The sequence below is a fragment of the Ursus arctos genome, unplaced genomic scaffold (assembly GCF_023065955.2).
Source record: "Ursus arctos isolate Adak ecotype North America unplaced genomic scaffold, UrsArc2.0 scaffold_16, whole genome shotgun sequence".
Taxonomy (NCBI): Eukaryota; Metazoa; Chordata; class Mammalia; order Carnivora; family Ursidae; genus Ursus; species Ursus arctos.
Window position 1 is genome coordinate 41,519,825 of NW_026622830.1, and position 71,317 is coordinate 41,591,141.

A 71,317-nucleotide genomic window follows, 5' to 3' on the forward strand; every position below is an offset into this window, starting at 1 on the left:
TTGGTTCTTCTCCAAGCCCCTGATTTCCAACTGTATTCTTTTTGATGTCTTCTCTTCCTTAGAAAAGTCTGGAGAGGAGGGCAGAGGGCAGTATGGGGCTTCATTCCTTAGGAATGCAGAGCCATAGAGGTTTTTAAGAAGGTCAGATTTATATTTTTGTCTTAGAAATTAAGCTCAGGCTGATGGCAGTGGTTGTGTCTCCAGGAATTTTACAGAGGAAGAATGATCACACAAGCAGTCAATTTCAAATGGACTCCAAGGGTGGGAAACAAGTCAGCAAGGGTGAGGGACCCTGAAGCCCAGAAGCTTCCAGTACACCTGAGTTTGAGCAGACGTGCTTCTGAGACTTCCTGTTTTAATGTCACCACTGGCCCCGTTTTCAGCTCCCATGAAAACCCACATTGAAGGGACAGGAGTTGTGAATGGAGCACCATTGTCCCCCTGTGGTGACAGCACTGCTGTGGTCATTCGCGACACATCTGGGTCAGTCCGAAGTTGAGAGGGGTGGGAGCTCATGTGATCTCAGGATACCCGGACACTAGGAGAAGGGCAGAGACGTGAGGTTCGAAGTTCTGGCCCACAAAACAAATTGTGTTAAACTCGCCATGTTTCCAAATCTTTGTCCCATCCTGATATACATAAAAAAGGGATATTTGTATAGCCGGCTGGGATCATGAGACTCTTAAATGCAACTTCACGGATGATCATTATTTACATTGTCTTTTTATATATCCTTAAAAAAATAAAGATAAAAACAAAAAAAAATCTATGGTACTCTATAATTGGGGGGAAGAAAAATAAAAACAAAGTGTTGGGGCAGATTTAAATATTGAATCCATGTAAACTTTCCTGATAACACCTCTGTGATTTTTTTTTAATGAAAAACTACAGCTTGTTTCTCTGTGTCTTTTCTATACCAAGTTTTATGTTTAAATCTGCACAGAGGGGCGCCTGGCTGGCTCAGTCAGAAGAAGGTACGGCTCTTGATCTGGGATGCGTGAGTTCAACCCCCACGTTGGGTGTAGAGATTACTAAAAAAAAAAAAGAAAGAAAAATGAAAATGAAAAATAAAATGTCTGCACATAAATCCTGATCAAGACTTTTTTTTTAAAGATTTTTAAAATTTATTTGAGAGAGAGAGAGCAGAAGCAGGGGGAGGGGCAGAGGGAGAGGCAGACTCCCTGCTGAGCAGAGAGCCCAGTTCAGGGCTGGATCCCAGGACCCTGGGATCATGGCCTGAATGCAAGGCAGATTCTTAACCGACGGAGCCACCCAGGCACCCCAAGCAGTCAAAATTTTATGTAAAGGCTCTAATAGCTCTTTTCTTCCATTAACAACGGTAATGTTGACTTTTTTTCTGATAATGTGACTGGATTTTGAATCCAAAAGAACTCAGTCACACTAAGTATCTAGAAACGATGAAACGCATCCGTGATTTGGGTAAGCTCAGGGAGAGGCCTCACTGCTGCCCCCGCTCAGATGTCCATGGAAGGCCCACTCAGCTGCAAACTGAGAGATATTTCCTAACTATGTGAAGCAAGGATTCAGGGCCACTCCCAGCAGCAATAGTGACAGGAGCCCTCCCCCTCCCCCCAGGGCCCAGGGGTTCCCATCCTAAGGCTCCCTGGCGGGGATGCTCCAACTTGCATTATCACCACCGGCCTGGCTTTGGTGTAGCCATGATACTAGTTCCTTGTCTCAACCAGAAAGCCAAGGAGGTAGCAGACATATCATTGTCCCCCTAGTTCAGAGGAGGAAACTGAGGCCCCAAAGGTAAGGGATCGACCCCCAAGTGAAGCCAGAATCCCAGCTTCCCACCTGCTTGTTCCTGCAGAGCCTCGCTCAGAGAGATCATCTTCTGAGAACAATATTCTGCTGGATGCTGCAAGGCTCTCCTATCAAAGGGAGGAATGGAAGACCCCAAACCAGAATTCCCAGGGGCCGCATGAATGGGGCACACCTCTCAGAAGTCCATTTTCCAGTGAACATTCCAGGGAGGTGAATGCTATTGTCCCAGAACCTATGGAGGGTTCCTGTTGGTTTTTCTGTTCTCTTGTTTCTCTCTCTCTTCCCTCTCCCATCAGGTGCCTAGTCCTATCTTCCTCCCTCTTTCCTCTCCTCCCTCTCTTGCCTAGCTCTCTCCTCCCATTTTGTAAATAGCTCAAATATGGGATTGGAAGATTCTAGATACACTCATTCTCCTTGTATCTCTCAACAGAAGATGTGTGTTCTCTGTTTTAAACTTTAAACAAGGCAAATTTAATCTTTTATGTCTTTGAAGACAAGATTAAAAACCAATTAATTTGCTCTGTAACTTTCTGGCTGTGGGCTCTGGGCAAGTTACATACTGCTCTGTGCCTCAGTTTCCTCACCTGTAAAATGGGGAAATGCCCAGCACCCATTTTGTAGGGTTATTGTGAAGATGAAATGAGTTGATACATATAAACAGCTTTTTTCCCCACCTTCTTCTAATAGCTTCAGTGAAATAATTAATATACCCTAAAATTTACCCTTTAGAGTGCCCAATCATTGGCTTTTAGTAGAGTCAGAGTTGTGCACCCATCCCCATGATCTAATTCTAGAACATTTTCTTTACCCCCAAAAAGAAACTCATTCACAGTCACTGCCCATGTCCCAAATCCCCCAGCCCTTGGCAAACAGTAATCTACTTTCTGTTTCTATGGATTTGCCTATTCTGGACACTTTATATACATAGAATCATACCGTAGCTGGTCTTTTGTGCTTCTTTTACTTAGCATACTGTTTTCAAGGTTTCAAGGTTCATCCATGTTGTGGCATGTATCAGTACTTCTAGTCTTTTCTTTTCGTGTGTGTATATGTGCAGGTATAATTTATTTTTTTCTTCTTGGTGCTTTAAAAATCTTCCTACAATTTATTTTTTTCCCTAACTTTATTGAGGCATAATTTACAAATAAAAATTGTTTATATTTATGGTGTACAAGGTGATGATTTGATACACCTACACCTTGTGAAACAATGACCGCAGTCAAGCTCATTAACACATCCATTACTTCAAACTGTTAGCTTTTTGGTGTATGGTGAGAAGACTTAGGATCCATTCTATTAGCAAATTTCAAGTATACAGCACAGTATGATTCACTATAGTCACCGTGCTGTACATTAGATCCCCAGAACTCATTCGTTTTTATAACTGAAATGGTCAACAGGTAGATGAAAAGGTGCTCGACATCGCTAATTGTCAGGAAAACACAAATTATAACCATAAAGAGGTATCACCTTACACCTGTTAGAATGGCTGTCATCAAAAAGACAAGAAGTAACAAGGGTTGGTGAGGATGTGGAGTAAAGGAGGTAGGAATATAAATTGGTACAGCCTTGTACACTGTTGGTAGGAATATAAATTGGTGCAGCCACTACGAAAAACAGTATGCAGATTCCTTAAGAAATTAAAAATAGAACTACCATGTGATTCAGCAATTGCACTTCTGGGTATGCATCCAAAGGAAATAAAATCAGGATTTTGAGGAGTTATCTATAGTCCCATGTTAGTTGCAGCATTACTCAAAATAGCCAAGATATGGAAACACTGTAAGCGTCCCCTGACAGATGAATGGACAAAGAATATGTCACACACACACACACACACACACACACACACACACGAATATTATTCTGCCATGAAAAAGAAAGGAGATCCATTGGCAACAATATGGATGAACTTGGAGGGTATCATGCTAAGTGAAATAAGCCAGACACAGAAAGACAATACTGTATGCTCTCACTTATATGTGGAACCTAAAAAAGTCAAAGTCATAGAAGCAGAGAGTAGAATAGTCGGAGCAGGGGGTGGAGGAAATAGAGAGATGCTGGTAAAGGGATGAACAGCTTTGAAATGCACGCAGCACATTAATGTGCTAAGTGCCAACATTATGAAGTGGTCTCTTTAACCCTCCCTGTAGGTGGGTGGGTCTCAATTTTATGCCTTCTACCTTGTAGTAGGAGCTCTGCCTCTACTTACCTCTGTGATTATTTCAGGAGCACCTCTTACCAAGATTCTCCAATGGTTAAGCAGGACTTTTCCATTTAGTTGGCATAAGTGATGATTTACCATTGAGAAAAAGAGAGTGAGGAATTGAAGACCAATCAGCACCTGGCTCCTGGAGGAGAGTTACTGGCAGATTCTGACAGAGAACTGGTCTTGAATCTTCTATATTAGGTGATACTCTGGAGCAAGAATCCACACCCATACTTAACTTTGGGGAACAGCTCATTGCTGTCTTAGCTTGGGCTGCTATAACAAAAATACCAAAGACTATGGCTTAGACAACAGAGATTTGTCAGTTGTGGAGCCTGGGAAGTCTGAGATCAGGGTGCCAGCCTGGTTGGGCTCCAATGAGGGCCCTTCCTGGTTTGCAGACGGCCATCTTCTTGCTATGTGCTCACATGGTGGAGATCAAGCTCTAGTCTCTTGTTCTTCTTATAAGGACACTAACCCATCCTGGGGACTCTACCTTCATGACCTTATCTAAACCTAACTACCTCCCAAAGGCCCCATCTCCTATACCACCCCACTAGGGGGTTAGGCTTTCAACATAAGAGTTTTAGGAGGGGACACAAACATGCAGTCCATAACAACTGCTACTTGTCAACTGTCTCCCTGTCTTTTTTTGTGTGTGTGATTATTGGATATAGGAGTCTGCAGTCATTCTCTCACATTTCAGTCATTTATGTGACAGTAATCACACAAAATACCCTGCCGAGGGTCATAAATATTTAAACAGATAATCCACTTTTTTATTGGACACTGTTAACACATAAAGGATTTTTAAAAGTAGAAGAAACTACATTTAAAGAAGACAAATTGGAAAATCAGTCACAATAGAATAAAAGGCCATCTAACTCTGACAAATTCTAAGGCCATGTAGCTCTGCTGAAGGCTCACTGACTCACAGAGAAAAATATCTGGACTCCGCCACAAGTAAAAAGCAGTCTGATATAGTTTTTTTTTTCTATTAGAAAAGAATACAAATATATCTTGAATTAAAGTTCTTCTAACTCCAAGATCTATTGAGGGTGGAACCCAGTTTTCCAATTCAATGGTACATCCTCCAATGACTGAGAAAAATACTGTGGACAAAATGCGATTTGAAGAGTATTTAAATTTTTTATTTTATTACATTTCTTAAGAACAATAATCACTGCATGCCATTTACACTTAAATAACAGAAACTGGAAGATCAAAGCACTACGGAAATGAATGATGGAGAAGCCTTGGGTGTTGCTCATCAAGACCTGGCCCTGATCAACATTATCCATAGCTGTTTCCACAGGAAGACGCTTGCTCCCCGTGAATTCCAGTGGGAAAGAATGACGTAACAGGAATACTCTTCATTGTGTGCTCTATCAGATACTTTACAGTTTCTGGAAAACCAAACTTCTTTCTACCATAAGGAAAAGTGAAAATGATGCCTTGCACAACGCCTGACCCATTCTATCATTCATGCATTCATTTTCCTAGTTATGTGGGAATCAGGAATCCTGTCTTATTGGTGTGAGAACTGAGGTTCCAAAGATATAAAGGTGATCTCTTAAAGACTACACGGGAAACAAGTTGACCAGGGGTTTTCCTCTCTGGAGGCAACGAGGCGTCGCTGCTCAGTTAGCATGCTCTTTAACTAGAAGGCTTTCGGTTCTAAGAAAAATCAGAGCCTGACCAGCCGGCACACAGCATCAAGATGAAAACAGGTGACAGTGTCTGCAACATTTAATTATGAATCTTCAAGCAAGAACTCCATCTTCTGGTGGCACCTGCCCCTCCACAGGGGCAATGAGGCTGCGTTTGGTGAAGGTGGTATGGAGCAAAGGACCCGGGTCACCATCGCGCTCAGAGGGGACAGGTGTGTGTGTGTGTGTGTGTGTGTGTGTGTGTGTGTGTGTGTGTGTGTGTGTGTGTGTGTGTGTGTGTGTGTGTGTGTGTGTGTGTGTGTGTGTGTGCGCGCGCGCGCGCGCGCGCGCGCCAGGGTCGGCAGGAGGGAAAGAGGCGCTCCTGTCCCAGGACAGTAACCGCAGCGACGTTTTCCGCGGAGCAGAGACGCCGCTCGGCTCTCGACTGCTCGCGCCTGGCGCGGCGGGCGGTGCACCCGGAGGCCTGGGCTCTGCGCTCGAGCGGTCGAGCCTGACCCGCACGAGCGGAGAACCGCTCGGCTACGGCCCCGGGCCCCGGGCGGGTGGGAGGAGGCCGCAGTGGCCGGCGCGGGGATGTCGAGGAGCTCGAAGGCGGTGCTGGGCCTCTCGGTGGTGCTGACGGCGGCCACCGTGGCCGGCGTGCATCTAAAGCAGCGGCAAGACCGGCAGGTCGGTGTCACGTGATCGCCTCTTCCGGGGCCCGCGCGGTGGCCGCGGCGACAGCGACCTCGGGCCCTCCGGTATCTCTCCGCGTGTTTCTACGCTGCGCCTCGTCTTTCCCTCCTTCGTGGGCTCCGCCGCGGCGCGACCCAGCTCTCCCGCGCTCTCGCGACTGCGGCCTGGCCGCCGCCCGCCGGGTCCTGGGCGCCGCAGTCCCCGCGGCCGCGTGCACCGGGAGGCCCCGGCCGACCCGGTCCTGGCCGGCGCCTGGGAGCCTCGGCCCTCGGCGCCGCAGCCGCCTGGCTCTTGCTAAGCCTCGCCTGCGGCGTGGTCGGCGGTCCCGTTACGAAGTCACCGCCAGCGTGCGGTGACACGGACTTTCAGCGTTTCACCTGGGCCGCTGCAAAGTCGAGGCGGGGAAGGGATTTGCGTGGGGTGCACTCGGCAAGTTGTCGGCCTCTCCCCAACCCCAGGCCCAAGGTTGAGGCTCAATTCTAATGTGTTTCAGTGCTAGCGAGATTTTATCCCAGAATTAAGGAGGCTTCCCTGCATCCACTTTCCGTGCCTTTGGCCAAGGTAATTTGGTGGATGCTTTTTTTTTTTTTTTTTTTGCTTGTGTGTGTGTGTGTGTCTTTTAAGGAGCAGTTTGCTATGGAAACCAGATTCTGGGAACTAGAGATACCGGCCTCCATATTTTCTTTTTTTCAGTACTTGTATTTCTGGAAGTAACCGTGACTTACTGATGGGTAAACCGGCCGTCCATTCTGTGCCTCTCAGTGCCTGTTTTCTTTACTCTAGTTGGCACATGTTTAATGACCGATCCGTGTGTGTCAGGCACCACACTAGGCACGTTGGGAAACAAAAAAGGAAGGATAGGCGTTCTGGAGTCTTATGTGATTCACAGTGGTGCTGAACGTTGAGTGTGAGAGGCAACTAGGTCAGCGCGTGTGTTAGGGTTGAGCCTAGTTTGTCGAGGGTGGAGGTAATGAACTGGATGAACTAGTAAACGGTCTTATCTTGCATTGGGCTGAGCAGTGTGCTTGGTATACAGAGATGAAACAGATGAGGTCTTTGTCCTCGTTTTTCACAGTCTGTGGCAATCAGAGAAAGGTGTAAGAATTTGGGGGAGGGGGTATTGGGATGAATCATGCCAGGGCATGAAAGAGGTTAGAGATTTGGGAATAAAGTATGGCTTCTGAGGAGGGTAGTTTTTGGAACAGGGGCAGGAGAGTTCCTCTTCTAAGAAGTGAAAGAAAATGAGGGTGATCAAAAGAAATTTGAGATGGAGTAGGGATGGTGTGTCCCATTTAGCTCTGAGGTCAGTGAAGGCAGGGATTTTCAAAGAGTATTGGGTAGGGTGGGTGAGAACTTGGTTCTGTAACTAGCTACACATCTCATGTTCCTGGGAAGTTTTTACAATATAACCTACTCCAGACCTCTTAAATCAGAATCTCTTAGAGATGGGGATCCGGCTTAGGTATGTTCTAAAAGCTACCCAGGGAATTCTAACATGCAGACTGGGTTGAGTATCACTGCAGAAAGATTTAGATATTTGGAAGTTAGGTGAAGAAAAGATTGACCAGAATAGCCTCTGTTTATTTTACAACCAGTCATTCACCGTGGACTTTCTTTCTAGCCTGGGAAGGAGGAAAACAAATGATTGGCATGGTGGGTATGTTGGAAGGTTCAACGAAGCAAGAAATAAAAACTGTAGTTTTCTGTCATTTTTTGACTGTCTACCACATACCAGGCACTGACATTCATCCTTACAGGAACACAGCAAAACGAGTAGTGCCACTTGAGGAATGGTGAAGAGATCTTGGTGGTTAGTAAGGTAGTTAAGTGGAAGTCACAGGCAATCAGCATATATTGAAACCTGGAGGAGGATAGCAGATGGTGGCAGGAGAGCAAACTCCCAAGCCGTATGCTGAAGTCTGAGAAAGGAAGGGTGGGATCTCAGAGGCTTGTGGGGAAAGAATGATCCCAGGCGATGGTGTGTGCTTTGGGGGACGGGGTGGGCACATGGGTGGGTGTGTCGTGGTGTAAGGAGCACAGGACCAAAGAGCTGGAGAGGGAGGAGTCAAATGTCTCCGGAGATCTGGCCAAGGAGCAGTGTTCCAAAAAGCTGGTTTTCAGTTGTATTGTCTGTTCCAGGAGTCTTAAATTCCCAAATCCTCTGTAAGAGCGAATGAAACGCTAGGCTTGGAGGAGGTTTAGCAAGTAGGTACTTTGTGAGTTTTCAAAATAGACCTGATAATTTAAAAAAAAAAACAACAACCAAAAAAACCCCAGGCCCTGGGCCCCACCCCCGTTAATTCTACCTCACAAGGCCTCTGTTTAAAAAAAAAAATTTATTTTGTGACCTAAAAACTATAAAATGGCGGTTGTTAGTAATGACTGGATTTTTGCTTTAAAAAGTCTCACCTTAGGTGCCAGGTCCATATTCTGGAATTTTCTACCTGTCTTTAGTGCTTATCAAAGTAACTACCACTGATGGGCCTTTATTTTTTTCTCTGGTAGTAGAATTGTATTTTTCCTGTCTCTCTCAGTTATGTAATTGGTTAGTAATTCTGTATAATTTTTACTTCTTCTCTTTACACTCTAGGAAAAGCGAAGTTCTTTCCTTTTTTGCATCTTGATTATTTAAATTTCAGTAACTTTTTTTTTTCTTTCTTTGGTGTTGATTATTCAGTGAGGATAATTGCTAACAGGAAAGTAGTTCATAGAGTTACTATAGTAAATCTCACCGAATCTTTCAAAGCATTGAGTATCCATTAAACTTTTAAAGTTCAACACAGGAGCGTCTTTTCGTTTTAAATTCATGTTATTTCCCATTAAGTTTCTATACTGAATGTTTAGGAATTTCTTAAGATACGGTAAGAAGTCATTTAGTAATAGCACTGGTGGAGCACACTACCAAATTAATCTGATGGTTCGTCACGTTTTACATTTATACAGAAAGGTGAAAGAGAAATTGGGTGTTTGGAGTCTGAAAGTTTTCAGTGTATTTTAGTAGCACTGTTATTCGGATTGAATGGCACGAGGATGGGAACCCCCTGTACAAGGTGTTACTGAAATCTGTTTCTTACGTTTTTAGAGGCTTCATGATGGAGTGATCAGAGACATTGAGAGACAAAATCGGAAAAAAGAAAACATTCGTCTTTTGGGAGAACAGATTATTTTGACTGAGCAACTTGAAGCAGAAAGAGAGAAGATGTTATTGGCAAAAGGATCTCAAAAAACATGACTCGAAATGAATGTCAAATATTGATGGGACAGTGTCAAGTGTGGGTGTGCAAGTGTGGATGGAGAATAGCTTAGTAAGGTCTTCAGCCTTTTTTTGGTCACTGTCCTTTCAAGCTTGACCATAGAAAAGGACAGTGGATCATCTGTTCTAAATTATTGTTTTAGAAGTCCCTTCTGAGTCAAGAAGCAGGCAGACACTCTTCTGAAGAATTTCTGTCTGTCCGTGTGGTCCTCGTAGAAGCCCCCGTAAGCTTGGTGTCCAGAGCTTAGGATCGTTAGTGAAAAGCACTTTGGAACCTGTGAGAGGAAGGGATGGATAGTAACATCCACCTGAGTAGTTTGATAAGCCGGCACGATGATGAAGCCACGAGAACATCTACCTCAGAAGGCCTGGAGGAGGGGGAGGTGGAGGGAGAGACTCTCCTGATCGTGGAATCGGAGGACCAGGCATCAGTGGACTTATCTCATGATCAGAGTGGGGATTCCCTCAACAGTGATGAAGGAGATGTGTCGTGGATGGAGGAGCAGCTGTCCTACTTCTGTGACAAGTGCCAGAAATGGATACCGGCCAGTAAGGAGCTTCTCAATTCCTTTGATTTGTCAATTCCCATGTGAAGGTTTGTTTTTCTGACCTGTGAACAAAACATGAATGTAAAATGGACCTAAATAAAAAGATAATTATTATATTTATTATTAGTTTAGTTGGTTAATGACAGATTTATATAAATCATAGACATTTGTATCAATAAAAATTACTGTCAACCTCTCACATTGTTAAATTAACGTTCTTGATGGCAACCCAATAAAAATCAGAAAATTGGAAATTCTGTGTTATTTAAAGAATTAGCCACATTGTTCTAACAAGATCATGTTATGGATTTGGGGCCAAATAATAGGCCCCGTATAGAATTAAAGTTCAGGTTACTCTGGTAATGCTTAACTCCCATGGGAAACTGTATGCTGAAATAAGTCAGAATTAGCAGATTTAAAGTATTTTGTGCTCTTTTTCTGGGACCATTCTTGTTTTCCACTTGCTGGCCTCCTAGATGTGCTGGCAAGAGATACACACACATGCTCTCCTGATACCTCACTCTTGCAACTTAATCTTTGCATCTGCCAGCTTCCTGGCTCTCAAGGAGCATGCTTTGCCAGCCATCATGAGTCTTACCAAAACAGGATTTTCCCATTAGGCAGAGACTAGTAAAGACATATGTACCGAAGGAATTCTTTGTGTAATAGAGTTTGTAACTAGGTCAGAGAAATTTCTGTGCGTGCGTGTGTGTGTGTGTTTGTATACATATGAAATGGGTCATTTTTTGGTGTGTGGAAATATGTTTAAGATGGATTTAACCATTCAGAATAATAGTTAATAACAAACGTTTTCATAGGAAACAATCTAGAACTTTCTATGCATTAGCTAGTGTTTTCTTCTGAGCAGTTTCTGCTTATTGATTCACGCACCTTCCCGAAAATCTCAGTGGCATTCCCCTTGTCCTCTCAGGATACATTTTAAACTGTTTTTCACGATAGGGTCCCTGCTAACTTGAGCTGCTCTCTTCAGTGTCTCGTTCCCACAGAACCAGAACTTTGCAGTTAGGGTGAGCTTTTAATTCTCCACAAACAAGTCTTTCTTATCCCAAGGTCTTTGCACATTTTAATTTCCTCTCAGAATATGCATCTCTCTAGCCCCCATGGCCTCCCCGCCAAACACACAGGCACCCCTCTTCAGCTGTCGAATTCTAGTCATCCTTGAGGCTCCGCACAGACCCTACTTTTTCTAGCTCTCCCATCTTCCTAATATGGGTTGGGCCTCCCTTCTCTGTGTCCTCACATTGCCCTGTGGCATACACCGAATTCCGTTCTGGTAGTTGTCCTGCCTCCCAGAGCATCAGCATCACCTGGGGAACGTTAAAAAAGGCAGAGACCCAGACCCCATTTCAGAGATTGATTCATCCTGTGTGGGATAGGCCCAGGCATATTCTAAAAAAACCAAAACCACTCCCGGGTAGTTCTGATGCATTGTGAGGATGGAGAACCACTGTGCTGTTGTGATGACTATTTCCTCATCTGTGGCCCTCAAAATTTATAAAATGCCGAGAGCAGACTCTGTCTTGGGAACTGCATTCTGGTTCCTGTGCCAGTTCCTGGCATGTAGTGGAAACTCAGATATTTCTTGAAAGAATGTATAAAGAGACCCATAGGAGTCAGCAATGTCAGCAGTTGGGAAATGCAATGACAGCAATACAAACTTACTTTTCTAGTATCTTTCTCCTAAAAGTTAGGGAACCACAGATCTCAGCGGGCATACACCATGTTAGAAAAATAAAAATCTTTTCTTCTACCTTCCCTATTCCCATCCTGCTGTCATGGGTTGCTGAAAAAGAGGAAAAACCTGGGAAGCGTGGAAAATCTGGTTGATAACTGATAAAGCACTGCTGTAGATAAACCTATGATGTGCCTTTTTGTTTTTCTCCTAGGTCAGCTGAGGGAACAGCTCAGTTACCTTAAGGGTGATAATTTTTTTAGGTTCACTTGTTGCGACTGCTCAGAAGATGGCAAGGAGCAGTATGAAAGGCTGAAGCTCACGTGGCAGCAAGTGAGTAAAAAGCTCTCCCCCTCGAATTCATGAGGTCCATCCCCCAGAGAATTTACTGGAATTTAAATTCAGAGAATGAGGAGCTTACTTCTAGGCTTTTGAGCTGTTTTGCGGGTCACTTTACTTTCACGATGAAAATCATATTCCAAATATATGGAGAAAAGAGTTCTTTGTAAAAATACTCAGTGCTAACTCAGTGAATCAGGTTTGAGAGTCTCGAAAACCTCAGACACACAGAGAATGGCCTTTATGTATAATACCAAACTCTGATATTAATGGAGTTGAAAGTGAGGTTCAAATTTTTCTGGCAGTCATGTTTAGGACAATAAAACCATTTAAAAAAATGTGAAGATGGCCACACTAGAAATAGTTAGAAGGTATAATGTGGCTCATTGCAGAAACCAACGTAAATCCAGCTTTTCTGTATTTGAACACAGACGTGCTTGAATATTTTTTGTTCGATAAATACCTATGGGCGGGCACCTTTTAACCATCTCTAGTACCAGCACCTTAATCCAAGCCAGCGATAGCCTGAACAATAGCTTTTTCCTGATCTCCAACTTGCATTAATTTTTCTGGTTTTGTTCTTATGTTAATAGGTCTGTAACAGGGTACCAATGTTAACAGTAAGTTCTAAAAACGAACGGAGTATACATACTGAGTGCCTAGGACAACCCCGGTGCTGTTGTTGGCCTGGAGACTGCTGTGCTGAGTGAGACAGCTGGGTAGCTGGCATGCTAGGCATTTATTTTGGATAATAAGCAGACGAATGAAGAAGTTAATTACCAATAGCACTTTTTTTTGCTATGAAGGAAATTAACAGGGTAATGAGTTTAGATGAAATGCCCTTAGCCACTTAAGGTATTCCTTATAAAACTGTGATTGCTTTAGCAGCTTAGACTGTTATCTTCATTATCAGTGCTTCTCTAGGAGATATACTTATGAAATCTGTCAGGGGTGAATTTAGGGAGCCTTTTTTGACTTGGCTGAAAATGAAGGGAAGTTTGTACTGAGGATATAACCTCATAAATAGAATTGTGATGTTTTTCTCAACGTGTACATGGGATATTGTGTCTAGGCAAGGTCAGATTAATATTAATAGATTATTCTGATGCATATACCCGCGGCAGATTTGCATTTGATCTGCAGGTAGCTTCTCAAAAAGCTGTAACGTGGAAAAATAGCAAATATGTATAGTTAATTTGCAAGAACACTAGTTTTCTGTGGAGGTTCTTTTGAAAAGAACAAGTGGCTTTTGGTTATATTGCTTAGAAGATATAATATTGGTTCAGTTTGCACATTTAATGAGACTAACATTACTTGAAAATTGTGTTTTCACTGCCAGAAGATGGATTGATGGGAGATAATACCCTGGTATAAAGTAGTCGGTCAGACACTTGGTAGATCTGGTCTTGGTAAACTACTGACCAGTATTTCTAGTTGCACCTATAAACCTAGACTCTCAAGAAAGAGCTGAAAGAGAATCATGTGGTTTTGGATAGATTTTATTGATGTCACCAATAGGATATTAGAATATTGGTTTTCTATCTTTTTAAAGCTTTAACTTTGTTAATTTATCAAAGTAATAAGTAGAAATGTTTGATCACAAAATACCATTAGTAAAGAAGTCTGGTCTCCTGATCTTTCTTCCATGCCCTTTTTTGTGTCCTCTCCTCCTCGGGGATTTGTGAACAATAGTTGGAAATGCAGGAGAAACTTTATCATGTGTTTGGGAAGGCTAGGGTACTTGTTACATTCTCATCCTGGACACTTATTCTTCCGTGGCAGGTAAAGAATGTACCGTGATCTGTACTCATTATTCTCCTGGGTGTTTTCCAGCAGGTACTTGTGAAATGCCTTCTGTGGCTCTGCCAGCCCTGAGCTCAGCTGTGAGCTCAGCCCTGGGTACACACTGTTACTGATGAGCTTGGGCTGGTAGTAGGAGAGCAGAAGACCGACCTGGGATTCCTTTTTTGAAGATTACAGATTCCAGGAGAGGAGGAAAACCATGTCCTTCATATGTTGAGTTTGTGGTTTGCACAATAAATATTAAGTGATTTTTTAAAAAGTTATTTTCAAGTAAATATATGAGTTTTAACTTTTTAAAGTCATGAAATATTTCACACATACCAAAAAAAAAAAAAATAGCAGAAATAAAGTAGCAGACAATGTCTCTACCACTGAGATGAACAGTGAATAAATGTGTCTGAGGGGTCCGGGAGCAGGCAGAAGGAACTCATTTCAGTCTCTGCTCAAAGCATTTCTTGAACGATAACTTTTTAAAATTGTGGTAAAATATATATAACATGAAAGTTTACCATTTTATCTATTTTTAAGCATAAAATTCAATGAATGGCCTTAGGTACATTCACATTGTTTTGCAACCATCACCGCTATCCATCTCCAGAATATTTTTATCTTCCCAAGCTGAAATTCCATATCCATTAAATAGTAAGTCCCCATAGACAGTAACTGTATTAAGGAAGATGTTTGTTGACTGATGTGGACCTGTTTAAAAAACGCATGGAAGAACCTGAAAACTCGGTTGATGGGGTTAATTGTTTGGTGGTTAAGCTGCAGGTTTCATGAGTCTAAGGAGGGGGGAACTCGGTTAATGAAGTGTCAGCATTACTAGAAGTGTCAGCATTACCAGGCCCTTGGAGTCAGAGATTTTCCTGTGGACCGTTGAGGGGGTCTCAAGCTATGAGCACAGGTGCTGGGAGCCTGAAATGCAGTTTACTATCCCCCTTATACTTTCAGGATGCACTTTCTAGAAAGAAGAATCAAGTTAGATTCTTTTCTTGGATTCTCTGTCCCCTTTTCAGTTTCAGTGGCCCCTAATCCATCATTGTTTCATTTAGGTTGAAAACAGTATTGAATAGCTGGTATCGTTTTGTCTATTTACATGAAATTACGTAATTCAAAATTGCATATAGATGTAAGAAGACATGCCTGAAAGCATAGTGATTGAGCGTGTCAGATGTGATTGTTTCTGATGGTAGATTTAGAGTGATTTATACCTCCTTCTTTGCTCTTCTATTATTGAAATCTTTTACAGCGAACATGTGTTACTTGTATTTCTGGAAAACACTTCCCAGTTTGGGGCCACCGAATGCATTACCTGTGAAGGAGCAAGACTGGACCAGATGAGGGGAGTTTTCACATGGCACTCTGGGGGTGTCTTGGAGCCTCTGAGAGTGGGCCGAGCAGACAGGCCTCTCGGCTCCGGGGCCCTAGTGCTAATGTCATCCGAAGAAAGGTTTCCACATATGAAAATGGCTAAACACTGAGTAGATGGTGACTAACATTATTTTCAGCTTTGAAATTCCACGAGTCTTTTGTTTCTGCTCTGTAAAGAGCTTAGAAAAATATATAGGCAGAAGTGACTTTCAAAATATTTAATAAAAGTCAGCCCCATCAGTCAGAAAATGTGGGCTCTGCAGGTACCTGGAGGCCTCACAGCCTCTTGTCTAGTGCCGCATTGTGTAAGATGGAGAGATGGGGGGACACAGGTAGGTTGCTTGCTTGCTTTGGACGGCAGTTGTTAATCGTGATCAGTTCAGCCGCACCGCAGCCCTGCATACGCAGCCTGTAAGGAACAACTGCACATACTTAAGTGGCTTAGTGCTGCTCACCTAATGAAAGTAAAACACGAAATAAAATTCTCTATGAGACTATTTCTTTTTCCCCTCTGTTCCCCACCATTCCTACTCAGACTATAAAACAACGCACGTTTCCCCCAAAGGGTAACATCCCTAATCATGCTTTTCTCCCAGCCCTTGTTGCGTTTGTGTTCCAGGTTGTCATGCTAGCTATGTACAACTTGTCTCTGGAAGGAAGTGGACGGCAAGGTTATTTCCGATGGAAAGAAGATATCTGCGCCTTTATTGAGAAACATTGGACCTTTTTACTAGGGAATAGGTAATGTGATTTTTGAAAAACTTACACTTGCATGAAGAAGTAAAGAACAAAGTACACGAGGTTTGAGACAGCCTAACGAAGCCCTTTAGGAATTAGTACTTGTGGGTTACAAAGAATGTTTTAATTCCCGAAAATGTTACTTTTTTAAGTTAAAAAACGTGTTTACGGAAAACCAAAGTGGAAGTATATACTATTAAAAGTATAGGTTCCCAGGGGCACCTGGGTGGCTCAGTCAGTTGGGCATCATGCCTTTGGCTCAGGTCATGATCCCAGGGTCCTGGGATTGAGTCCCGCGTCGGGCTGCCCGTTCAGCGGGGATTCTGCTTCTCCTCCCTCCGTCTCTCTTTTCCTGTGCTTTGTGTGTGTGTGTCTCTCTCAAATAAATAAATAGTATCTTTAAAAAAAAAGAAAAAAGTATAGGTTTCCAAACTTTTCTTACCCTGCTTTGGGGGCAACTCTTGGTTTCTACTGAGCATGAACAGATTTGAAGAGATTCTTAGTCAAAAAATAGAGCATTGGATTGCGTGAGGCTGTTTAGTAGCTGCACGAGTTACTCTGTAATGTGAGGATACAGGATCTTTATGTGCTTGTGAAATCAGTGTCTTACAGAAGGTCAGAGGAAGAAAAACAATGGCAGTGACGGACTGTACCTATTTAAATTGCTCTTCGTTACTAGGCTCTTACCGGTATTTGTTTTTATTAACTAGCAGGTGGAACCTGTTGATACATTTTGGTATTGTAGCGCTTAGCAAAGTCTAGGTGCATGCATACGGCTTGTGTATTCGTTCCTCTCCGCGATGGGGCATTGGCTTTACTGCTGTGCACGCCTCCTTGGTGGCCGCTTTGGCTCGTCAGACCTGGGTGTGCCAGTGCACAGATACGGAGACCACATGTTTTAACTAAAGGTCCCTGCGGATCAACAAGATTTTTATTGCTATTAGGGATTAGTGAGTTTGCAACTGCATTGGCAAATGGTGTGAGCTGCTGATGGTTAGTTGCTGTCTGAAGTCCAGTGTGAGGTTCATAAATCTTGCCTAATTGGGTCAGTGTAGATGTGCCACAGGCTCTGATCACAATCAGAGCAGGGAGCTTGTACCTGCCCTCACTCCGAGGGTACTGTAGCCTCTGTTTCCTCGGGCGCTGAGAGGTCACAGCTCTGCCAGCACAGCTCAGAGCTCAGGGCGGGCAGCCGACAGGAGAGGCGGCTTTCTGAAGGCTCGCTGTGAGGAGAAAATAGAAGAGATTCAGTACATTTTTACAAAAGGAGTTATTTTTGTTCTTGAGTTATTTAGTGCTACTAAGAAAAGAATTGACAGTATAACTGGTTCTTTTCTTAAAGAAAGGAAATCTGTTGTCTTAGTTTAATGATTTAGCACTATTTATGGAACTTAATACACCCCATTTATAAGGCGCAAGAAAGGGAAAGAACTGATAAAATTAGATCTTGGAATGTTTTCCTGATCTCTCAGTGCCATTCTGCTTAGTAGATTATCTTCTAGAAGAAACTGGATTTAAATTGCCTGTTTTTAAGGATTTTGCCATATTTTCACATAAGTTGTTCAGTTGTTTCATTTGTTCATTTGTAGAGCGTGCTCTGAGGGGAATCAGCCAGGGCTTTTTTTCTTTTTAATACTTCACTGAAAGGCATTAATTACTCTCCAGTTTCTGTGTAGTTTAACCATTAAACTAGTGGGGTTTGGCGATGTTAGTGTATCAGTTGAATTACCATTTACTTATTTAAATCCAGTCACTTTTTTTTAAAATAAGTACATTCATTTTAAAAAGACACTTCAAACCATCGTGCTAAGTAGAGAACCCGTATCATTTGCCATACATAGAATGACACTATAAAAATAGGTGTGCTAAAAATAAAACAGTGCTATTAAGTTATAGCTGGATCACAAGGCTTGTAAAGGCAATCGAGGCCCTCTGTCTTAATTAAAAAGGGTAGCAGCGTGTGTTAGGGAGAACTTGAAAGCAACGAACTTTCTCCTTGATCTCACTAGAAGGAATGAAAGATCATTAAAAATTACTCCATGTGGGGCTCCCGGATGGCTCGTTTGGTTAAGCTTCTGACTCTTGGTTTTGGCTCATGTCATGATCTCGGGGTGGTGGGATCAAGCCCTGCCTGCTCCAGGCTGGGAGTGGATTCTGTCTCTACTCCTCCCTTGCCTGCTTGCACCTGCGCGCTCACCTGTGCGTGCTCTCTCTCTCAAAAAAAAAAATTAGTCTGTGATTGCTTGTCACTCAGTGTCCTGCCTCAGTGCTGTCCTTCGCTTTGGGAACTCTGCTGTAAGCATCAGTGATTGGAGAAGCCCCCTGAAACCCCTCGTCAGAGGCAGTCACCGCATAGTCACACTTCTCTGTGTGTGAACATACACGGAATCACTACGCCCCAGGGAAGGGGCCTACGCAGGACATGCACAGTTAGAGATTTTTCAAAGCTACTGAAGGCTTTAATTATGCTATCCATAGAACAGTCTTTAAATTCTTAACGATAATCATTTCTCATGTGCCATAGGATCTAAGAGTATAGTATACTGTGTAATGAAGTACAAGATTTGAATACATTTTCTTTCAGATGTTTGCAGGCTTTGCTTTTATGACTCTAGGTACCTATTGTGGAAACAAGTTTAAATGTATACGAAACCTTTAATTAATTGCTGCAGCTTAATTGTCTTTGTATGTGTGATCATTTAATCTGCTTTTATAATCCTGGCCTTGAATTTTTCTAGGAAGTGTAACTTTTTTTTTTTAATTTCAGTGTAGTTTAACATACAGTGTTCTGTTAATTTCAGGTTTACAGTATATTGGAGGTATATCTTTGATTAGTGAAGAATACTTTGAATACTTTCCACTATTACCATATTTCACTGATATTTAAGATGTGCACATTTGTAAATTTTCACATCTCTAACAGCTGGATACAAGCTGGATACAATCTTAGAAGGGATAGTGTGTCATAGCTGATGGCTAGTTTTCTTTTTTTGTTGTACGTAAAATGGTGTATCTTAAAGTCAATGAATCTTACATTTGATGAAATAGGATAAAACAGATTCATAGTATTTAAAAATTTTTAAATGATCTGACAAGGATTTCAGGAGGATGGCAGAGTAGGAAGCACCAGAATTCTTTCCCCACCTAGAAAATAGTGGAGGTGGCAGAATCTGTCTGATGGACCTGGATCTCTGGATCTGTACTGAAGGCTTGCAACTTCCAGGGGGAGGCTTGGAAGGTAAACTGCATTGATTTTGGTGGATTTCAGCTCTTAGCACAGTGACATTTTCCCATTCCACACCCTTCAGCCCTGTGGCAGCCAGCAACACACCTGTTCCCAAAGCAGCTCATACACGGCCTGTGGGAGTCGGGGTAGACAAAAAGGACCCTGTCCTCCAGATATCAGGAATCTGCTCTCATCACTGATTGCTGCTTCTGGTCACAGAAATGAATATGAAGAGGTGGGCTGCACCTCCCCTGAATTGTTGTAAGCCTTTTCCCCTCTCTGGCTGCAATGACCTCAAGGGGACTTAAAAGGCTGGCATTTTCCTCCCCACCTTCGTTTTTCTCTTTGTCCCCTCTTTGGAGCCAGACATTGAAGACCAAGACAATCAAAAGTAACCACATACACAGAGGAAATTAGAAAGTCACCGTGCATGCCCAGGGAAAGGACCTGAGAAGAACTTAAATTTGTACCTCAGGCTGATCTTTGATACAGAGACACCCCACAACAATCAGAAAAACAAAAACCCTTAAGCCTCAGGGAAGGAAAAGAATCTGATTTCCAGAGTGACTACATTTTTAAATTCAAATATCCAGCTTTGAACAAAAATTTACAAGGAATACAAAGAAACAGGAAAGTATGGCCCATTCAAAGGAAAAAAACAATAAACCAACAGAAACTGTTCCTGAAAACGACCTACCGGTAGATCTACCAGAGAAACTTTTTTTTTTTTTTTAATTTTATTTTATTGATTCATTTGACAGAGAGCACAAGCAGGGGGAATGGCAGGCAGAGGGAAAGGGAGAAGCAGGCTCCCCGCTGAGCAAGGAGCCTGATGCAGGGCTCAATCCCAGGACCCCGGGGTCATGCCCTGAGCCAAAGGCAGATGCTCAACCGACTGAGCCACCCAGGCGCCCCCAGACAAAGACTTTTAAACAACTGTGTTAAAAATGCCCAAAAAATGATGTCTAAACACAACAGAAATATCAACAGAGAGATTAAGAAGCTAAAAAGAAATTCTGGAGCTGGAAAGTACAGTAGCTGAAATGAAAAATTCCCTGCAGTGGGGATTCAGAGGCAGGTTTGAGCAAGTAGAAGAAAGAGTAAGTGAATCCGAAGGTAGGAAATTGGGAGTTACTGGGTCAGAGCAACAGGAAGAAGCAAGCTGACAGAAAAGTGAGCAGAGCCTGAAGGACCTGGGGAGGGGGCACCATCAGCTGGACCAACATACCCACTGTGTGAGAAAGCAAGCGGAACATGCTCCCCCTCCCCCCACACTATCCTTTGGGTAAGAGTGGGGCTTAGAAAGGTTAGGAAAAGGTATGAATGTGGGAGAGGTGCCCTGAGACAAAAACATTGGGGCAGAAACTATGTGTCATTGCCCCCATCTCAGAGAGTGCTAATGCCTATTGAAGTTTTTATTTTTGGTTTTTCTTTGTTTTCTAGTACATCTTTGTCCCTAAGAGTCCTTTTTTCTTTTTGCCTCCCTAGCAGTATTTTCCAACTGTTAAGGCTGGTCTTATGAGAGACTGCGTTTCAGGATTTCTGGTAATTATGTTTTCAAGGTAGAAATACAACAGTTGCCTTTAAAAGCATTTTCAGGGCACCTGGGTGGCTCAGTTGGTTGGGCGTCTCCCTTTGGCTCAGATCATGATCTCAGGGTCCTGGGATCGAGCCCCGCATCAGGCTCCCTGCTCAGCAGGGAGCCTGCTTCTCTGGTGCTCCCCCCTGCTCGTGTGCATGCACTCTCTCTGTCAAATAAATAAAATCTTTAAAAAAAAAAAAGTTTTCAACAGGAATCTGAATAGTTGACATTTTACGTATCATTTAACATTTTTGTTACATCTTTTTCTTTCCAAAGCTGGTTATTCCCTCAGAGTTCAACTCTATTTGTAGAACATACTGTATCGTTTTATTCCACTCTACTATGTACAGACAGACCGAGAGGTATATCTGACTCCTGGGGTAAAATGAACTGTTTACCAGGGCTAATGATTCTCTTGCTTGCTTTCTTGAGAGCTGTGTTTAATTCACATATAAAAGCAACTCAAGTTCATTTCAGTTAGCCTGTGGCACTCCGTAATCATGATGATTGGGATAAGTGTTTTATTATGAGCTTTGTTTGAATTATTTCATTTAATCCCTACAGCAACCTTATGAGCTAAGTTCTGTTATCCTGATTTTATTTTATTTTATTTTTTTTTTAAAGATTTTATTTATTTATTTGACAGAGAGAGACAGCCAGCAAGAGAGGGAACACAAGCAGGGGGAGTGGGAGAGGAAGAAGCAGGCTCTTAGCAGAGGAGCCTGATGTGGGGCTCGATCCCAGAACGCTGGGATCACTCCCTGAGCCGAAGGCAGACGCTTAACAACTGCGCCATCCAGGCGCCCCTGTTATCCTGATTTTAAAGAAGAAACTGAGGCAGCCAGAAGGTGGTAGAGCCAGGACTTGAGGCCAGACAGGCTCCAGAGCCTCTCCTTTTTTTTTTTTTTTTTTAAATATTTTATTTATTTTATTTGACAGAGATAGAGACAGCCAGCGAGAGAGGGAACACAAGCAGGGGGAGTGGGAGAGGAAGAAGCAGGCTCATAGCGGAGGAGCCTGATGTGGGGCTCGATCCCAGAACACCGGGATCACGCCCTGAGCCGAAGACAGACGCTTTAACCACTGTGCCACCCAGGCGCCCCTCTCCTTTTTTTTTTTTTTTTTTAATTTATTTATTTATTTTGAGAGAGAGAGAGCACACATGAGCAGGGAGAAGAGCAGAGGAAGAGAGAGAGAATCTCAAGCAGACTCCCTGCTGAGCACAGAGCCCATGTGGGGCACAGTCTCATGACACTGAGATCATGACCTGAGCTGAAACCAAGAGTCAGAGGCTCAACTGAGTGAGTCACCCAGGTGCCCTCAGCCTCTCTCTTGACTTAGGCTCTGTTCCTTCAAAGATTGGAGGTTCCCTAGCGTATCATAGGCTTTGAGTACTAGAGTATACAGAGGGGGTATTTTCTACATAATGAAAGAATTGAAAAGCCAGTAATTTTTTAAATTCTTGAACTTTCCAGGAAAAAGACTTCGACCTGGTGGAGCACGGTAGCGGGTTGCCTCAGCGTGGGAAGCCCAATGTTCTTCCGTTCGGGTGCTCAGGAGTTCGGAGAACCAGGATGGTGGAAGCTTGTTCACAACAAGCCCCCAATAATGAAGCCTGAAGGAGAGAAGCTGTCTGCCTCGACTCTGAAAGTAAAAGGTACTCTTGTGAGAGCGGTACAGGACGTGCTGACCAGGCCGAAGCCAAGCAAGTGTGAGCTTGTGAGACATCCTCCTTGTTCCAGGCATAGCCCATCTGCCTCTCTGGAGTGACTCTATTTGGCAATTTCATTATGACACATTTTGTGTGTGCTATAAATAAATACCATACAAAAAATATTTTATCATTTCCTAATCAAGTGACCAGTTGTATATGTGCTCCCAAGGCGAGCATTCAAGTTATGAGTTCTGTAAATTTCCTTTGGTATCTGAAAGGTTCTTTACTTCCAATCTCATTTTGTTTTTCACCTTTTTAATATGGAAATTCTAAAACATACACCAATATGAATAGAGTAATATAATGAATCCCTATGTACCTTTCACCTCACTTTAGCAGTTAACTGCTAGCAGTCTCATTTTATTTAGACCCCTGGGTACTTTCCCCCAACCCTCCACCCATCCCGCCCCTTGGATTATTTAGAAGGAAATCCCAGGCATCAACGTTTAATTCTTATCTCAGTATGTTGGGCGCCTGGGTGGCTCAGTCGGTTAAGTATCTGCCTTCAGTTGAGGTCATGATCCCAGAGTGCTGGGATCGAGTCCTGCATCAGGCGCCCTGCTCACTGGGAAGCCTGCTTCTCCCTCTGCCCATGCCCCCACTCGTGGGCTCTCACACACACACACACACACACACACACTCTCTCTCCCTCTCTCCCTCTCTCTCATAAATAAATAAATAAAATCTTAAAAAAAAAACAAACATGATAAACATCTCAGTATGTTATCTTTAGGAGATAAGGACTCTTTTGTAGCCTAACCATGATGCCATTCTCACACTTCAAAAAAAATTTAACTCCTTACAGTCACACATTGGTCTGATTTTTTTTTTAATCTAAAAAATTTTAGTGAGCTTTAAATTTTTAAAAATATAACTGAGAAAAAAATCAAATAGCATTGAAAAGTAGAAAGCCTGACAGTGTCCCTCTCCCCCTCACCTATACCTACACCTTTTTCACTCCCCAGAGTAACCACTGCTGTCTCTTGTGAATGCTTTTAGAAGTTATTTCTACATCTTTAAGCATTTTTATTGAAAAAATAAATAAACTCATACTGTGATACCTGTTCGTTATTCCCTCTTCCGCTTACGAGGATACTTGGACATCTTCCCATAGCAGTACATGTAGAGCTACCTTCTTTTCTTTTTTTGTTTTCATTGTATCCCGTTGAGTGACCTTAATATGGTGATATATAATAGGCCATTCCCCTGTCGATTGGTGTTTTGGTTACCTCTACCTCTTTGTTGTTGTTACTTTAAACGATGCTACAGTTGTATGCATTCGTGTGTAAATTATTTGTGATAAATTCCTGGAAACAGGTTGCTGTATCAAAGGACATTATTTATTCAGAATTTTAATTGGTGTTGCCAACTTACCCTGTAAAAAGTTGTAATAAAATGTATGCCTTACTAGAAAGGCATGTAAATACCCATTCCGCATATTCTTGCTGAGCATTACCAAACTTTTAATGTTTACCAATTTTGATAAGAAAAGATAGCATTTAATCATTTAAATTTCCATTATAATCCCTTTTTTCTTAAGAAAGCTCTAGGTCTTAGTTTAGGGCTTTCATTGTACATTTCTCTATTTTGAACGTGGTAGTAAGTTCACAATAATAAATTAGCAAAAGAAGCCAAAGCTGAGATATTTATTCTTAAAAATTTAGGTATTTATTCTTTCCTGGCAGCCTCAAAACCAACTTTAGATCCCATCATTACTGTTGAGGGCCTTCGAAAACGGGCGAGTCGGAACCCCGTGGAATCTGCCATGGAATTAAAGGAGAAAAGGTCTCGTACTCAGGAAGCAAAGGACATTAGGAGAGCCCAGAAGGAAGCAGCTGGCTTTCTTGACAGGAGTACTTCTTCGACTCCGGTGAAGTTTATAAGCCGTGGCCGCAGGCCAGACGTGATTCTGGAAAAAGGAGAAGTGATCGACTTCTCATCCTTGAGCTCCTCTGACCGCACCCCGCTGACCAGCCCATCTCCTTCTCCATCTCTGGATTTCTCTGCCCCTGGGACCCCCGCCTCTCACTCAGCCACACCCAGCTTGCTCTCAGAGGCAGATCTGATTCCAGATGTGATGCCGCCACAAGCCTTGTTTCACGGTAAGACTTGCCTTTCTTGCATCTTTGGTTTTATGTGCGGGCCGTGGTACATGCATGCGTTCTCACCTCGTGGGCAGTGTGCCCTGCCTTTCTTCTTTCCTCAGTCTTGATCACACTGTCTTGCACTCTGCACAGATGATGATGAGATGGAAGGCGACGGGGTCATAGACCCAGGGATGGAGGACGTCCCACCCCCCTCCGGGGCAACAGTGTCCGGGGCAGTAGTCGGGGGCAGAAAGAAGGTCAGAGCGCCGGAACAGATAAAGCAGGAGGTAGAGAGCGAGGAGGAGAAGCCCGACAGGATGGACATTGACAGCGAAGACACAGATTCCAATACATCTTTGCAAACCAGGGCTCGAGAGAAGAGGAAGGCACAGCTGGAGAAGGACAGGAAACCTAAAGGGCCCAAGTACACACCTGTGAGCATCTACGAGGAGAAGCTGCTCCTGAAGCGGCTGGAAGCTTGTCCCAGTGCCGTAGCCATGACGCCGGAAGCTCGCAGACTGAAGCGGAAATTGATAGTCAGACAAGCGAAAAGGGATAGAGGCTTACCACTCTTTGACTTGGATCAAGTTGTTAATGCTGCTCTTCTGTTAGTTGATGGGATTTATGGAGCCAAAGAAGGAGTTTCTAGGCTTCCAGCTGGACAAGCCACATACAGAACGACCTGTCAGGACTTCAGAATCCTTGACCGATACCAGGTGAGACTCTCGGGCGGCAGTGGAGGTGGGGCAGGCAGACTTCGGAGTGGGCACCGTGCTGTGCTGGGACTTCAACTCCTGAGTGATTCTAGGGGAGAGAGAAAACAGCAAGGGAGAAAGATACAAAAATTGTTGGGCTTTATGTTTTGAAACTATTCATGATGGATACCCCTTAATATATCTGGGTTTGTTTGTTTCCTTTTGGGCGTTCAAGACAGAGCCTTGACACTTTCTCTGTCCCTCCTGTCCCTGGCGCGGACTGAGTTTGCACATGGTTTGTGTCATAGCTCTGAGTGCTACTTTTGTTGAGGACATAGGAGGTGCCAGACCAGGTGCTGAGCCGGCTCCAAGGAGACCACACGTAGGAGTAGATCAGTGTGTGTCAGCGCTTCCCAAGGAGATGCAGAGGAATCCAGGTCTGGGAGTGCTCCGGGGAATGATTAATTCCACTCAGAACTTCAAGAATACACCTTTCCACAGCAGGAACGACGGGTCTTATCTTCCTGAATCTTTGCTAGCTCTTGCTCCTAAGCAGCCTTTAACTACTTTTGCTAATCTGATAGCTGTGAAGTGAAATCTTATTTTTTATTCACATGTCTTTGTTTCCAGGTGAATTTAAACAGTTTTCATGTTTCCTAGGTGTTTCTCTGTCGGTGGATTGCCTATTTGGATTATTTGCACATTTTCTGTCTTCTTTGGAAACTAGTGGGCTGATGCTGCCAGTGTTCTGATCTTATTCTGTGATGTACCATGTGTGGGGCTTTTTCTTCTATTGTGTTGGCCATGTGGTGTGTGGGCCCTTTCAGTCTGAAACTCTCCTGGAATTCTCCTGGAATTCTGGAACATCTTCTTCCTTTCCTGTCTTCTATTTTCTCTCTTCTGTCTTGTTAGAACACACCTATTATTTGGATGTTGGTCCCTCTAGACCAGGGGTCGGCAGGCTTTCTGTCAAGGGGCAGACAGTAGATGGTTCTGGCTTTGCAGGCCACACAGTCTGAGTAGCAACTTCTCTCTGCTGTTGTGTGAGAGCAAGATGTAACGGATGGGCGGGGCTGTGTCCCAGTGACAGGTTATTTACTGCAACAGGCCAGATCTATAGTTCACTGACAACCCCTACTCTAGATGCATCCCTTTTCTCTTTTTTCTCCTGTTTTCTGTCTTTCCTGGGAGATAGTAACCTGCCTGCGTGTACCCTAGGGTGAGTAGGGAGGGCCAGGAGCCTACCATTCAGCTGGCAGACTTCCCTCCGGTAGTCCAGAATCGCTGCCAAGCCTCTCCAGACAGTCTAGCCTTCTGCCCGTGGAGGGAAAGATCATTTCTGGAGGTGGGCAGTGGGGGTGTAATTGGAGACTTTAACCTCTTAAGAGAGTCCCAGTCTATCGTCCTCTTGCCCACTCTCAGTGTTAGCAGGACCCATTGCGTTGCTGCCTTTCCTGAGGCTCTGCATGTAAATCACGGGGCTCCTGGTCCGTCTTCACTGCTGCCTTGGGCTCTGGCTCTCTGGTCTCAGCCGTTTGCCACTTACTCATATGCTTTTGTTGCAGTCATCTACTCACCTTTTCTTTGTTCTTGTGGGTTTGTCTTTTTAATCCCTATACTCAATTTTTTAAATTGTGAAATGTGTCCTATAACTGTAGGAGAATGCATACAACACATCGGTATAGTTTATAGATTAATAAATGCCTTTGAATCTATCTCTTGGGTTAAGAAACAGAACATTATAAGCACATTGGAGGTTCTGTGTACTGCCTACTCTTGAGTTTTTTTATGTCACTTTTAGTTTTTAAAAAAGCTAAGTAGGAGGCACCCATCTAGCTGTGTAAGGACTTTGCCACTCTTAGAGGGAAGCTTCCAGGAGAGGGTAAGCTGAGCAGTCTCCCTGGGTCATTGTTGTAGAGTGAATTGTGCCCCGCCTAAGATTGTACTGATGTTTTCGCCCCTGGTACCTGTGAGTGTGACCCTGTTTGGAAATAGGGCCTTTGCAGATGTAATTAGTTAAGATGAGGTCACACTGGAGCAGGGTGGGCACTTAATCCAATATGACTGGTGTCCTTACAAGAAGGGGAGAAGAGACACAGAGACAGACCCAGGGAGACCACCATGTGATGGCTGGGGCAGAGCAACGTGTCTATAAGCTAAGGGCACCAAGGGTCGCTGCCGTCACCAGGAGGTAAAAGCATAGAGCGGGTTCTTCCTTGGGATACTCAGAGCGCAGCCCTGCTGACCCCATGATTTCTGACTTCTGGCCTCTAGAACTGTGGAAGAATAAGTTTGTTATTGAAGCCAGCAGGTATGCGGGCCATAGATGTGGCAGCCCCAGGAAACTCACACAGTTGTGTGCTGGCTCCAGCTTCTGTGACCCCTTTCTAGAGGAGTCAGTGTTTTAGGTCATTCGGCAGTCCTGGGAAACATAAGGCTCATCACAGCCCGAGCCTCAGGCAGGGCTGTAGTGTATATCGTGCAGTGTGGCAGAAATCTGGGCAGGGGCAGTGCGACCCTCTCTTTCCTGCCTCCGGACTAATGTGCTTCCTGCAGCCTGTAGGAGGTCAGAGTGTCCTCTGCTGATCCAGGGAGTGGGCATGGAGGGAGTAGAAGAGTCTGAGAGTGCATGGTGAAACCCAGCTGAGCACTGAGGAGATTCTGGGCTACACCTCCCTGTGTTGAATGGTCTAGTAATCACACTGCTGGGTATTTACCCGAAAATACAAATACATGAATTCAAAGGGATATAAGCATCCCGACGTTTATTGCAACATTACTTAACAATAGCCAAACTATGGAAGCAGCCCAGGTGTCCATTGATAGATGAGTGGGTAAAGAAGATGGGTTTTATATATATACATATATATGTATATAAACACACACACACACACACACACACACACGCACACGATGGAATATTAGCCTTAAAAAAAAGAATGGCATCTTGCCATTTGCAACAACATGGATGGAGCTAGAGAGTATAATGCTAAGCAAAATAAGTCAGAGAAAGACAAATACCATATGACTTCACTCATACATGGAATTTAAGAAACAAATGAAGGGGGGGAAAGATAAATCAAGAGACAGACTTTATTGTAGAGAACAAACTGCTGGTTGCCAGAGGGGAGGGGGGTAGGGGGAAAGGGGAAGCAGGGGATGGGGACTAAGGAGGACACCTACGATGAAAAAAATAAAATGATAAAACTAAATAAAAGATGATACACTGCAGCAGGGACTTAAGACAATGGCCTCAGTGTGCCTGCTCCTCGAGTGACACTTGTCGCTCAGTAGTGGTCCCAGGACCTCCCTTCGCTGGAGACTCACTCGCCCTTGCTCTGTATTGAACCTTCGGTTTCCTGTGCCTCAGCTTCACCTTCTTACAAGAAGGTTTACTCCCTTGCTTTCGTTGAGCGCATTCTTAGTGGCTTCTGGAGGAAAGCTGCCTGGGAAGTAAAACTGGAGACCTTACATGTCCGAAAGGCCTTGAACTTAAGCCAGAGTCCCAAGCCAGTGTTGGGTAAAGCTGAGACAGCTAAGCAGTACTGGCAGCTTTCCCATTCTGAGGGAAAATGAGGCTCAGCCTGGGTCTCTGTGTCCAGACCCGTTATCTGGGAGCACCCTTTGACGTGGACCCCCACTGTCTCTTCCTTGGGGTCTTTCCCTCGGGCCACTCTTCCAGTCTCGGAACCCTGGTTACCTCCTAGGGGCAGGGGGACCCTAGCCTTCCAACTTGTGGGACTCCTGCCTCCGCGCCACGGGAGCTGCCCCCCAGAGTGCCGGTTACACCTCCCCTGGAAATGGGATGTGCAGACGTCTGTGGGGAGGCAGCCAGCTGGCAGCAGGGGTTGAGGCCCTGGGGATCGAACTGCGGGGCACACAGCTCTTCCGTGCTCCTTATTCTACTGCCCCGTTTCTTCCCAGCTCCAGAGGAGTCTGGTGCTGCCACCGGGTTGTGGGAGGGTGCCGCGGTACAGATGGGCCTGCTTCTCACCTTACCCGGAGCCAGCTTGGGAGTGCTGGCTTCACAGCGATCAGTATTTGTCCATCTGCCTCCCAGATGTTTCTTCCCCTGATCTTTCTATTTTTGTCTGCTTCTCTTTTTTTTAAAGGCTGATTCTATAGTTCTAGTGGGTTTGGGAGGGGATAAAATTGTGATTAATCTCCCATCCCAACATGGAATTTTAGTATCATGTTAATGCAGTTACACAGGGGAGCAGCTATCAGTGCATTTGCTCAATCTGTACTCTTTGTTGTTTTCTGATAAATCAGTCATAGCTATAAATGTCCCTATAAGGCTGCTTTAGCTGTGACTTAGGACTTTTGAAATGATGTGAGTTCATTATCAATCAGTACTTAGCAGTTTGTGATTTTTCTCATTATTTCTTCTGTTACCCGAGTTATTTAGTGCTTTTTTTTTTTTTTTGGTTTTTAGATATGTAGGAATTTTTTTTTTAATTTACTGTTTTCTTTTTTTATTTTATTTTATTTTATTTATTTATTTGACAGAGAGAGAGACAGCCAGCGAGAGAGGGAACACAAGCCGGGGGAGTAGGAGAAGAAGAAGCAGGCTTCCCATTGAGCAGGGAGCCTGATGTGGGGCTCGATCCCAGGATCCTGGGATCACGCCCTGAGTCAAAGGCAGACGCTTAACGACTGAGCCACCCAGGCGCCCCAGGATATGTAGGAATTTTTAAGGTCTCTTTTAGTAATTGATTTAATTTCTAATCAAATTATGTTGCGGTCAGAGAAAATAGTGTATATGATGTTGATTCTTTGCTATAAAGAAAGTTACATGCTCTATTTTTATTCTTTTTGTGGGTCCTAACTTACGACATATATTTATTTTGCTCTGTAAATTTTCTAATATTATCATGTGGTCTTTCTTCCAAACAGAATATTTTTGCATGTTCTTATCTATCTTTGTTCTTTTGTATTGCTTTTTTAGATAACAGTAAACCTCACTAAACTGTTTATTCTTCTTTCCCATCGTTTCTTCCTAGATTAATTTCTTGTTAGACTACTTTCTTTAACAGTTTTTTAAAAATACGGTCTTTTTGAAATTAATTTTGAATACCTGTATGCCTAAGATTATCTTCATTTCACTCTTGCATTTAAATGATAGCATAGCTGGATATAAAATTGTAATTTTATTTTTTCCTTCAACATTTTGAAATTATTACTCCATTATCATCTTGCATATAGTGTTGCTGCTGAGAGCCTCACTGTTGGTCTTATTCTTGTTTCTTTGTAGGTGGTCTCCTGTCTTATTTTCCCGCACCCTGGAAGCGTCTTCGTTTCCAATGTTTAATTTGTCTTCATTTCCAATCTTTAATTCTGTTTGTGCTTTAAAAGTGTTTTTTTGATCTCATTTATCTTGTTTGACAGAGCTTCTCCTTCAGTCACAGTGTCTTATATGCTGATTTGTTGTTAAAAACCACTAACTTCTGCTTCAGAGCCAAGTACAACACAGAGTTTGGGATAAGAAGGAACAGTAGCTTTATTGCTTTGCCAGGCAAAGAAGGCTGCAGCAGGCTAAGGCCTTCAAAACTGCAAACCCGCCCGGAGGAAGAGGCTGGGGGGCTTTACAGGGAAATACAGGATCTAGCTGGGTTTGACAGGAACTTGTCTGTGCTGCCAGCCTCGTTGGACATGTCTTCAGGATAGTGCTGGCTTCCTGAAACAAAAGGCTAAGAAGGGAGGAGGAGTGGTTGTGCAAGAGAGGAACAGGGTGACTTTAAAACCGAACTTCGCTGAAGCATCAGTGCAACCATTTTGATTTTTGTTCAACTTTATGCTTTTAAGCGGTTTCATCTTGACATTTATCCTGCCTTTGTTCTCTGAGCTTCCCAGATTTGTGGTTTTGGTGTGGTGTCTGATTAATTTGGTGAAATTCTCAGTCATTACTGCTTCAGATATTTCTTCTGCTCCTTTCTCTCTTCTCGTTCTGGTATTCCTATTACACGTATTTTACGCCTTTTACAGTTGCAACACAGTTCTGGATATTCTCTTCTGTTCTGGGTTTTTTTAAGTCTTTTTTTTCTCTTTGTTTTTCAATTTGGGAAGTTCCTCTTGATGTCTTCTCAAGCTCAAAGGTTCCTTCTTCAGCCCTATCCGGTCTACTCTTGAGCCCACCAAAGGCGGCTCTTCATTTCTGTTATAATGTTTTTGATCCCTAGCATTTCTACTTGATTCTTTCGTAGCATTTCCATCTCACTGCTTAAATTGCCCATCTGTTCTTGGGTGTTGTCTGCTTTGTCCAGTAGAGCCTTTAACAGTTTAATCATAGTTGTCTTAAATTCCCGGGCTAATAATTCCAACATCTCTGCCATGTCTTAGTCTGGTTCTGATGCTTGCTCTGTCTCTTCAGACAGTGTCTTTTGCCTTTTAGTATGCCTTATAATTTTTCTTGAAAGCCAAATATGTTATCCTAGGTAAAAGGAACTATGGAAAATAGGCCTTTAGTGGTATAGGGGTGAGATGTACTGGTGAGAAGCAGTCCATGGACCTATGATCAGTTCTCAGTCTTTTAGTGAACATGTGTCCCTGGGCTGTTACTGTCACAGTGTGTCTCAGATTTGCTTCCCCAGTTGGGTGGCATGGAATGGCTGGCGGGAGCTGGAGGTGGCTAATTTCCTTTCCACAAGTTGGTTAGGTTCTGATAAAACCGAATGGGCTAGGTGTTGGTACAGTACTTTCTCTTGAGGACAGGCCTTGTTATAAAGAACAAAGGACTCTGACATATTTTCAGAACAGCTACCTTTTTCTTGCTGGAAGCCTGAGGGGATTTTTTTCTTTGATCCTTACCATGAGAACCTGGTAGAGCTCCTGGAGGTAAAAGTCACAAAAATGTGCCCCCCCCACCCCCCTGGAGTTTTTTCTCTCCCCTTTATCCACACTGTGTCTCCAGCAATTTGTCCGTTGCTGGTTAGGTTTTCCTACCCCAGCACTGGTTCCTGGAGGTTTCTACTCTGCGGAGTTAGGATTCTCTGTGTACACCTGTTTGTCTTTCCAATTTGGGGGGAGGGGGTATAGTTTGCTCTGTGATCTCAGTGCTCTGATGGATCTATGAAGAGTTTTTACTTGTTAGGATACAGCGACAACTTCCGTTCTCCTTATATGCTGGACAGGAAATCGGAAGTCCTCTCACTTGCTCTTTAATCTGCGAAATTCTTCATCTTTGCTTCTTTAAATATATTCCTCTTTTATTTTTTCCCCTCTTTTATGAACTTCTGTTATGGGTGCTGACACCATTAATTCTTTCCTTTATCTCTTCCTTTGCCTGTTTGAAGAGATCCTCAGTCTGTCCCTAACTTGTTCACTGAGTCCTTTATTTCAGTGATCATGTATTTAATACCCGGTAATGAATAAGAGTTTCTTCATAACTATACTCATTCCTGTTGCCAGATGCCTTTATTACCTTGGAACCTATTTATTATGCTTTTTTTTTTTTTAACAGGCTTATCGAGATACTATTCACATACCATACAATTCCCCCATTTAAAGTGTGTGTACAATTTGGTGGTTTCTACCGTATTCTCAGAATTGTAGAGCCATCATCATAATCAATTTTAGAACATTTTCATCACCCTGAATGGTTTAGCTGTTACTGGACAACCCCCCACACCCAGCCCCCATGAATCTACATTCTGCCTCTATGGATTTATCTATTTTGTTGGACATCTCACATAAGTGGAATCAGATAATATGCGGTCTTTTCTGACTGCATTCTTTCACTCCGCACATTTTCAAGACTCACCCATGTTGTAGTATATATGAGACTTCATTCCTCTTTGTCGCTACCTAATTCCCCATTGTGTGCACACACCACATTTTGTTTACCCACACATCAGTTGATGGACATTTGGGTTGTTTCCACGTTTTGACTCTTGTGAACAATGCTGCTTGAATTGGTATAGATGTCTCTGTGTGGACATAGGTTTTTATTTCTCTTGAGTACTTACCTATGAGTGGGATTGCTCAGTTCAATGGTAACATATTTAACATTTTGATTAACTGCCAGACTTTTCCACATTAGCTGCGCCATCTTAGATTTGCATCAGCACTTTATGAAGACCCTGACTTTTCCACACATCCTTACCAATACTTGTTGTTATCTCTTTTTGACTATAGCCATCTTCGTGGGTGTCAAGTGGTATCTCATTGTCGTTTGGGTTTGCATTTCCCCGATGACTGTTTATTTGCTTTTTAAAAATGCTTGGCTGTCTGGTAAATTAATCCTGCCTTTTCCAGTACATTTGTTTACTTTGTTTTCTTTTCTGCACTCCTTGTTAGCATATCTTGAGTTTTTCCCTTGTGAATGAGTATTCTCTTGGTCTAACCAGGTGCCTTTGCTGGTGTGTACACCTGGGGGAGGGGCATCCTCTTGACAAGTTGTAGTCTCCAGCAGTCTGGGCGTCCTGCTGTGACCCCTCCAGCCGACACTTGCAGGCAAAGGTGATTGGCAGAGGTCCGCCGGAGCAGAGCTTGTAAGAGGAAGTGCCCCCATCCCCATGTGTGGTAGAAAGCCTTGCTCTGCTCTAGGCTGCCCTTTGCTGCCTACCTGTCCCTGGCCACCTTTGGTCTCTCCTGAGGTTTCTCACAGCCTTTGTGTTCCATCTTCCCTGTCACTTTTATGGCATCTTTCAGAACGGGTTTGGGGAACGGACCCAGCAGCCCACCTAGTGCTCCATTTTGTTTAGAACTAGAAGTTAGAAGAAACTCATTTAATATTTTCCAAACTGTGGGATGCTTCCCCCCAGCCCCCCGCCACCGTTTTGTCATTCAGCAAAGGTAAATTGAGTACTCGATGTGTGCCAAGCACTCCTCCAGCTGGGGACGTTGTGGTGAAATAGGTCGGGAGGTGCCCACCTGATGGGGCAGTGAGATGACAGGACTAGCTCACGAAGCGGGATCATTTCCTGCAAGGTGGGTGCCGCAGCGGGCGGGAGAGCAGAGGCAGCAGTACCGCTTGAGGACAGCCTTTCAGTGGAGGTGCCACTCGACCCCATCCCCTCCACAAGGAGGAGCCCGGCTGAAGAAGGTTCGGGGCAGAAGGCCCAGGTGCAGGCCCCGAGGCAGCAGATAGTTTGGTGCGTGGGGCTGGAGCATAGTGATGGCAGAGGAAGTGGGTGGGAGATGGGGCCACAGAGGTTAACAGGTAGATCCTGCAGTCACAGGTAAGGGCTTTGAATTGTACGGGAAGCCACATAGGAGTTTTGATCAAGGGAAGTGGGTATATTTGTTTTTAAAAGAAGCATCTGGCTCCATGGGAGAATGGGCGATAAGGGGCGAGAGTAGAAGTGGGGAGACCCATGGGAAGTAGCGGTAGTGATCCAGGCAGACGTTGCAGGTGGTCTAGAGAAGTTAGGGTACTGGATGACTTCTGTGGAATCCACACAGCTCACCTCGAGTCATGAACCAGATGGTCCATTGTGGGCCAGTGGTTCAGTGGCTGCTGTTTCGGTGATCTGTTGCTGCATTGCAAACCACTCTAGAACTTAGAGGCTTAAAGTAGTATTTAATCTTCTGATTCTGTGGGTTGACTAGGCTCAGCTGGGTGGTGGTTCTACCCCATGTGCTGAAGGCTGAGGTTACGCCTATGGCTGCCTTCAGCAGGGAGCTTGGTCAGGATCAGAATGACCAGGATGGCTCGCCTTCCTCCAGAGCCCATCTCCAGGTGGGGTCCAGCCTAGACACCGTGGCAGCTGGACTGGAAGAGAGAGTGCGGAAGCTGCCGGTGCTCTTAAGACCTGGGCTCAAGGTCCCAGAGCGTGACTTCTGACGCTTTGTCATTGGTCAAGGCCTGTTGCAAGGCCCACCCAGATTCAAGGGGAGGGAGTAGACCGTCCCTTGACAGGAAGAGCCACAGTCTCCACAGGTGCGGGAGGAAGTGTCGAGGCCACGTTTGGAGACTGTATGCCATAGCCCTGAATTTCCCTCTGAAACTTATTTGAAAGTCCTGGAAGAATTTCAAAGTCATCCTTTGAAAGTTTTGGTGTCCAGTTGGGGAAAGTAATGAGAGCAAATTATAAAAGAAGGAATTCTTGCTCTCCTTCCAACGAAGTTATTTTCTAGGCTAAAGAGCAAACGGACTCTCCAAAAACAACTCCGGTTTCTAAACTTCATGTAGCCCTTGGCAAACCACTTCATACATGTGCCTTTTAATCTTCCATCTGGGCTCTCTGCTGTAAAGCCCTAATTGCACATGTTCTGTTCCTACATGACTGAGGGCCCTCGAGCAGCACTCCAGGAAGCAGACATCTCCGTTCAGGCTCCCGGCGTGAAACCCACCTGTTCAGAGCACCTCCTCGTTCGACCTCTGGGAGGGCCTCTCCGCTGTCATGATTTGTCATAGGGACGATGGTCTATGTCAGTCCTACACCTGTCCAACTTAGTAGAATAGAGGCCGATTTTACCAAACCCGTACACAGGGGCGGCATTAGTTGGCCCCTTCCGCTCTGTGGATAACACACTGCTCCTCCAACGTGACCCACGTGTTGAGTAGGTTAAGATCTGATGACTGGATTGGAGGTGTTATTAGGCAGAATGCAACCTACAGAAGCTGTAAATCCAGGGCTCAGCCCTGCATTCCACTCACTTAAACATTTTTAGGTAACTTTAAAATTTTTTAAATTATTTCAGTTTTAAACTTAACAACCAGGATCAGTTTTTCATATCTGATTCTATGCAGAGGTACTATTGAAATTTGAGCATTCCCAATAAGTAATACAAAAAGACCTACTTTCCAACACATAAACATGTCCTTACATAGTAATTATCTGAAATTAAACCAGTCCTTTGAGTGACTTTATTTCTACATCACCAGCGTTTCTTTCTCCTAGACTGCCTTGCCATCCAGGAAAGGGTTTCGGCACCAGACTACTAGATTTCTGTATCGTTTGGTGGGATCGGAGGATCTGGCCGTGGACCAGAGTATCGTCAGCCCTTACACCTCTCGGATCCTGAAGCCTTACATCAGGTACTTGGAGAAGAGCTGTGACGTTGAGTGTGTTGTGAGCAATGGCCTTGGTGGCTTCTGCACCCTGGTCCGCCGCTGGAGTGAGGCCAGACGGGCCCCTGGGAGCGGGCATCAGCACAGACTGAGTCTGTGCTCCGCGTCCAGTCTTACCCTTGGCTTGTTTCGACTGTAGTTTTTTGCAGAAAGGGCAGTCCTTTGAAGGAAATGTAAAAAGCAAGAATAAATTAACTCCACTAGAATTCATTATGAGTATTATACTCGTCATGTTTCTTTTAAATTTTAACGTTGTATATATTAGTAGTCTGTAAAATGAAAAAAATGGGAGAGATATCTCAGTTGGGCTAACGTCTGGGGGTGATGATGAGTCTCGTTGTCTAGGCAGTGCTGTCTGAGCTGAGCTGACCAGAGAGGCCCCCAGTGCTGTCTTGGGAGAGTGTCTTGTTGACACACTTGCTGCAGAGTCACCTGACCCTCCTTGCCCAACAGCGCAGTCCGCCGGGCCTGTGACAGGCAGTGTGCGGACCCTCCTTCCCAGGGCTCTGTCCTGGGCCAGCGCACGCAGGCTTGAGTCAGGCTGCTGTTGGTCCCTCACTCTGTGCATGAAGGCTCGTCAGCACAAGTAGTGTTCCTGGCAGGTGCAGAGGGTGAATTTTAAATTTCATACCAGGAAAGTATCAGGCTTTCAAGTTGTCAAGCTATCTGCCATAGAAAGGGGCACAAGTTAGCTTAAAATTTCAAGCAGAGTGAAGAGTTGATGTGAATCACTTGGCTAGGAATGATAGTGAGTTTGTTTTTCTTGACTTGAGTTTGTTTTTTTCTGCGATCCTGGAGGCGTGATTATGAAACAAAGCCGCCCAAACTGCAGCTCCTGTCACAGATTCGTTCCCACCTGCACAGGAGTGACCCTCACTGGACGCCAGAAGCTGAGGCACCTCTTGATTACTGCTACGTCCGGCCAAATCACATCCCAACAATAAACTCCATGTGTCAGGAGTTTTTCTGGCCCGGTATGTTCTCCCTCCCAAACTAGGCAGATCAGTTTTTTGTGTAGTTCACTGTAGTGATATTTTTAAATTAGTGTAGGTCATGTGACTCTAAAGTCTTTACTCATGATCTCATTTAGTTTGTCTCTGCTAACATAGAAATAGTAAAATATGAACACCTCTTTCTTCCTAAGATCAAGAAAAAGCCAGCAATTAAAGTAATAAGCAATATTTTTATATGTTTCTCTTCCCTGTCTGTCTCTGCTTCCAGAATAAAAGATTCATCCTGTTTTGCTTCTACATATGTTTAGATACCAGGTAATTTCTACCAGTGATACATTGGCTGGTAGCTTGGGCATGTTGGGACACTTTTGATTTTTTGCTTAATAATTCTGTAATTTTGTTTATTTAGCTATTCCTTGGGAACAGTGTTAATACAGCCAAAAGGCATTTTTAAAAAGCCAGATACCCCAATTGCAGACTTTGAAAATAAGAGTAGACCCAATATGATTTGTCATTTTATTAGCCTCAACATATTGTATCTCTATAGACCAAAACCAGCAAGTAAAGGAATGAACGCATTTTCATCGCTAAATATAAACACGTTCTTTGTGGATCTGTTTTACCGTGCTGCTTTGAAACGCAAAAGAAATATTACATGTCTTCCAGATGTTAGTTAGATAAGATTTCTTCGGGATTAGAGCTGTGTCATCTTTGTTGTCAGATAACCACGTAATAGTGTGGTGGCAGAGTTGTGCTCATCTTTTAGGAGTGGTATGGGGGCCTAAGGGAACATTCTGGGAGCATCTGCTACTTCCCGACCTTACTTTGGGTGCCTCCATACTTTATGCATGCAATCATTGTTTATCCCTTTTACTGTAAAATGTAGCCTTTGTACAAAAGAGCTTGTAAACTGTACACGTTTGAGGTGAAAAACACAACAGTATGGGCTCTCGGGGGTCTTTGCTCCCACCCTGTGAGGTCTGGGTGTGCAGACGCTGAGGCCCATTTCTAGAAAGGTGTTGGCTGACACATTGTGGAGGAGCATAAGTTCAAGGCCAGGTATGTCCAGTTCTAGACCTGTGCGATCTCTACTACCGACCCTATCCTGCTTCTATTCTTTTAACACATGTACTTAGAAAAGACAGTGTTAGTTTTGATATTTTCTAAAATTCACTTCTATTTTTATGATCTGAATGTATGCTGTCTATGCTAATATCTCTGTCTTTAGTTTTGTTTTTGATTTTTTTTTTTTTTTTTTTAGCATGCAGGTGTAGTTGTAAGTACAGACTGAACAGCTTGGTGTTTGCTAATTCCAGAAGGCACACAATTTGAATCTTCAATTATGTCTTTTCCTTAGGCATTGACCTGTCTGAGTGCCTGCAGTATCCAGACTTCAGTGTTGTTGTCCTTTATAAAAAAGTCATCATTGCCTTTGGCTTCATGGTTCCCGACGTGAAGTACAATGAAGCTTACATTTCATTTCTGTTTGTCCATCCTGAATGGAGAAGAGCAGGGATTGCGACATTCATGATTTACCATCTGATTCAGGTAAGCTCTCTGTGCTACCAGCTTGCCTCTGGGCTCCCCAGGAAGACAGGAGGAATGATGCTGGGCTGAGCCTTCCCAGCGCGGCCCAAAAGAATGGGTGGTCTCAGAAACCCACTGAGAAAACATCAGTCACCATCCCTCCTGAGGCTCTTAACACACACAGATAAAAATCTTCGCCCCTCTAAAGTAAGATCACTGTTCAGGCCCAGGCTTCAAAGAAACCAGTTTGTAAACATGTACAGTAAATAAAATGAGAAAATACCAGAAGTGAGAGCCCAAAGCACTCATAGGACCCACAGTGGTAACTGCTGCTGATCTTAGAAACCCCACCGCCACGACTCTGAGGAGTAGAAGTGGGACTGCGGTCTTTGGGGCTTTTTTCTTACCGAGGTATAAGTGACATACAAAACATACTCATCTCGGCTGTACAGTGTAATGATTCAATACTTGGATATGTTGCGAAACAACACAGTGAGTCTAGTTACCATCCGTCACCACGCATAGTTACATAGTTACAAACATTTGTTTTCTTGGGATGCGAACTTTTAAGATCTGCTCTCTTAGCAACTTTCAAATACACAGTACGGTATTGTGAACTCTAGTCCCCATGCTGTACGGGACATCCCTGGGACTGACTTGTTTTCTAACCTAGAAGTCTGCACCTTTGACTTGTACACCTTCCGCCTGTACACCCACCCCCCAGCCCGCCGCTGGCAACCACCAGTGCGTTATCTCTATCTGTGAGTTCAGTTTTTATTGTTTGTTTCTTAGATTCCACATATAAATGCGATCATACAGTATCTGTCTTCGTCTGACTTCTTTCACTAAGCATAATGCCACCTATGCTGTTGCCAAAGTTTTTAAGTAATTTTAAACATTTTAGCAAACCATATCCACCAGGATTACACATTCTATTACTGCCAATTACTGTTCACTTTACTATCACTGTCTGAGCTGTATAAGCTTCTGAGACTTGATTTTAATATTGAATTACAATTCATCCTCTGATATATCTGTACCACTGTTGAAGAAAATACACCATATATTTATATACTAACATGAGAAAAACACATAAGGAGTTCCCCCCCAGAATCTTTCTGGTAAACTTTTATTTCGAAACCATTTGGCTGGGTCACCTGGGAGGCTCAGTTGGTTAAGTGTCTGCCTTTGGCTCAGGCCATGATCCCAGGGTGCTGGGATCGAGCCCTGTGTCGGGCTCCCTGCTCAGTGGGGAGGCTGCTTCTCCCTCCCCCTCTGTGTGTTCACGTGCTCTCTCTGTCTCTCTCTCTCTCTCAAATGAATAAATAAATCTTAAAAAAAAAAAAAAAGAAACCATTTGGCATGAAGGATTGAGTGTTACATGGGCAAGATTCCTTTTAAATAGAGGAAAGGGAAGATAAAACATCATTTTTCCAATTTAGTTTTTTTATTTTTATTTATTCAAAGATTTTATTTTATTTATTTTATCCCCGTCACTGGCAGGGGCCCGCGGGCAGCGCAGGGGCACCGTTCCCACATATGTGCCTCACGGAAGGCCTGGCGCAGGGCCAGTCCTTCCTGAGTGCTCAGCGGGTGGGTGCAGGTGCGTTCGTCCTGTGTGCAGGCCCGGCCCACAGCCAGTCCGCGAGCCTCAGGCCCACACAGTACCGCTCAGCTGGGCGGTAGTGCTCGATGGCGCCATGGTCGGACCAGGCACGGGACACGAGCGCCACTCCACAGAATTCATGTCCTGCACTCCCAGTGGTGCTGCTGGGCCCAGAGCGTGAGTGAAGCAGAGCAAAGGGGAGAGCTGTCTACCTGAGAGACCTCTTAAATCTAGGCCTGAGGGGACCCTGGGGTTGCAAAATCTCAAGGACCCTGTCAGCCTCAGTATTTTGGTGCCTTCCTCATTAGAAAGCAAAGTCTTATGACTTTTGATTTTTTTCTTCTGTGTAGCTCATTAAAGAATCTTAAGAACTTGCCTGGTATTAATAGAATGAAGATTACTCTCCTCCCCCCACCCCCAGGATTAGGGCAGTGCTGAATACAGAAACCGCAAGCTAGTGCTGTCCATTTGGGAGGGATGGCAGGGGGCCTGTGGGATTCCCAAGGTCTGGGCTGGGTCTTTAGGTTTCATAACTAAACGAAAGGCCTGATACCTCGTATCCAGCCTCCTAACAGCATCCTTTCTAGTAGGTGTAGGAAGGGCATTTTTACAAGTTTAAGTACAAGATAACATCTAGTTTTAAAAAGCAAGAACTTCTCATCTTGTTCTCTACTTCTTCAAGATTGTCAGAGTGCCAGGTATTGATATGTGTGATATCTGGAAGTGTGGTTGAATTATAAATAAAATAATCCAGTTGACAATAAACTATCCCCCTGGGCCCTTTGCTTCAGAGAGCAAAAACACCCAGCACACCATCCATTTCCTTAGTCTCGAACGTTTCCGTGAGCGTGTGGCTCGGCCGCAGAGAGTGACTGGGGCTCCCAGCTGCTGCTGGGTGTTGGGCGTCCCAGCTGCCGTCCCTGCTGTCCCCGGTTGCCATAACTACCTACCTACACTTCACAGACTTCCCTCACCTACTCATTTCCCTCGGGCTCTTTGATTCTCATCTGGTACTTTTCCACCCTTTGGCAGACCTGCATGGGCAAGGATGTGACCCTTCACGTCTCAGCAAGCAACCCCGCTATGCTGCTCTACCAGAAGTTTGGATTCAAGACTGAGGAATACGTCTTAGATTTCTACGATAAGTATTACCCCCTGGAGAGTACGGAGTGTAAGCACGCATTCTTCCTGAGGCTCCGGCGCTGAGGTGAACGAGCGCTCCACAGAGACAGTGTGCTCTTCGAGGTGGGTCCTCACGTAGGCCGCAGGCAGCTGCTCCTGTCCCCGGGGGCCCCCGTCTCTGCGATTGGACGGCCACTCAGACCTCTCACCGGAGGCTAGACCGGTGGTGGGCAGCGGAATTGAGGAGCGAGCAGCCCTTCAGCAAAAGCGCCATCCTGTCCCATCTGCTGAGGCCTCGGCCCCCATCTCGGGACTCCGCTAGGACTGAATGATGCCACTGCTGTCCTTCCACGCACAGCTTGCAGGAATAAAGGAGCATCTCAGCTGATGTTCCGTCAGAGAGAGTCTGTGCCAGTGTACAGGATGAGGAAGTACGGTAGCCGCGAACGATCGAGGCCATGCCACGGGGCGCTAGCCCGTCAGGGACGGTGGGAGATTCAGCCCACGGAGGGAGGCCAGCACTCACCCGGCCATCGGTGAGCCGTCGTTGAGCCTTGAACCTGGGAAGACTTCTAGGGCACTGAGCTGCTGCTGTCTCTCCCTGACTTTGGCCACAGTCCAAATAAACAGAGTGTTTGTGTCCACATGCGTGTCACCTGCTCTGCTGTTAGCGTCTCCCGCCAGAGGACCCCTCCTCCCCGCGCCCGTGCAGCTGGTTTGGGGTTGCAGTGTCTGCGCGGCCTGCCGGCAAGACTGTGCTGCTGGCTGGAGGTGTGGGTGGTGGAAGCAAGCCAGCTGGGGACAGAGCCTGTCTTGTCTGCGGGACCAGGCTGTTGGGTTTGGGGGGGTGTTGGAGATGGACTGTCAGGCGGGGTGTTTTGGATCCAGCAGGAGCTTTTCCAAAAGTATCAGATGTTCTCAAATAAAAATCTTTCCTTGTGACAATCTATGGCCAGAGCTTCAGTCTAACCAATTTGCTTTCAAACTCTCTTTAACGAAGAGCAGTGAGTGGTTCTTAACTTCTGGAGACCTGGCTCCCTGTGAGAATCCAAAGAAAGCTGAATTCTCTAGAAAACTGTGCATGCACATTTAAAATCTTGCCTCCGAGATCTGTGGACCGCAGTCAGGAGCCTCTGTTCCAGGGGCCGGACTTAGAGCCAGCTCGCATCTCTTTGTTCAAGGGGAAGGCGCGGTCCGTCTGTGCAAGGGCCGCCTGGTTCTGTCCTTGGACAGCAGCCCAGGCTCTGTTCCACCTCGCGAGGGCCAGGAGCAGCATATCCTCCCTTCCTCCTTTCCTCCCCTTTTCCTCCCTCCTCCTTGCCCTTCTTCCTGACAGTTCTCTACCTTTTAAAGATTTGGGGATTATGACCCCAACAAGTGAAATGGAGGAAGTGACATTTTCCAAACTTGGAAACCAGGCTGCGATTGTTGTACGGGAACAGCAAGCATTTGCTGGGAAATGTGGCGGAAGCAACTCCTCCGTAACTTCGAGGAGCTGAGGGATTCTGCGATGGCCTTAATCTACCTTTGTTTTACATTTTCATTTTTATTTATTGAAGGATTTTATTTTTAAATGATCTCTGTGCCCCATGTGGGGCTCGAAAGAGTCGCATGCTTTACCAACAGAGCCAGCCGGGCGCCCCGCATTTTTAAATTATGGTGCAACAACCCCCCACCACCACTCAGATTCAGTGATTATCAAGATTGTTGCCACATTGGCTTCATCTGTCCTTTGCTAAATATTTTAAGGTAAATCCCAGATATCATAATTTCACACCTACTTTGGTAGATATTTCTAAAAACTAAGGATATTTTCTTATATAACTTTAATGCCTATTACCACTCACAAGAAGGTGAACCCATTTTCAGAATTAGCTAGTAGTCCATATGTAGTCACACTTATGGGTTGCCTCAAAAGTGCCTTTGCTGTGGTTGGTTTGGGTCAGTGTCCAAGTGGGGGGTCACACGGGTGACTGATGGCCCCCTCTCCACAGTCTGTTCGTGTAGACATGCCCTGCCCAACCGCAGTCCTGCTCCAGCGCTGGGCCTAGGCTACCTCCAGAGATGGGCCTAGTGGCCCCAGTATAGCAAGCAGCCACTGGTTTTGATCTGCCCTTGGCTTTCCCCCAGGCTGACACTATCAGAAACCTCTAACCACCCTCCAAAAGTAATGCTTAACTCATGCACGGGGTGGGGGCTGCGGCATGGAAGAGCGTTATCAAATTACCGTGTTTTGGTGGACTTTCCATTATAATTTATTTTGAAATTTCAACATTCCCAAGTAAGGAGGGCTTGTTTTCTGTTTTACAAAAGTGGGTGTGAGTTCTAAAGAGCTGAGGAACCCCATCTTCAGCTGTGTGTTCCCAAGGAGTCTGGATTGTCCTTGACCTGTAGCCAGGCCTCCCTGCCTCTGGGGAGGTGGCCTGTAGTAGCTGAGTGGGCTTCCAGGGCCCCCGTGCAGGTAGGAGTGAGACCAGAATTAACCATGTCCTTACTTATCCAGAGTCTTCCTAGGGAGGTTGAGCTCTTTGCAGCAGGATGTTTGAGAACCAAAACCATAATTTTGAATTTTCTAAAATTTAGTTAACATGCTTTATGCAAAATGCTCATCACCTAAAAGCCACACTTCCTTGGAACCTTCCCTGGAACTGCCTCCTGTGAGTGGGCTCGGTGTCCCCACTAAGCCCTAGGGGGAGAGCATCCCGGGTCCACTCCATAGGGCTGGGCTGCTCGGCACACTCCTTGGTTAAGGATATGCTTCTGGTATCTACTAGCAGGAGACTGGGATAAAAAAGTGTATCTCACTACTGGGGATGGCCATGGAGTGGTTGTAAGATTCTTCATTGGTACACACTTGCCTCATACTTGTGCACTCATTAGCATGTGCTGGACCCTGGGAAACAGGCTAAGTTAACTCAGACAGTATCGAACCTCAGCTTGCTCTCTCGTAAGAGGGTTGATGATCCCTGCCTGACAGGTTTGCCACAATAGGGACAACAAGGCCAAGAAAATCACTAACGGAGGACCTGAATTCAAAGGCAGGCAGTCTGGTGTCAGCCTGCGGCCTGCCCCGCTTGGGCCCCGCCCCGGGGATGAGGGGTGGTAGGTGGGAGTTCTGGGAGGGGTCAGCATCGTGCGTGGCTCACCACTACCCCCAGTGCCTAGAACCGCCCAGCGCAGGACTGGCACCCGCTAAGGCTTGGGTGGGTGCGGAGAAAATGAAGTGTCTTACTGTGTGCGTCTGGGCTTGGGGGGGGCGGGGGGGAGACCCCTCTCTCTCTCTCTTTTTTCTTTTCACTTTCCCAAATCTCACAAACACAGAATCTTTCTATTTATCACAAGTTAAAATTTTCTCACTTCTTGGACCCTGCATGAGCACAGGCCCCTTCTCTGCCTGGATGAGTAAAGGCGGCTTCTACCTCTTAGAACCTTACAATACTCTACACAGGTTCCACTAGGGTAGGGGAACCCTACCAGGGTAACCAGAGCCCGTAACCATATTCGGATTCGATGAGCTACGAAGACTGAAGGTTGCTCAGGTAAGAGCTGGAAGGGGCCCGTGGTTGTCACAGGTGGTATGGCTTCAGGCAAGCCCACGGGTGCAGAGGGCAGCTCGGCCTCCCCCTCTAGCTTCACTAGATGGTGTCTTACCGTGGGTGACGTGAAAGCATGCGTCAGTGTCATGAAGGCCACCGGTCGAAGCATGGTTCCATGGAATGCCCTTAGCCCCCGGGGCAGCTGGAGCCCCTAGATGTTTGTCTCCGATGTCATGCAGCCAGAGGTGTGCTGATAAATGTTTGACCACTGGTGGGGCCGGGGTCAGAGAGTCAGGAGCAGTAAGTCAAGCACCGATCTGCCGCATTTGCTGATTTCTGCGGCGTTAACACTCACCATGGTGGATCCAAAGCTCCCAATGTGATGTCACTGACGCCAGAGGCGGAAAGTCATGTACGTAGCACACCATCACGCAGCACTGCTGTCATAGAGACACGGTGGATAGAAACCTCCTCGAGAGCAGAGCTGTCACATAGTAAAATCAGCCTGTGGTGAGTTTTGAGAATTTATTATCTTGATTTTGAATGTGATTCATGTAATTTTATGTAATTCAACATTCCATAATGACTCACAAGATCGCTGGAAATCTAACCATCCGCTCCTGCATGCAGCTTGCCCTGGGCCCTCAGAGAGCAGGGGCTGGCAGCTCGCCCTGAGGTCCACCAAGCCGCGGACACATGGCCACCTGAGCCCAGGTGAGGACGGAGCTGCTGGGGGGCTGGGCTGGGGAGGTCAGGGAGGCTCCTGGAGGCCTGGCTGAAGGGAGGCCCTTCGTTCCAGGCTTGGCTTGAAAAAAATTCTTTTGGATTCAAATTCCATTCCCGTTTTCATAATTATCAACATTACCTGTGTCCAGGAGAACATCATGGGCTGTCATTTCAACTGTCAGACTATCGTTTCAACCGTTAGAAATTTTTGAATTAAAAAAAGAGAAGGTTAAATATCACCTACATTCATCAACTACTTTTCTCGTGGATGACAGTCAAGAACTAGAAGAGAATTCGTGAACACCCGTGATCGATAATTGTGGGTAGTGATTTCAAACATAGTACCTGATACTTTAAAAATTAGTTCATGGAAGCCAGACTAACCTTCTCATGGAAACATTGTAAGAGATTTTTGAGGAGAAATGGTATATAAATTCAATCTTTCGTGCCATGTTACTTTCTCTTTCTCCTACTGATGCTTCAAAGATCATTTTCTCCACTCGTGCCGGGTAGATGGGCCCCGTCCCTGCCCTGCACCCCGCGCCGTGCAGGTGTCTTTCGGTTTGCGTGCCGGCACAGGAGGGGAGCGCTGCTGGGCCACCTCTGCCTGCCCGTCTGGCCGCAAGATCACTCTCAGAACGGTCGCGTCAGCTGGCCCCGCGCTAGTGGCCGGCGGCCCGCCGGGCAGAGGGAGCGGTCTGTGGTCCCTGCAGCTGACGGTCTTTCAGAGCTGGGTGTTTTTATTTATTTATTTATTTGTTTGTTTGTTTTTAATAATTTTTTAAAATTATATTATGGGTTTTTTTTAAGATTTTATTTATTTATTAGACAGAGAGACAGCCAGTGAGAGAGGGAGCACAAGCAGGGGGAGTGGCAGAGGAAGAAGCAGGCGCCCAGTGGAGGAGCCTGATGCGGGGCTCGATCCCATAACGCTGGGATCACGCCCTGAGCCGAAGGCAGACGCTTAAGGACTGAGCCATCCAGGCGCCCCTATATTATGTTTTATACGCAAGTAATGAATCATGGAACCTCTCATCAAAGACTAGGGATTTACTGTACGAAGCTGGGTGTTCTTAACCAATCTCTCGTTAAAAACAGAAACAGCTTGAGCAACGTTCTAGTACAGAATTTTGAAACTATTAAAATGTAATGTGAGAGGAAAAGTGGGGAACGTAAGGAACTATGGCAAAGGCCGGCCGCGGGGCCCTCCCCATCCTGTATTTTCACTTGGGAAACGGACAGACTTCCTGAAACGTTAGCCCGCGTGCGAGCCCGCGTGACGCTTCTGCGCAGCCGTGGGCGCTGGGGTCTCTGCGGGGACGCCCGGAAGTGGAGGCTGCGGGCGGGCGCCGCGTCTGTGCTCCCAGCGTGGAGCCGCTCAGTTGCCCAGCTCGCCAGAGCCCGGACGGCTTCGCTCCAGCAAACCTTCCTCCCCTTCCCAGAGCACTGTACCGGTACTTCCTAGCCTCGTCCTGCAAGGACCCCAACACAGTGGGGGTCCTTTAAGGCTTAGGTTTTTAGAATGACAGGTACTTTATCTTCTACTCTTGAAGTATATGTGTTTGAAGGTTAAAATAACGGGTCTTTTCACCCCGAGCTTTAGGTCGGTTGGGCAGTCCAGGCAGATGGGCGGTCTGAGGGGGTGTGCCTGTGCGCCCCAGATCTGCCATCATGTTCTTTTCCTCCGCAGCGAGTGCTCCAGGGGTTCAAGCAAGGCAGACCTGTCCTCGTTTGGAATCACACCTTAGAATTCAGGTCATTTTGAGAGAGTTTCGAGGGGAAGATGAGCAGTCGAAAAGCAAACACGCCACTAGTATGTTTACAGTTGGCGGAAATGTCTAGCACTCTAGGAAAGCCGAATGTGGATAAAGGCTAAATTAAATGAGGAAGTATGTCGAACAAAAGGCTCCAGGTAGGATGAAAAGCAAGAGCTGTGGGTGCCTAGAGCCTCTGGGGCCTGGGCCTTACGCGGGGGGCTCGTGTCTGAGTAGTTGGTCACCGAGCAGCAGCATGGCCTTGCCAGCGCCACGAGGTGAGAATGGCAAGGTCCGTGGGGCATTGATCAGACACACAGCAGGTGCCAAAGCAGGAAGACAGCGGCAGCTCCCATTCTGAGCTCTCAACTCTGCCAACGACTCCATAATGGCGGGGCTGTAATTGCCTCTATTTCCTGGAAGAGGAAACAGTCTCGAGGGGCTGAGTGACTCTGTGCCAAGGGCCTGCGGTAGAAGGCAGAAGACAGCGACCCAGGGCCAGGCTGGAACTGCGCCTGCGCCCGCCCCTCCATGTCCGCAGAGGGGTGAGACACGGAGGAGGGGCCCTCGCTCCGGCCACACGCTCCTTAGACCTCGAATGGCGTCCTTGGTTCGCTCTGCTGCTTGTGCCTGCTTAGGCTTTCGTGCATGCGGATACTCCTTCACTGGTCCCCCAGGCTGGCGAGAAGGACGGGGGAGGGGGGGTTTGCAAAGGCAGGTGTATGTGATGTGAGTGTGTGAGTCTGAGTGTTTTTCTGGAGAGGGACCTGAAGCTTCATCAGTGTTCACAGGGGTGTGTGAGCCACAAAGAAGTCACAAGCCCTGTTCAGAATGGAGGAAGGAACTTAGAGCCGGCTGGGTGGTTGGGACAAAAGTTCAAAAGAAATGACTCACCAAACAATTCCTTTCAAGTGTTTTATTTTTATTTTTGACATAATTCCAGGCTTGACATAAAGTTGCAAAACAGTACAAACATTAACATTTTACATACTTGCTCCCCCTACACATGCACACACATGTGTACACGTGCTTTTTTTCTGAGCCATTTAAAAGTAAGTTGCAGGGGTGCCTGGCTGGCTCAGTCAATAGAATATGTGACTCTGAGCCCCACGCTGAGTGTAGAGATTCATTAAAAAAAAATCTCTAAAAAGTATAAAATAAAATAAAATTAAAAATTAAAGTAAGTTGCAGATACCACGCCCCTTTTAACAGTACAGTATGCATTTCTAAAAGCAAGACATGTTCTTACCTAACCGCAGCACAATGACCAAAATCAGGGAAGTTAGCACTGACGCCATGCTGTTCCCTGATCTACAGACCTAACTCGGATTTTGCTAATTGTCCTAACACTGTCCTTTATAGCAGAAGAAAATCCAGACCAAGAATACATTCAGCTGTCATGCTTCTTTGGTCTCCTACAATCAGGAACGACTGACTCCCAAGTCTCTGTTAACGTGGACACTTCTGCAGGGTACTGGCTAATTGATTTGCGGAGTGTCCCTGAGTCCGGGGTCATCCGCTGTGTCCTCCTGTTCAGAGTCCTATGGGGCACGTTGGCAGAAACACCCTGGATGCAATGCTGAGCTCCTCTTAGTGCACCACTGAGGAAACGCTTGCTGTCCATTAGTCCCATTTCTGACAAAGTGAGCTCTGATCCTTTATTCTTTTTGCAAGTAAGTGTTGCATGGGGAGATTGAGAAGGAATCTATGGCTCAAAACCATAGCAGTGCCTTTTCTGGGCAGTTCTGTTCACATGGTGCTAACTGGGACACTGGGGCAGCTACTGTCATCTGGGAGCTCAGCTGGGGCTGCTGGCCAGGGGTCTCAGTTATATATACTACTTATATATATATAAATGATTAGTTAAAATTATAACCTGGTTCTGACCATTTTTATTATATAAAATAATTACATACTTAAACTTTTTAAACTGAACTGTGTATTATTTATGCATCTAGATATATAGGCTTAGGAAAATATCATAACTAAAATTCTGTGTCTTGGAGTGCCTGGCGGGCTCATTTGGTAGAACATGTGACTTGGGGTCATGAGTTCAAGCCCCATGTAGAACTTACTAAAAAAAATGTCCAGGACGCCTGGGTGACTCAGTCGGTTAAGTGTCTGCCTTCAGCTCAGGTCATGATCCCAGGGTCCTGGGATCGAGCCCCACATTGGGCTCTCTGCTCAGCAGGGGGCCTGCTTCTCCCTCTGCCTACGGCTCCACCTGCTTGTGCTCTCTCTCTGTCTGTCAAATAAATAAAATGTTTTAAAAAAGAATATCAATTAATGTAATCCATCATATCAGTAGGCTAAAGAATTAAAAAATCACATGACCATATTACATGATACAGAAAAAAATTTTGACAAAATCCAATATAGAATCATTATAAAAGCTCTCAGCAAAGTAGGAATAGAGGGCAACTTCCTCAACTTGATGAATTACTTCTCCAAAAAAACTACACCTAAGCATCATAATTAATGGGGAGAAAGTAGAAGCTGTCCAGCTAAGATCAGGAATAAGGCAAGTATGTCCTCTTACCACTCCTTTTAACATTGTTTGGAAGTCCTAGCTAATGCAGTAAGACAAGAAAATGAAATAAGTATACAGAATGGGAAGGAAGATTTAAACCTCTGCAGATGACATGATGGTCTATGTAGAAAATCTGAAAGAACTGACCCAAAAAATTAGAAATAAGTGAATAGCCAGGGTGCCTGGGTGGCTTAGTTGGCTATGTGTCGTCAGACTCTTGATTTCAGCTCAGGTCATGATCTCAGAGTCCTGGGATCAAGGCCCACGTTGGGCTCCACGCTCAGCAGGGAGTCTGTTGGAGATTCTCTCTCTTTCCCTTCCCCTGCTCTCTGTCTCTCAAATAAATAAATAAGTCTTTTTTTTTTAAGGAACTAATAAGTAAATAGCAAGATTACAAGGTTAGTATACAAAAGTCAGTCACTTTTCTATATGCCAAAAAGTGGAATTTGAAATTAAAAGCACAATACCATTTATATTAGCTTCAAAAGACCAAAATACTTGGGTATAAATCTAACAAAACATGTACAAGATCTGTATGAGGAAAGCTACAGAACTCTGATGAAAGAAATCAAAGAAGCAGTAAATGGAGAGATATTTTATGTTCATGAATACGAAAAGTTAACATTGTCAAGGGGTCGTTTCTTTCAAATTTGATTCAATGTAATTTCAGTCAAAATCCCAGCAAGTCATTCTGCAGATATTGACAAACTGATTCTAAAGTTTATAGCCAAAAGACCTAGAATGGCCAACACAATATTGAAGGAAAAGAACAAAGTTGGAGGACTAACACTACTCAACTTCAAGACCCACTATAAAGCTACAGTAATCAAGACCATGTGGTAGTGGTGAAAGAACAAATAGATAAATGGAACAGAATAGTGAGCCCAGAAATAGACCAACTGATCTTTGACAAACAAGCAAGGACAATACAGTGGAGAAAACGTAGTCTTCTCAACAAATGGTGATGAAACAGCTAGATATTCACATGCAAAAAAAAAAAAAAAAGAAAAAAAAGAAAAAGAATCTAGACATAGATCTTACACCCTTCACAAAAATTCACTCAAAATGGATCGTAGATCTAAGTGTAAAACGCAAAACTATAAAACTCCTAGAAGATAGCATAGGAGAAAATCTAGATGGCCTTAGGTATGTGATGACTTTCTAGATACAACACCAAAGGCACCATCCATGAAAGAAAGATTTGATAAGCCGGACTTCATTAAAATTAAACTTTTGCTCTATGAAAGACACTGTCAAGAGATTGAAAAGACAAGTGACAGACTGAGAGGAAATCTTAGCGAAGCACACATCTGATAAAGGACTGTTATCCGAGATATACAGAGACCACTTAAAACTCAACAATAAGAAAATGAACAATCTGATTTAAAAATCGGTGGGGCGCCTGGGTGGCTCAGTTGGTTAACCATCTGCCTTCGGCTCAAGTCATGATCCCAGCATCCTGGGATGGAGTCCCACATCGGACCTCTTGCTCGGCAGGGAGCCTGTTTCTCCCTCGCCCTCCGCCCCTTCCCCCACCTTGTGCGTGTGCGCCCTCTCTCTTAAATAAAGAAATAAAATCTTTTTAAAAAAATAAGCAAAAAATAAAATTGGTGAAAAGTCAGGACACCTTACCAAAGAAGATATATGAAGAACAAATAAACATATGAAAAAAGCTCCACGTCATGACATCAAGGAAATGCAAATTAAAACAATAATGAAGGGGCACCTGGGTGGCTCAGTGGTTAAGGATCGAGCCCCATGTCAGGCTCCTTGCTCATTGGAAGCCTGCTTTTCCCTCTCCCATTCCCCCTGCTTGTGTTCCCTCTCTCACTGTCTCTCCCTCTCTCTCTCTGTCAAATAAATAAAATCTTTAAAAATAATAATAATAAATAACTAAAACAATAATAAAATACCAATACACATCTATTAAAAAGGCTCAGATCCAGAACATTGACAACAACCAGTGCTGGCGAGGATGTGGAACAACAGGAACTCTCTCTCACTGCTGGTGGGAATGCAAAATGGTACAGCTACTTTGGAAGACAGTTTGGCAGTTTCTTTTTTTTTTTTTTTTTAAGATTTTATTTATTTGACAGAGAGAGAGACAGCCAGCAAGAGAGGGAACACAAGCAGGGGGAGTGGGAGAGGAAGAAGCAGGCTCCCAGCAGAGGAGCCTGATGTGGGGCTCGATCCCAGAACGCCGGGATCACGCCCTGAGCTGAAGGCAAATGCTTAACGACTGAGCCACCCAGGCGCCCCAGTTTGGCAGTTTCTTACAAAACTAGACATAGTCTTGTCTTTTTTTTTTTTTTAAAGATTTTATGTATTTATTTGTCAGAGAGAGAGAGAGAGAGCACAAATAGGGGGAGTGATAGGCAGAGGCAGAGGGAGAAGCAGGCTCCCCACTGAGCCAGGAGTCTGGCACAGGGCTGGATCCCAGGACCCTGGGATCATGACCTGAGCCGAAGGCAGACACTTAACTGACTGAGCCACCCTGGCATCCCAAAACTAGACATAGTCTTAACCATATAATCCAGCAGTCGTACTCCTTCATATTTACCCAAATGAGGTGACAATTTATATCCACACCAACATTTATTCATAACTGCCAAAACTTGGAAGTAACCATGATGTCCTTCAGTAGCTTATTGGAGGAAATACTATGGTACATCCAGACAATGGAATATTTTTCAGCGCTAAAAAGACATGAGTCATCAAGCATGAAAAGACATGGAGGAAACATAAATACATGTTAATAAGTGAAATAAGCCAATTTGAAAAGCCTGGATACTGTATGAGTCCAACTAGATGACATTCTGGAAATGATAAAACTGTGGAAACTGTGGATCAGTGGTTTCTGGGGGCTAGTGGGGGAGGGAAGAATTAAAAAGCAGATCACAGAGGATTTTTAGGATAGAGAAAATACTCTGTATGGTAGTATAATGATGGATATACATTTATTATAAATTTGTCCTAACCCATGGAACGCACAACATCAAAAGTGAAGCCTAATGCAAACTATAGACTTTGGATGATAATGATGTGTCAGTAAAGGTTATCCTGTAACAGACATACCACCGCGATGTGGGATGTTGATAATGGGGGGAGGCTGTGTGTATATGGGGGCAGGGTTATATGGGAAATTTCTGTACCTTCTGGTTAAGTCTCTGTGGACCTAGAACTGCTCTAAAAATTTAAATCCATTTTAAGAAAGACAAACAATCCAATTTAAAAGTGGGGAGATGAGGGTGCCTGGGTGGCTCAGTTGGTAAAGCGTCTGCCTTCAGTTCAGGTCATGATTCTGGGGTCCTGGGATACGCGTTGGGCTCCCTGCTAGCAGGGAGTATGGTCACCCATCTCCCTCTGCCCCTCCCTCCACTGGAGCTCTTTCACTTTCTCTCTCAAATAAATAAACAAATTCTTTAAAAAAAATTAAAATGGGCAAATGATTTGAAGAGAAGTTCTCTGAAGAAGGTATACAAATGGCCAATAAGCACATGAAAAGATGCTCAACATCATTAGTCATTAGGGAAATTCAAATGCGCCTACTAGCATGGCTTTAATCAAAGAGGCATAATCCGTGTGGGCAAGGCTGTGCAGAAGTTGGAGCCCTCATACATTGCTGGTGAAAATGTAAAATGGTGCAGTCACGTTGGAAAACTGTTTGGCAGCTTTTCAAAATGTTAAACATGGAATTGCTATATGACTCAGCAGTCCTCTCCAGAGAAATGAAAACATATGCTCACACAAAGACTTGCACATGAATGTTAATTGCAGCATTATTCAGAATAGCCCCCAAGTGGAAACAACTCCCATGTCCATCAGATAAATGGATAAACAAATATGGTGTGTGCATACAATGGAATATAACCCAACAATAAAAAGGAGCAAAGCACTGACAAATGTTCCCACATGGATGACACAGCCTTCATGAAAGCATTTCGAAACATTATGCTCACCGAAAGAAGCCCCACACAAAAGAAGACTGATTGCATGATTCCTTTTACGTGAAGTATCCAGAAAAGGCAAATCTACAGAGACAGAAAGATTAGGGTTATTCCGTGTGGAGGTAGGAATGGGAAGCAGCTGTAAATGAGTACAATGCTTCTTTTAGAAAATGGTCCAGAATGGGATTCGGGTGCTGGTCACACAACTTTGTAAATAGGCTACAAAATCATTGACTCCTACACTCATAATGGGTCAATGTCACCGTATGTAAATTACAGCATAATAAAGCTGTTATTTATTTTTTTTAAAGAAGAGAAAGAAGAGGAGGAGCAAAAGAAGAAGAAACCCCAGGTCCCTTGGCTTTCAGTCTGCTCCCCTTTCTGTGTTTTCCATCCAAGAGCAGCACTGCTACTCAGCGCACTGCCCAAACTAAAACCTTGAGCCTCAGTTTACCCCATCCCACTTCCTCCTGGCCAATCAGGACCAAGTTCTGCCATTCAGCTTTCTAAATGTCTCTCCACTCTGACCCACCCCCCTCCCCCCTCCCCACCTTCCATCCCCTTCTCTGGGCATCTCTTGCCCGAGTTGTGTGTGTGTAGCTGAGTTAGGCTCAGGTCTGCCCCACACCTGTTCCTTTTCGGTCCTGAGGCAACACTGAGGCAGGTGCCAGGGGCAAGCTCTTCTCAGGACAATGGCAGAGGCAGAAGACACTGGAAAAACACAAGGCTTTGGTCAGGAACCAGCACGTTCTCACTCTGGCCCCTTTCCTTTGGCCAAAGCAAGTTATGTGACCCAGCCCAATGTTGGCAGGGAAGGGAAATAACCTCCACCCATTCCAGTGGCTGGGTGTATAAAGTCACACGGCAGGGGCGCCTGAATGGCTCGGTTGATTAAAGCATCTGGCTCTTGGTTTCGGCTCAGGTCATGATCTCAGGGTCAGGAGATGGAGCCCTGTGTTAGGCTCTGCACTGGGCTTGAAACCTGCTTACGACCCTCTTTCTCCCTCTCCCTCTGCCCCTCCCCTTCTTCACGCAGTTGCGATCTCTCTAAAATAAATAAATAAATAAATAAAGTCATGTGGTAAAGGACATGAATTATAAAGTCTATAAAGGAAACGTGAGTCTGTGGCTTAGATGGAAGTGTTATTCTTTAACATTGCTATATTCAGAATATATTCTCATTTCTCCATGACTTCTTCTTTGACCCATGCATTATTTATTTATTTATTTAGTATTTTTTTAAATTTTTTTATTATATTATGTTAGTCATCAAACAGTACATCCCTGGTTTTTGATGTAAAGTTCGATGATTCATTAGTTGCGTATAACACCCAGTGCACCATGCAATACGTGCCCTCCTTACTACCCATCACCGGCCTATCCCATTCCCCCACCCCCCTCCCCTCTGAAGCCCTCAGTTTGTTTCCCAGAGTCCATAGTCTCTCATGCTTCATTCCCCCTTCTGATTACCCCCCCTTTCTTTATCCCTTTCTTCTCCTACCGATCTTCCTACTTCTTATGTTCCATAGATGAGAGAAACCATATGATAATTGTCTTTCTCTGCTTGACGTATTTCACTTAGCATTATCTCCTCCAGTGCCGTCCATGTTGCAGCAAATGTTGAGAAATGACCCATGCGTTATTTAGAAGTAAGTCATTTAATTTCCATATCTTGGGGAAAACTTCCATATATCTTTCTGTTATTGATTTCTAGTTTAAGTCTCTTGTGATCAGAGAACATGCTTAGTATCAACGTTAAATTTCTGAAGCTGATGACTGCACTGTGGTCCTATTCTTAGGACCACAAATACACACCAAAGTACTTACTTAGGGGTAAATTTCCATGATATGTGTAACTTACTCTCTAATGGTTCAGGAAAAAACTGTGTGTGTGTGTGTGTGCATGTGTGTGTCACTCTGTGTGTGTGTGTCTCTGTGTGTGTGTGTGTGTGTGTGTGTGTGTGTGTGTGTACAGAGATCCCAAACAAGAGAGAGAAAGAGGGGGAGAAAGTGAGGGATGGGGGTGGGAACATACATGAATCATCTAGCAAATAAACAATAAAACGAAAAGAAAGGATAAGCTAATAAGCTTCTCCCAGCCCCTCCTCCAGGTGTGTATCCTTCCGTACCTTCTCCATACCACACATAAACTTACACTAATATGTATTCACTTATATGGGATTTTGTTGTTTTATAAAAAGGGGATCAGTCTCTGTGCATTAATTATTGTGCAGCTTGATTTTCTCCCTTAACAATGCATCATGGAGATTCCCCCCAGGTCGAAAGACCTAGGTTTAAACACAGCTGTGTAATATTCCATACGTGTATGACTATCACAATTTCTTCACCTGCCTCCCTAACGACGGATACTCCAGCAGTTTCCAGTTTGTACCACTACACACAAGGAAGCGAAAAGCGTCCTTGTGCACATAACCCACTGTCCGGGTGCTGAGGCTGTGACTCACTTCTGAGACTGGAATTAGAGTCGACACCACAAGTTCTTCGTGATCCACTAACGCTCAAAGCTGTTCAGCAGTGGGAGGAAGGCTGGTCTCCAGGGGCCATCTGCTGCATGCAATCCCGGCCTTTTCCAGAGGAGGGCCAGAACGTCCTCGAGGAAGCGGGGCACGAAAAGACTGTTGCAACCTGTCTGCGGGCTCGCGGCGGGTGCCCCATATTTGCATGGCAGGTGAGTCTCACATCACCACATGCCAACCAAATTTCACACATCCTTTCTCAGCTGGTCCATGGGTGCCTGTTGATTATATAACTAGACATTGTAGGCAGAGCCCAGGCTTCTGTTGGTGGGGCCACATATGGTCCACGAGTGGCCTGTTGGGTGCTCAGGTGGAGTCCACTGCTAGCACAGTTTGGCAGAGATTGTTGGTTTGATCTCCATGTAGGACTCAATGCCCCACACGGAGACTAACAGCGAACATTCATGGACTGTTGCCTAGTGCCAGCCACTGAATAAACCCTTTTACACAGAAGACCTCATTTCATTCCCTCTGCAACTCTGTGAGGTCCAAGAGGCGTGGAATCCTGTTACATCGCTTTCCTACTGCTGCAGTAGTTCTGCGTAAAACCACCCCAAAACGTGGCCGTTCAAAACAACCACTAATCGTTGGCTTGTGATTCTGTGAGTGAAGCATTTCGGTTGGGCAGTCCTCCTGGTTTTGGCTGGGCTCCACCGTGTGTCACCCACAGGTCAGCTAGGAGGCTCGGCTTCTGGGGGTTGGCTGCAGCGATGGGGCACCCCTCCTCCACCAGGCTAGCCTGGCTTGTTTACATGGTGGGGGCAGGACTGAGGGGGAAAACAGGTGGGGAAGAAGAGGGGGAAAGACAAGAGAGTGCCAAGGCTTGTTAGGTCTAGCTCAGAATTGGCCCAACATCACTTTTGCCACATTCTGTTTTCCAAAACGAGTCACAGATTCGAGAGGTGGGAAAACAGGCTCCACCTCTCTGTGGGAAGAGCTGTGAAGTCGCACTGTGAAGGGTGTGGATACAAGGGGGAGTGGAGGTTTGTGGGCATTTTGGTAATTTACCTCACTAGCTTTTGCAGGTCAGAAGAGTGAGGAACTGAGAAGTGTCTTAAAATTAATTGCCCAAGCTCACAAAGCCACCGAATGGGGGATGTGAACCTAGGCAGTCAGACACCAGTGACCACGTATTCAACCTCCCTCCCATCTCTCCAAGCCTGTGAGCGTGTCCTGTTGGGGAAGACAGCCCTCAAGGATGTCATCCTCTCCGAAAACCCCCAACACACCAGTCAACCTCAAGAAGCAAATCATCTCCAAAGACCCTTCGCTCCTTGCAGGAAGGACAGAAGTTGGAAGTGATGTGCCAGTGGGCTTGTGGATGGGTGACTCTGTAGATGGTCAGGGGCCTGAGTGCACATGCGACTGGATGGTTGGATGGATGGGTTGTTAGCAAGTACGTGATGTGGTGGGCTCAGGACCACGCAACCCCATCTCTGCTTGGGTTCTACTAAGGTTGAGGGCCAGGGAATAAAGAAATCAAAGCCTCCAGATGGCCTTTCCTAGAAACTCCAGCTGAGGGCCTGAGGTCTGGGTCTATACTGGGATGAGACAGCCTTTGCAATCAAGGAGACATGAGCAACTTTGGTCCTCTGAGCTGGGGACAGTGAGTGAGGAGACTGCCTTCCTTCCAAGGAGTGAGGGCCCAGCCAATTTTTGAAGGTATTCTTTCAATCCCGAGGCTTGGGATGATCATTTTCCAGGTCTTTTTTGATGTTGTTGTTAAGATTTATTTATTTATATATTTATTTTTGAGAGAGAGAGTGTGTGTGTGAGTGAGCAGGGGGAGGGGCAGAGAGAGAGAGAGAGAAAGAGAGAATCTCAAGCAGACGCCCCACTGAGTATGGAGCCCGACTTGGAGCTTGATCCCATGACCCTGAGATCATGACCTAAGCCAAAATCAAGAGCCAGCTGCTCAACCAACTGAGCCACCCCAGAGCCCCTCCATGTCTCTTTTAAGTTTTTCTTTGAAATGTGTATATTTTACTGAGTCAGCTTGATGATTTTTTTTTTAACCTAGGTATACCAGACACCTAGGTGAAGAGCACTGTGGAAGGTTACTTGTACCTCTCCAGCTCGGCATGCTCCAAGGTCACCTCTTTTCTCACCTTTGTCCCATAGGTGAGTTTTGCTGGTTCCAGACTGTCATAGAAATGGAACCATCCTGAATCCCATGCTTTCCTACGTTCATACTTGTTAATTTGCAGGGCTGGAACTCCTTGAGGGTAGATCTAGGTCTTAATCACTGCTGGCCTGTTCCCTTTCCCCCCAGGCTAATGTCAAGCAAGGTGCACAGTGGACGTTCTTTCCATGAGGCCAACCTCACAGCACATGGTGAAGGGTAAGAACACAGGCTGCCTGCATTCAAACCCTGACATTCACTTACTCCTGTGTGACCTTGGGCAGGTTACCTAACCTTTCTGTACCCAACCGGGGAGACCAATAGCACTTGCCTTATAGGTTATGGTGATAATTAAGTACATCGATGTTTATAAAGCTCTTCCAAATGTCTGGAACGTAATGAGGCTATTTCAGTGTTTGTTAAATGAAAACATGAAAATATGTCTCTATTTCCCACCTCAGCAGCTAAAGGCAGGGCTCTGCCTCTTTTTTCACCACCATCTCCTGATTCACTGGTCGGCAAAGTACACCTTTGCACCACAAGATTTTGTAAATAAAGTTTTATTGGTATATAGCCACACCCATCGGTTTGAGTATCATTTACAGCTCCTTTCACACCCATGAAGACAGAGTTGAGTGGTTGCTGCAGAGACAATATGGCCCACAAAGCCTAAAACATTTACTACCTGGCCTTTTCCGGGAGAAGTTTACCAACACTTGCTCTGGGTTTTCTAAACCCGCCACCAACAAGGTCATGCTGTAGCTTTAATGCAAACTGCTTTGACCTGGGGCGGGGGGGGGGGGGTTTCTGTGGGTATGGTGGCACGTGGCACGTTTAAATGCCCTCGGTATTCTCTCTGTGTGAAAGCCCCTTGACTTCCAAGGGTTTCTTTGGCCTTCATCCTTGTCCTCAAGAGCCGAGCCTCTGGGGGCCTTCGTTTGGGGAGGTGGGGTGGGTTTGAATTTGTAATCTCTCAGAGTGAGAACAGGGGCAGAGAGAGCAGACATGCCCTCTGGGAATGAAAGGCCCACACAGAGAGAGACAGACGGCTCCCTCCCCGCCACAAGGGGCACAGTCACAAAACAGTCCTGTTTGAAGTAGGTTATTAAGTGTTGGCCTCCGGGCCGAGCTCTGGCAAGCCTGCCATTTCTTCTAGCGCTTTCCACCAAGCTTGCATTGGAGATTACTCAGGAAGGCGCCAGAGAGGAGATAATGAGATGCAATTTATTATATAAATCTAGGGCCGGTGTTAGCGGGCTGGCAGGGTTTACCGGGGCATTGCCCAGGGCCCTGTAGAGAGTCGCTGTGATGTTATTCCTGGCAACATATCCACCCACTGTTCATAAGATCACTTAACAGACCGCTGCCTTCACACACTCACTCATGAATTTGCCCCGTTTCCTGGGTCCTATTGCCAACTGAAGAACAAAACAAAACAAAATGGCAAGAAGGCAAAACTTACTTGATGGGAGCATGCAGGGGAAAAAGGATAGAAGACCTTGGTGTTTCAATAGGCAAAATCCAGTCAAATATCACTGCAAGGGGAGGAGCATTATAGCAACAATCTTTCTGGAAAGCAAATTGGTGAAATGCATTAAGAACTTTAAAATAGTCATGGCCTTTGACCAAGTCTGCCCAACTATACTAATGAAAAGACTCCTCTATTAGTCAGCTATCACCACAGTTCTGCTGTGTAACAAACCACTCCCAAACTTAGTGATTTACAGTGATAAACAGTTTTCTTGAACATGGGTGTCAAGAACTGGGAAGGATCAGAGGTTTTATCTATCCCAAGTTGATCAGTTAGCCTTGAACTGGCCCCACGGGCAGTGATGAGGCAGGATGGAGACAGTGTCCTCAAGGAATTCATCCTCAGGAACCAGAGGTGTCACAGAAGGATTTTGATGAACTCACCTTCATATTAAATCTAATACAACTTCACTTCAAATGCTGGTTGTTGGAAGACTGAAGGAAGCAGTTGAGAACACAGGAGACAAAAATTTAGTATGTTTCTGCCACTGGGTCTCAGGGGTGATGGTGGGGTGGTCATGAGACCACCATTCCCCTCCTTGCAAAGTGGAAATAATACTTACCCTATTCCTGGCTCCCTGGGAAGCCATGAGGATGACATGGATCAAGCAAGGACTCAGAGCTGCTCGGAAGAAGATGCCAGTCCAGGACTTGTGTCCCCCTCACTCCAGGGCAACCTGGGAACAAGGCACTTTAAACAGTATACTCCCCAGAGGGGTGGAAGGGAACCAAGAAGTAATGGAATCTACAAGACTGTCACCCATGAGGAGGACTTGGGTCTCTAGTTTGTATTACCCATGCTACCTAGAACTGTGCCTGCTGGATAGAGTGCTCAAAAACAATTGTTGAATCAGTGAATAATTTCTGATACTTACTGCCAAAATGCAAATGAGGAAATGAAAACACAGAACTTATCTTCCTCTCTCTCCTGAGCCCACCCCCTCAGTCTATCCTGTGCACCTGATTCCCTGGTTCAGGCTCTTCTCCAAGCAACCCAACAGAAGACAGCATTTAGCCCACTGATAGTTTTCCAGGAGCTTTCACGTGCGTTTCTCCATCTGATATGCCCAACCTTCCAGTGAGGGTCCATTGATCTATCCTCATCTTAAACACTCACAGCACCTTGCTAGGAACATAGTCAGGACTCAGTAAATGTTAATTGCCCTCCTATTTTTTGGGGGGTATCTTCTTTCCCATGCTTGCCCAATCACCAAGTTGCATGAATTGATCTTTGCATATTCTGACTTTTTGTTCAGTGAAACTAAAGCTGAAAATATCAATCAATTAATGTTTGTTAGAACTTATGGGCTTTCTGTCAGTACCTCAACTACCATATAAAAGGGCAAATCAAGGGAGACATAGCCACAGAGTTTGATTTATTTTATATAAGTCAAGTAGGTCAAAAAAATATCAGCAAACATTTCTGGTAGTCATTTCCAAGATCAGATATATCACAGACATGCCATCTGATTTTGGAGAGTGCTCATAAACCCCCCAAAATATAGTGCCAACAGGCCAGATGATAATTGCTGTTCTTGCTGAATTTTTCTCGCCTGCAAGATGGCTTCTCTACACTGGCTCTCTAAACTCAATTTTTTATCTTAAGCTATGTAACTTCTCCTTTATATGGATATATGGAAGTATTTCTTTTTTTTAAATGTTTTTTTATTATATTATGTTAGTCACCATACAGTACATCCCTGGTTTCTGATGTAAAGTTCGATGATTCATTAGTTGCGTATAACACCCAGTGCACCATGCAGTATGTGCCCTCCTTACTACCCATCACCAGCCTATCCCATTCCCCCACCCCCCTCCCCTCTGAAGCCCTCAGTTTGTTTCCCAGAGTCCACAGTCTCTCATGCTTCATTCCCCCTTCTGCTTACCCCCCTTTCTTTATCCCTTTCTTCCCCTACCGATCTTCCTAGTTCTTATGTTCCATAGATGAGAGAAATCATATGATAATTGTCTTTCTCTGCTTGACTTATTTTGCTTAGCATTATCTCCTCCAGTGCCGTCCATGTTGTAGCAAATGTTGAGAAGTCATTCTTTTTGATAGCTGAGTAATATTCCATTGTATATGTGGACCACAACTTCTTAATCCAGTCATCTGTTGAAGGGCATCTCGGCTCCTTCCACGATTTAGCTATTGTGGACAATGCTGCTATGAACATCGGGGTGCATACAGCCCTTCTCTTCACTACGTCTGTATCCTTGGGGTAAATACCCAGTAGTGCAATGGCTGGGTCATAGGGTTGCTCAATTTTTAACTTTTTAAGGGACCTCCACACTGTTTTCCAGAGTGGCTGTACCACTTGCATTCCCCCCAACAATGTAGGAGGGATCCCCTTTCTCCACATCCTCTCTAACATTTGTTCTTTCCTGCCTTGTCAATTTTTGCCATTCTAACTGGCATAAGGTGGTATCTCAATGTGGTTTTGATTTGAATTTCCCTGATGGCTAATGATTTTGAACATTTTTTCATGTGTCTGTTAGCCATTTGTATGTCATCATTGGAAAAGTGTCTGTTCATATCTTCTGCCCATTTTATGATTTGTTTATTTGTTTCTCGTGTATCGCGTTTGAGAAGTTCTTTGTAGATCTTGGATACCAGTCTTTTATCTGTAGCATCATTTGCAAATATCTTCTCCCATTCCGTGGGCTGCCTCTTAGTTTTTTTGACTGTTTCCTTGGCTGTGCAGAAGCTTTTGATCTTGATGAAGTCCCACAAGTTCATTTTATCTTTTGTTTCTCTTGCCTTTGGAGATGTGTCATGAAAAATGTTGCTTTGGCCGATGTCGTAGAGGTTGCTGCCTATGTTCTCCTCTAGGAATTTGATGGATTCCTGTCTCACATCGAGGTCTGTCATCCATTTGGAGTTTATCTTTGTGTATGGTGTGAGAGAGTGGTCAAGTTTCATTCTTTTGCATATAGCTGTCCAATTTTCCCAGCACCATTTATTGAAGAGACTGTCTTTTTTCCACTGGATGTTTTTTCCTGCCTTGTCAAAGATTAGTTGCCCAAAGAGCTGAGGGTCCATTTCTGGGTTCTCTATTCTGTTCCATTGGTCTATGTGTCTGTTTTTGTGCCAGTACCGTGCTGTCTTTGTGATCACAGCTTTGTAGTACAGCTCAAAATCCGGCATTGTGATGCCCCCAGCTTTGTTTTTCCTTTTCAACAATTCCTTGGTGATTCAGGGCCTTTTCTGGTTCCATACAAATTTAAGGACTATTTGTTCTAGTTCTTTGAAAAATGTCATCAGTATTTTGATCGGGATAGCATTGAAAGTGTAGATTGCTCTGGGTAGCATGGACATTTTAACTATGTTTATTCTTCTGATTCATGAGCATGGAATATTGTTCCATCTTTTTGTGTCTTCTTCAATGTCTTTCAAGAGTGATTTATAGAGGCGCCTGGGTGGCACAGCGGTTAAGCGTCTGCCTTTGGCTCAGGGCGTGATCCCGGCAATATGGGATCGAGTCCCACATCAGGCTCCTCTGCTGGGAGCCTGCTTCTTCCTCTCCCACTCCCCCTGCTTGTGTTCCCTTTCTCGCTGGCTGTCTCTCTCTCTGTCGAATAAATAAATAAAATCTTAAAAAAAAAAGAGTGATTTATAGTTTCTAGAATATAGGTCCTTTACGTCTCTGGTTAAGTTAATTCCAAGGTAACGTATGGTTTTTGGTGCTATTGTAAATGGGATGGATTCCCTAATTTCTCTTTCTTCAGTCTCATTATTTGTGTATGGAAATGCAACTGATTTCTGAGCATTGATTTTGTATCCCGCCACATTACTGAATTGCTCTATAACTTCTAATAGTTTGGGAGTGGATTCTTTTGGGTTTTCCATATAGAGTATCATGTCATCTGCGAAGAGAGACATTTTGACTTCTTCTTTGCCGATTTGGATACCTTTTATCCCTTTTTGTTGTCCGATTGCTGTTGCAAGGACTTCTAGTACTATGTTGAATAATAGTGGCGAGAGTGGGCATATGGAAGTCTTTCTATATAGTGACAACTCACAAATTACTGTTTCAGTCAACTCCCAAATGTATAACTTCTGAAGACTTCACTTCCCCTGTTTGAGACTTGAATATAATCCAGCCTGATGCCGACTTCATAAACATTGTCATGGATAGTGAAGAAACATGCTATTACAAAAATCAGAGTTCACAACCCTAAGTTTGAGGCTCACTGGGTTCAGCAATTCTCTAGAAAATCTGAGATTCTAAATTTCAATTTGAATAAAATATATTATTAAAACAAAAGAGTGTAAGAAAAGAGAAACCAAGGAGTGAAAACCAGACAAGACAAATAAAGAACACGTAGCAAAATGGTAGACCAAAATCCAGCTATATTAATAATTACATTAAATATAAATAAAGCAAATACTTCAATCAAAAGTCAGAGATTGTCAAACTAAATATAAAAGCAGAACTCAACTATATCCAGTCTGTGTGTTTCTGTGTTCAAATTTCCCCTTTTAATAAGAACATCGGTGACCTTATCTTAACTTGATTAAATCTGCAAAGACTGTATTTCCAAACAAGGTCATTGAAGTACTGGAAGTTAAGACTGCAACACCTCTCTTTTACAGGAGGGATACAGTGCAATTCATAGCAGCTGTTTACACTTCCAATGCTTTCAGTACATTTTTTTTTAAGATTTTATTTATTCGACAGAGATAGAGACAGCCAGTGAGAGAGGGAACATAAGCAGGGGGAATGGGAGAGGAGGAAGCAGGCTCATAGCGGAAGAGCCTGATGTGGGGCTCGATCCCATAACGCCGGTATCACGCCCTGAGCCGAAGGCAGACGCTTAACCGCTGTGCCACCCAGGCGCCCCTCAGTACATTTTTTAATTAAGATTTTATTTATTTATTTATTTAGAGAGAGGGAGAGCATGAGCAGGGGAAGGGACAGAGAAAGAAGGAGAGAGAGACTCTCAAGCAGGCTTCATGCTGAGTGAGGAGCCCAATGCGGGGCTCAATCCCATGACTCTGAGATCATGACCTGAGCCAAAATCGAGTCAGACACTTAACAACTGAGCCACCTAGGTGCCCTGATTTCAGTACATTTTTCTCATCTAGCTTCCAGTTTCCCAGAAATGAAGATGTAAAAGATTATAAAGATATAAAGAAATACGAGAGTTCTCTTACACTCCTTTTATACTCTTTAAAAAAAATTTAAAACAATACTTCCTTTGTAGCAAGCTGTCTCGTTGACTGGGAAAATAAGATCTATCCCAAAAGCTCCAGGTTCAAGTACAGAGTAAGCTTTGCATAATCCTAGGATCCTATTCCTGCTATGCAGCTTCCTATCAGCTAACAGAACCAAAAAAAAAAAAAAATTAATTTCAAAGACCCAGAAAGTGAATAGTATCTATGCATCACCTGGGGGAGGATTCTCAAACTTCAGTCTTCATGTTTTTTTCATTGCTTTGCTTTTTGTTGAATACTCTCTGGCTTTTCTGCTGGCTCCCATGGGAAGTGCCTGGCAGTGCCTTGTCTTATGCTTCTGACAAGTTTACCATGCGTGGAGGCAGAACTGCAGGCTGAGGAGTCCAAGGACTGAGACTAAACCAATCTTTCTCTTCTTTACCCCTGCCCACAAAAGAAGAAAACCTCTGCGCTGACAGGCGGCAGGTCCTGGCTGAGGGTAATGCTTCTCGGATCATATATGTTTTTCTTGGGTCGATGCCAGAGCCAAAATATCCAAGGAACACTTGCAAAGAAAAATCCCTATGTTTGCTTGCTTTGCTTCCTTGTTCTTTCTAGACAAGATTTGAACAGTGTTGGGGTTGAGAATAAGCAAATCCAACAACAGCAATGACCAGGAAAATGAGTTGGTGAGGCCCACTGGCTGGGTCTGCAGGCTGGGAGGCCCTCCAGAGGTGGTGACCTTCTGATTCTCATGTGCATCCTTCCTGTGTCTTGCTTTGTTTTTCCTTACCTTTCCCAGCCTGGCTTCCGCAATGAAGTCCCAGAATTGAGGGCTGTTCTTAGCTTACAACCTGAGATGAGCAGAGATGTAATTCAGCTGTTTTCTCCGCATCCTAAAGAAAGAGAAACATAAATTCAGACTTGCGGATAATTATTCTGAGGCAAAGAAAGAAAAATGGTGGTGTGAACTATGCATTCTCAGAGCTGTTACGTTATGACCCATGGTGTGTCACGTACTGCTGTAGATGTTCCTTCAACCAAACAATAAAATAAAACCACAGTATCTAAACTAGAGTTTCTAAATGGTGGTGATATTGAGGTCTGGGATATTCTTTTAGTTCTATCATGCAGATATAGATAATTATACTTTGTTTTATTCATGATTAATTAGACAGTAGTACTATTTGTGTTTCTATCCCAGGACTGGGGCAAGGAAAACCAAGATGAGCCTGAAGCATCATGGGAGTCGTTAAGTAAGGAAAAATTTGAAGAAGCTGGGGACATGTCAAAAGGCACAGGAACCAACCTGAAAGAGCTCTTCATTTTCCAAAGCTAAAATGAAAGAAAATAAATAACAAAATAAATAACAGTAAATGTCCATGGGTACCTATTGATATAAATAACTGAGTTTTAAAAATCAGTAAAAATTGTGGGGCGCCTGGGTAGCGCAGTCGTTAAGCGTCTGCCTTCGGCTCAGGGCGTGATCCTGGCGTTGCGGGATGGAGTCCCACATCGGGCTCCTCGGCTGGGAGCCTGCTTCTTCCTCTCCCACTCCCTTGCTGTGTTCCCTCTCTCACTGGCTGTCTCTCTCTCACATAAATAAATAAAATCTTTAAAAATAAGATAAAATAAAATAAAAATCAGTAAAAATTGGGACACTTGGGTAGCTCAGTCGGTTAAGCAGCTGCCTTTGGTTCAGGTAATGATCCCGGGGTCGTGGGATCAAGCCCCACATTGGGCTCCCTGCTCAGCATGGAGTCTGCTCCTCCCTCTGCCCGCTGCTCCCCCTGCTTGTGCTCTCTGTCTCTGACAAATAAATAAATAAAATCTTTTTTAAAAATCAGTAAATAAGTAAGTAAGGGAGAAAGAACAGCTCTCTCTTACAGAAGAATTCTAATCAATAAATGTAGGAGGCACGAGGAAAACAGAAACCACCACAAGGTCACCACCGTGACAACCATCTGATGGATCAATGCATGCTAAAAGCAGTCAGCAAACTCTGAGGAAAAACAGGGTATTTGCAGTTGAGTATCTCTGCAAAGATGTTCATTAATTGCAAAGAGAAAAACAGTAATTTTGTAGTGGACAAATCCAGCAGAGGCCACCTTAACCAAGAGATCAAAAGGAACATTACCACTAAGAGGCTATGTCAGCATGATGTCCCCCAAGGGAAGGCACCAGGCCAGGCACGATGTCACCAGGGGCGTGCCTGCCAAAAATGCATCACCTCCATGTGATCCTGAGACAAACCCAAGTCGAGGAATATGCTCCTGAATAGCTGATCGGTACTTCTCAGTAACATCAGAGTCATGGAAGTCAAGGACAAACTGAAGAACTGTAACAGATTAGAGGAGTGGAGGATATGGGACACGTAAATGCAAAGGTGGGGAAACTGCTCAAGTTGAAATAAAGTCTGCAGATTGGCTAATAGTATTGTACCAACATCAATTTCTAAAATTTGATGCAGTTGTGCAAGGGGATAATATTTGGGGAAGGTGGGAGAATGTAAATGGGAACTCTGTTATTTTTGCAACTTTTCCCTAAATCACAATTTTTTTTTGTAAAAGGACAGAATAAGGAGCACCTGGGTGCTTCAGTTGGTCAAGTGTCCGCTCTTGGTGTCTGCTCAGGTCATGATCTCAGGCTTGTGAGATCAAGCCCCCAGCCTGGCTCTGCACTCAGCAGAAAGTCTGCTTGAAATTCTCTCTCCCTTTCCCTCTGTCTCTTCCCCCCACTCTCACAAGCGCACATTCTCTCTCTCTAAAGTACATAAATAAATCTTTTTAAAAAATCTTCAATAAAAAAGGACAGAATACATTTGAAAGCATGTCTCTTTTATGTTCCATAGAAAAAGTTTACCTTTAAGGTTCAGAATGGTCTGGTTTCAAGGCACCTATGGACTCAGCGTACTTAGAGAGAAGCGGATTTGTGTGTCTATGGAGAATTAACCAAAAACCAACAGTCAAGGTAACTAAGACTTTCCTTCTTGCTTTGCTCCTTGCTGACTCAGTATTAACAGGTTGTTTTGGTTTCCCAGGTTTGTACAAATGAGCCTCTAGCTCATATTATGAATGATTGCAATTCTTTGCATGGGGTAATGAAGCTCATAAGATACTTTGATCTGAAAAAATAAAGCAATACAAAAACCGGTTGGTGTGAATTCTGTTGACCTGAAATCAGATGTTGTGTTTCTCCTATGACTTCTCTGGCCTCATATTGAGCATGGATGTTCTCAGACCAGATCAGGAAACACTATATCCCTTAATACAAGACTTTCGTAATAGGGATCCAACTGATGGGAAGGAAAACAGAAAACAAGGAATTTCCCCTTCTAATTAAACTCTTAGGACTTTCTGAAACAAAAAATAAAATTTCAAATAACCAGAAAGGTTTGCTGGTCATCCTGGTTATGAAAATCACAGCAACCAACAGTTGCCAGGAAATTTGGATGGTGCCTTTCATATTGCATCAATAAAACAACTGAAAGGCGCAGAATATTCTCTATTTCTACTTTTTTAAAAAAAGGTCTTATTTTTTTAAAGTAATCTCTACACCTAACATGTGGCTCCAGCATGTATTAGGGCACCTGGGTGGCTCAGTCAGTTAAGCGTTCAACTCTTGATTTTGGCTCAGGTGATGATCTCAGGGTTGTGAGATCAAACCCTGTGTCAGTCTCCATGCTGAGTGTGGAGCATTCTTGGGATTCTCTCCCTCCCTCCCCACCCTTTCCCTTCATCCCCACTTGCACACACACTCTCTCTCTCTGTTTCAAAAATAAACAAACTAGAGAGCAGTCTGTTTAAAAAAAAAAAAGAAACATGTATTTTGAACAACAGGTGCTATGTTTTTTCTTAATCTATGAAAAATAACACTGGCCGAGTAGGGAAAATTGGCCTCCAGCCAGGACCACCACGAACAGTTGTGCATGTTGTGCACTGCAAAAAAGGCACCCAGTTGAAGGGCTAGTAGGGCTGAAATCCGTTCTTTTCTCTGTTCCTCAAGTTGCATGCCTATGGGGCTATATCCACCCAAAGGAATGGAGGCCTTTTTCTAATTACACAAAGGCGCTGATTGGGCTAGTGTTAGCTCTAACAGCAGGTGTGATGTATATGTGTGACCGTTGGGGAAAGCAGATTGGGAAATACAAGTTTGTTATGACAAAAGGGATTTTGATGATCTATAACTATTGAAAATTATTTACTGTTTTATGGTAAATATTCCTTTCTAAATTCCTTGTTTTTATTGAAAAAGTAAGGCTCTCTGTCATCGCACTATCACCCTCATGTATCCTTCAGAAATTTCCTATATACATACAAATGTATATGTGTGTGTATACACACACGTATGCATAAATGCATATTAATTTACACAAATGACACCTTATTCTATCCTTTGCTTTTTAAAAACTTTTAAAAATATTCTTTTGGGTGCCTGGGTGGTTCAGTTGGTTGAGTATCTGCCTTTGGCTCAGGTCATGATCTCAGTGTCCTGGGATCAAGCCCCGCATCATCAGGCTTTCTGCACAGCAGGGAGTCTACTTCTCCCTCTGCCTCTCCCCATCTTGTGCTCTCTCTCTTTCTCTCACTAATAAATAAATAAAATCTTTAAAAAATAAAAATATCCTTTTTATTATTCTGGTAAAATACATATAATATAAAATCTACCATTTTTTAAATAATTTTTATTTTGTTACATTAGTCACCATACAGTACATCCCCAGTTTTTGATGCAATGTCCCATGATTCATTATTTGTGTATAACACCCAGTGCACCATGCAATACATGCGCTCCTTAATACCCATCACCGGTCTATCCCAATCCCCCACCCCCCTCCCCTCTGAAGCCCTCAGTTTGTTTCCCAGAGTCCACAGTCTCTCATGCTTCATCCCCCCTTCTGTTTACCCCCCTTCATTCTTCCCTTCCTTCTCCTACTGATCTACCTACTTCTTATGATCCATAAATGAGGGAAACCATTTGATAATTGTCTTTCTCTGCTTGACTTATTTTGCTTAGCATTATTTCCTCCAGTCCCATCCATGTTGCTGCAAATGTTGAGAAATCATTCTTTTTGGTGGCTGAGTAATATTCCATTGTATATGGACCACATCTTCTTAATCCAGTCATCTGTTGAAGTGTATCTTGGCTCCTTCCACAATTTAGCTATTGTGGGCAATGCTGCTATGAACATTGGAGTGCATACGGCCCTTCTCTTCACTACGTCTGTATCCTTGGGGTAAATACTCAGTAGTGCAATTGCTGGGTCATAGGGTTGCTCAATTTTTAACTTTTTAAGGGACCTCCACACTGTTTTCCAGAGTGGTTGTACCAACTTGCATTCCCCCCAACAATTTAGGAGGGATTCCCTTTCTCCACATCCTCTCTAACATTTGTTCTTTCCTGCCTTGCCAATTTTTGCCATTCTAACTGGCGTAAGGTGATATCTCAAGGTGGTTTTGATTTGAATTTCCCTGATGGCTAATGATTTTTGAACATTTTTTCATGTGTCTGTTAGCCATTTGTATGTCTTCATTGGAAAAGTGTCCGTTCATATCTTCTGCCCACTTTATGATTTGTTTATTTGTTTCTCGTGTATTGAGTTTGAGAAGTTCTTTGTAGATCTTGGATACTAGTCTTTTATCTGTAGCATCATTTGCAAATATCTTCTCCCATTCCTTGGGCTGCCTCTTAGTTTTTGTGACTGTCTCCTTGGCTGTGCAGAAGCTTTTTATCTTGATGTAGTCCCACATGTTCATTTTATCTTTTGTTTCTCTTGCCTTTGGAGATGTGTCATGAAAAAAGTTGCTGTGGCTGATGTCAAAGAGGTTGCAGCCTGGGGCGCCTGGGTGGCACAGCGGTTAAGCGTC

The 71,317-nt window shown here is 44.4% G+C and overlaps 2 protein-coding genes across 2 annotated transcripts; both read left to right on the forward strand.

Annotated features, from left to right (window-relative positions):
• The first annotated feature begins 6,124 nt into the window (after positions 1-6,124).
• Positions 6,125-10,397, forward strand: LOC113258317 (protein PET117 homolog, mitochondrial). The gene is made up of 2 exons (XM_026502990.4): positions 6,125-6,336; positions 9,425-10,397. Exons 1-2 carry the CDS (start codon positions 6,241-6,243, stop codon positions 9,572-9,574), a joined length of 246 nt encoding a protein of 81 aa, XP_026358775.1. The 5' UTR covers positions 6,125-6,240; the 3' UTR covers positions 9,575-10,397.
• On the forward strand, positions 9,886-42,555 carry KAT14 (lysine acetyltransferase 14). The gene is made up of 10 exons (XM_026502989.4): positions 9,886-10,144; positions 12,051-12,169; positions 15,969-16,090; positions 22,371-22,552; positions 24,295-24,711; positions 24,847-25,412; positions 36,236-36,372; positions 37,204-37,379; positions 38,716-38,906; positions 41,524-42,555. Exons 1-10 carry the CDS (start codon positions 9,886-9,888, stop codon positions 41,695-41,697), a joined length of 2,343 nt encoding a protein of 780 aa, XP_026358774.1. The 3' UTR covers positions 41,698-42,555.
• The last annotated feature ends 28,762 nt before the right edge of the window (positions 42,556-71,317 follow it).

Bases quoted from the DNA above. Each gene is read 5' to 3' on its own strand.
- LOC113258317 (XM_026502990.4), top strand. From the start codon at position 6,241: ATGTCGAGGAGCTCGAAGGCGGTGCTGGGCCTCTCGGTGGTGCTGACG. The intron at 6,337-9,424 runs GTCGGTGTCACG...TTACGTTTTTAG, and splicing joins AGCAGCGGCAAGACCGGCAG to AGGCTTCATGATGGAGTGAT.
- KAT14 (XM_026502989.4), top strand. From the start codon at position 9,886: ATGGATAGTAACATCCACCTGAGTAGTTTGATAAGCCGGCACGATGAT. The intron at 22,553-24,294 runs GTACTCTTGTGA...CTTTCCTGGCAG, and splicing joins CTCGACTCTGAAAGTAAAAG to CCTCAAAACCAACTTTAGAT. The intron at 37,380-38,715 runs GTATGTTCTCCC...TCTTTTCCTTAG, and splicing joins TCAGGAGTTTTTCTGGCCCG to GCATTGACCTGTCTGAGTGC.